This window comes from Rhinichthys klamathensis, unplaced genomic scaffold (assembly GCF_029890125.1).
Source record: "Rhinichthys klamathensis goyatoka isolate OS25496 unplaced genomic scaffold, OSU_Roscu_1.1 h1tg000255l_1, whole genome shotgun sequence".
Lineage (NCBI taxonomy): Eukaryota > Metazoa > Chordata > Actinopteri > Cypriniformes > Leuciscidae > Rhinichthys > Rhinichthys klamathensis.
The window spans coordinates 91,557-163,645 of NW_026606777.1; the positions used below are offsets into that span (position 1 = coordinate 91,557).

The 72,089-nt window shown below is 42.6% G+C and overlaps 2 protein-coding genes across 2 annotated transcripts; both read right to left on the bottom strand.

The window, feature by feature from the left end:
* Positions 1–17,558: 17,558 nt before the first annotated feature.
* Positions 17,559–40,953, bottom strand: LOC130101423 (uncharacterized). Its single transcript, XM_056267139.1, has 14 exons — positions 40,732–40,953; positions 40,474–40,622; positions 40,075–40,148; positions 39,319–39,399; positions 20,997–22,139; positions 20,771–20,910; positions 20,492–20,696; positions 20,309–20,413; positions 20,018–20,211; positions 19,796–19,937; positions 18,909–19,556; positions 18,754–18,801; positions 17,752–17,880; positions 17,559–17,641 (listed from the first exon to the last, which is right to left on the bottom strand). Exons 1-14 carry the CDS (start codon positions 40,951–40,953, stop codon positions 17,604–17,606), a joined length of 3,318 nt encoding a protein of 1,105 aa, XP_056123114.1. The 3' UTR covers positions 17,559–17,603.
* Positions 40,954–55,972: 15,019 nt separating this feature from the next.
* Positions 55,973–58,402, bottom strand: LOC130101426 (P2X purinoceptor 7-like). Its single transcript, XM_056267142.1, has 2 exons — positions 57,555–58,402; positions 55,973–57,078 (listed from the first exon to the last, which is right to left on the bottom strand). The coding sequence occupies exons 1-2, from the start codon at positions 58,055–58,057 to the stop codon at positions 56,895–56,897; spliced, it is 687 nt and encodes a 228-aa protein (XP_056123117.1). The 5' UTR covers positions 58,058–58,402; the 3' UTR covers positions 55,973–56,894.
* Between the last annotated feature and the right edge of the window lie 13,687 nt (positions 58,403–72,089).

Below are 72,089 nucleotides of genomic sequence, written 5' to 3' on the forward strand. Positions count from 1 at the left end.
GCTGCGGTTCTACAGAAATGTAGCAAATTTATGTTGTAATGATAATTAAACAAAACTCTTGACTTTAAATAAGTAAACAGTTATAAACAGTTACCTATTTAAGCATCAAGGTGGTAAAATATAAACGCTGTAGGACAACATCGGTTAACAACATGTAGGCCTATGCTACATTGAGATTCGATCTCGGGTCGAATGAAGCTCCTCGAAGCTCGTGTTGTTGCGTTGATCACTGAGCTACCGTCTGTACGCTGTTAAAGTTGTAAAGCGTCATTGATGTAGCCTAAATGTTTTTAATGCAATGTTTTATGTTGAAATGTTTTCATTATTTATTCAATTACATTTCAGTAGCCTAATTTCAGTATTGTGATTATGAATTATTTTAGCTACGTTTCACTTGTTGAATTCTTCTGCTACCAGCTTTCAATCGCTCTGAATGAGCCGCGGTGCGGCGGCAGATTACGCATTAGAGAGAATAAACGAACACTTTTCAGAGTCTATGATTGTGGCGCCTCTTAGCGGTAAAAGGCAGCAAATACACCACACATTTTACCGCCGGTGGAACGGCTGATGTGGGCATTGTCATGGCTTGCCTCTACATTTGCGTTTGAATAGCGCGCGTCCTCCGTGGGCGTGTCAGATTAACGCGTAATGAAGTGTAATGAGCTGGGGGAAAAAATACTGACAGCACTCTCTTTTCATACAGATTACATAAACTGAGAATATTTGTTTTTTATATAAATTACTTCATTTAAAAGAAGAGAATTCAAGCTTCATAAAGAAAAATCTCTCGTGCCTGTGTGACAAGTAATCGCGGAGTTACAGTTAATCTTAGGACGCGTTTCAGAATGGACTTCACTGACAGAGAGAACGCAGAACTCGCATCATGTTTGTTTTTCTTTATTTGGTGAAAAGCAGAACACTTTGTTTTTATTGTGAGTATCCACAAAAAAAATAGAAACTTAACAGGATCGATTGATGTATAACATTTGCCTCTATGACAAAAATCGACTGAGTTATTTGAGTCTCTTTTGCACTGATAAGAAAAAAAGCGAGCAGATCACGCCGGTGTGATTGCAGACCCCAGAGGGTTAATGCGCCGCACCTGTTGTCACTCCGTTATCAGCGGCTGCTGTTACTATGGTAGTGACGCATCCGAGGCTGGCTTGGTGCTCGGTTGAAACCGCTCCGGGCGGAAACATCCCTCCGCGGGCTGTTTAGTTCCGTCTCTAGTTCGTCACCTTGTGACATAAACTCCATGGTATTTCAAACCTTTTTTATTCCATGATAACCCTGCTTTAGGTAATGTGGGTAGACCTTTTTCCCAATCTCCAAACGCAGTTGCATCACTTTTTGTCCAATTTACTTTAGCAGATGATATCAAACTAAAGTCTTTACTAATTGACTGTAAAACTTCTAAATCTTTTTGACCCTTTATTAATCACAAGAGATCAATCCAGTCTCTATGATTTGTTTAGATCCAGTGAAGTCGTCATCATCACAGGCGTATTTTGCGGGTGAGCCAGTTTTTCTCAGGATCGATTTCTTCCCCCACCACTTTTTGAAACATTGAGGCACGGATAGGCTACGCAATACAAATAAATAAAACATCTCCAGTTAACTAGCAGAGTATTCATTTTGCTATTAAATAAGAGATCTAGTGCTAAAATGTGTTGTTTTTTAACTCAAGCTGAGCGCCCGTTGCCGCTGCTATCAGTGTCATGGATACAGTGTTCTCTTGTGGCTCGCGCAGTCTTCACTCGGACGCGCTCTTCAATCTATCGCCGTTGCAGACTCTCTATTCGTTCTGGTGAAATCACAAAATAAACTGCACACAAACGTGTCCCTGCTTGATATAGACTGTAACCAATGATGAACATGTTCGGTTTTGATGAGAGAAAAAAGAACTATACGAGTGCGGATTAGATCCCGTAACCTCTGACACGCTTGGCAGAAGATCTAGCACTAGACCATTGAAGAACTCGAACAAAACCTGCGGATCGATGCATTTATGTACGGGTTGAGCAGAGAGGCTGCACAGTTTGACCAGCGGGCCGCGGCCGCACACCAGGCTGCCGGATGCTGTTGCTAAGAACTTGCAATGTATAACTATCAGACCGGCCCTCGCGGCCTCGAAACACTACCGGCCCACCGGGAAAAGCACCGACTCTCCCGATTGCCACTCCATTACTGACTCGTGTAATATTAGAGGTGGTTTGTGGCATTATTTATAATGAATTAATGCTGATGGGAAATGAGGAAATGTGCAATCATACTGTATCTCTTAGTAACAAGCTTTCAGGAATAAAGCTTTTGAACATTGAGGGAAAAATCACCCACATCCACTCAATAGAGAAGTGTTTTCTAATGGCAGAAACCAAATCAATTATGATACTCAGTAGAATAGCTTCAGGTTAAATCCTTCATGACTGACACTTTAAAGAATGCATAAAAACTGTATTGTTTATCATTTAAGCTATTATAATCTTCTAAATCATCATGGGCCCTATCTTGCACCCGGTGCAAATTACTTTGTACACTGACGCATGTATCATTCCTATTTTGCACCCGCGCAATGCGGGCTTTTCCCTCCACAGACGCACGACGGTAAACTAGGAAATGAACTTGCGCTCCCTGGGCGGGTCGGCGCAAAAAGGAGGCGTGTTTCGGCGCAAACATTCCCTAGTGCTATTTTGCAGTTCCAGAAAACAATTCTGCCACTGACCAGAACAAACCTAGTCTAAAGTCAGTGGCGCGGTGCGCATTGTTCATAATGCTATGTTCCAAACCTGGTTCCCGAAACTGATGCAGTTAGTGAGCACGGCCCCGTGGCCTATCCCAGTGAGGACGGATCTCCTCTCTCAGGCCAGGGGCGCGATTTGGCACCCGCGCCCCGACTTATGGGCCCTGCACGCATGGGCTATCAACGGGTACCCGCTGATCTCCCAGCAGGAGTGTTAAGTACAATTACTAGACGCCCTCTACTAGACGGCTCTATGCTTCAAAGTGGTCAGTGTTTTCCAGGTGGTGCTCGGCTAATAAACTAGACCCACAGTGCTGTGGCATTACGGAGATTATCTCCTTCCTACAGGAGCTTCTGGACGAGGGCAGGTCCCCCTCCACGCTCAAAGTGTATGTTGCAGCCATAGCAGCGTTTACAAAACCCTTGCATGGCAAGTCATTGGGGAGGAACGATCTCATCGTCCGCTTCCTTAGAGGGGCTAGGAGGCTAAAACCTCTTCGACCCCCTATGGTTCCGGTCTGGGACCTTTCCACGGTCCTAGACGCTATGAAAAGCGATCCCTTCGAACCACTGCAGTCTGTGGATCTGCTGTGTCTCTCGCTCAAAACCGCTTTTCTCATGGTTCTCGCTTCAGTCAAGCGAGGGGGTTTCCTGCTCGCAATCTCGGTGAGCGCTACGTGCATTGAGTTTGGGCCTAACGACTCTAAAGTCATTCTCAAACCAAGACACGGCAATGTCCCCAAAGTGCTCTCCACTCCGTTTAGAGCGCAAGTCATTTCACTGTCAGCTCTCCCAGGATCTGATGGTGAGAACAGCGTAAATCTTCTTTGCCCGGTCAGGGCGCTAAGAATATACGTCGAGCGTTCGGCTGCTTTCAGGCAGTCAGAACAGCTTTTCGTTTCATTTGGCAGCCGGTGTAAAGGGACAACTTTAGCACGCACAGCGCTTTACATTGGGTTCCTGTAGCGTAAGCTAGCTTATGCAACACGAGAGTACTCTCGTAAGAGAACGTACTCGGTTACTAACATAACCTCGGTTCTCTCTAGATGAGGGAACGAGTGTTGCGTAACCCTGCCATGCTTGTGCTGCGTTCTGGTTTCGCTTCAGTATGAAAAACCAAAGAACACACTATCTGGACTCTGCTTATATAGACATAAGCCACGCCCCTTCTGGCGGAACGTGACGCGTCATTGGTGCTTGCGTCACGTACAGTCCCACGATAGGTTGCAGCAGTTTCTGCAGAGCAACCAATAGGCATGCGAGCCGCCTCGCCTAGGTCTGCTCTGTGCAGCAATGCATTTTAAATTAATGTAAAATTAAGGATAATTTTTTGGCCTTAGTTTTCTCGAGAAAAGGGATTTTCCCGTAGCGTAAGCTAGCTTACGCAACACTCGTTCCCTCATCTAGAGAGAACTGAGGTTACGTTAGTAACCGAGTACGTTTTCTATGTTTCCTAATCATTTAACTACATCTATTCTTTACTTCAATGAGCTCATTGTTTCTGCCTTACCTTAATGCATTGCATTAACAATGGAACTGAATGAAAATTAATTGAAATGCATTACACACAGTCACCTCTGATAACAGATCACTCTAAATTGTAATTTAGACACATGCATTTTCTGTAAAGCTGCTTTGAAACGATATGTTTTGTGAAAAATGTTATAGGCTACAAATAAATGTGAATTGAATTACATATAGGCTACTGAGGTGGGGGATATATGCCTCACACTCAGCACACATAAAGCTTGCCGCAAAGCACTGGCGAAGGTAGCCTAATGATTATGGATGTGTCGGGAAAAAGGAGATATTATTTTTTTTTATTAATAAACAAGTGTTTACTAAGAGTGTGTTTGGCTGCAAAGATTAATATAGCGATGTTGACTCGTCATTTCTCCAGTAGTGAACACGCACGCGCGCCTATATGTGACCAAACACGGAAACTAGGGACACAAGTCGGTTTAGGGGCATTTTGAGGTATTCATAGATTCTGAAAGTGTAGTCTCCAAGCTTTCCAGCGATGTGTAACACGTGGAAATCTGATAATATTTGGAGAAGTTGTGGCCATTTGAAGGTAGGCACTCAAAAAAACTAAAAGGTTAGATAACGGCCTCTAAAGATTGTGCAGTTCTCACCTCTCTCTGCTGCTAGGAGTGACAATAGGGCTCATTTACATCTCATTTAGATAAGCCATACCCCCTGTAAAGCTCCCCCCTGTGCTTACAGCTTTTTTTTCTTTCCTGAGCTAGCTAATAACAATAGTTAGGTATGGGAAGGTCTAAACAGACTAAACATGAGATAACTACGTGTTCTTAGAATGAAAACAAAACGACAAACTTTAATGTTTATGCAAACTCACCCCCAGGACCGGCGAATGCACTTCTGCCGCTCTAGGCGAAAAACAATTGTGCTGCCCCTCTATTTGCAACGTATACCAGCAACAACACACAAAGACCAATATAGGCCTACATATAACATACATATAATAGGCCTACATATAATGCAAATAGTGTGCAACGCGCGTGTGCCCAAAATGTCAACAATATTAAAGTTTATGCAGGAGGCTAATGCCTGCTGGCATTTTTCTTTAAGCAGTCATGACAGGAATTTTCCAAATAATCATATTTCCTCCTCAGATTACTGTTGCAAACCTCTTTACACCTCTTTCTTATGTGCGTATACACACACAAATGAAATGTCCGCAAGCACATTATATCATCAGCAGGTGCAGCATCTTACATAACGACTAAAGAGCAAAGTAAGCTTAACTTATGTTTCAGAAACGCGCACGGCAGGCCTTCATTGCAGCAAAGGTCTTAACTGCATCCTCTATTTCGATTCTCTGTGCCAGTTCATGTTCTATGGAGATTGTTCCCAGTCCATTAAGTCTGTTCCCTGTTCACAAAACGTTCCCCATTCAAAGCAATCGGGACGTCACATATGAAACAGCCAGCCACTGCTGTCAGCGAGCCGAGCCGCCGTATTCAAGCACCGAGGGCGCACGCGCTGCGCCCATACCTCCGGTTCAGTTTCCCGAGCCCACAAAGTGCGGCGAAAACATTTTCAGCTCGTCTGCGACAATCTTTGCGGCGTCCATCTTCATTGAATTTTGAAATCAGATAGAGCCGGCCAGAGCGCTGCATAATAAGTAGCCACGCTGTTGGGGGGCGGGGGCAAAAGCGCCGCCGGCTATTCAGAATGGAAATACACACAGACAATGACACGCCCCTACTGCATGCTAGAATCTCCGAAAAACAAGCCGATTTCAACCTCAAAATGTACGCTTTTAAATATACCAATACTGTTATCTCAAACATGGAGAGGCTTCTTCATGATCTCAACTAACAGATTCTGCAAAAAAGCTGAAATCACCAATTTTGAAAAAAAACCCCGCTTCTTTCTCAATTTGCTCGCAAGTTGTGCTGCCGACTTGTGTCCCTGGTTTCTGTGACGGGTCACATATGGATTACATAATCATTAAACTATTAATTTCTAATTGTTTCGTTTAAGAGTAGACATATTTTAACCGTCTATATGCCTATTTCTCATGTGTGTGAGTCAAGTATCCTATACGCTGAGTTTCAGTTCATTTGTGACGCGGTCCAGTTCTTGCAGTCGAAGACGGATAAACTTTCTAAGTTACTCTCAAGTGTATTCTGTGCGCTTTTAAGTGCCTTATCAGATGTATCGTGTTGCCGGTCTTGGCAGCAATTACCTTGTCGCAAATATTGCAGGGTTGTGACGCTCACAGCCTCATGTGCGACGAACCACGTCTCTCTGGGCAACCGCGCAAACTAACGCTAGTGTTTTTCCGCCACAGCCAATCACGCTGCATGCTTATTGTTTCACTGACCGTGACTAGATTAACCCCTTAGGTACCGAAATTTGGTACCGAAAAACAAGACATGTTTCGATACTCGGTAGTATCGAGGCAATTCGGTCGGTACCTAAAAAGTATCGAACTCGATACCCAGCCCTAGCGAAATGATGAGAAAATGATTGAAAAGTTGCTTTAAGATGTTGTCTTTATATAGCCCTTACTGTATAATCATAATTTGATTTTAAAAAATCTGAGTATTATATCACTGTATTAATGGCTATTCTCATTCTCCTCTGTATAACACTTGTGCTTTTGTAAATGGTTGTATATTGTGTAGTGTGGTTTGCTGATTGCTGATGCGGTTGTGTGTGCATTAACTGTTAATGATGTTTAATGCATCTTTGTTTGGTGTTTCTGGAGTTAATTCAGGCTATAAAAGATAAAAGATTGCAGAGCAGCTCATAAACACCATCATCTCCTGATGAGCAGCGTCTTCAGTCTTCAGGCTGAGTCCCGGTAAGATCATGTCGTCTCATGTGGGAATTATTGTGTCCTTGTGTTTCAGCCTTTACTCAAACGTTAGCACATGTTGTTCAGCTTGCTGACTCGCTAGTGTGCTTGATTATGTGGAGAAGAAACTAAAGAAATTAAGGTGGAATTGTTTAAAGCAGGTTTGAAAGTTTTCTTTAAGGTTCTGCCGGATCCAGTTTCCATTTCAGGTTCTTGATATTCATTTGATGATGATCATAAACTTCATCATCTGTCTTCCCAGGCGAAGAGGAAATGCATTTAAATTGGGCTTTTTTTGGACATACTTAATATATTTAAATTATACTGTATTAAGTGCGTATTAAATGTATTATTGTGAAACAACTTTTTAAGATATGCTTAAGATTATTGTTAAGGCGAGACACGGCAGGCAAAAACATTGTGTTTTTTTCACTGGTCAATTTTGAGATTTTGGGATATTTGTCTTAAGTAACATGTCTTCTTTCAGACGTGTGCTGAAAACAAGTCCAAAATACACATTTAGGTCTTTATTTTACTACACTTTGTCTGTTTGCGTGTGCAGATTTCGCCTAATTCATCAAAAGTTGTCGCTGTAAATCCTCCGCTGCTCCGCGATCGCTGTCTGCACCGTCATCACACACACCGCTAGAAAGCTCTCTCTCTCCTGTGCAATGCTGTCGCATCCAAATATGGGCATTTCCTGTTTATCAGCAACCAATCATGAAGTAAAATGGGCGATTTAACTCGAAATGCGCATTCTCATTGGCTGATTCCAATCTCTGACAACGTGATTCGTTCAGAATCGTCACGTGACGCGCTCTGACATTATATACATACATCACATATATACTATACTTTACACACTATATAACAATGACATTACACAACACATTTCAGTTTTTGTATAATATAATTACTGTATAATCCTGCACACATGTGTAATAGTGGATCCTGAAGTGTGTGTGAGTCCCTCAGGTCATCTTCCCCTGTGATGGACTGGTGATGTGGTGATGTGTTGTTTAGGATGATCAGTGACGGATGAAGCAATGAGGAGTTTTGGATGTTAAACAGTGTGATGCATGGATTTTACTTGGACCTAAAGCATATTTTGTCTGTAATTCATGGCTTTCAATAGAAATTAGTGGAATTTTGCCATAAAAATCTTTAAAAGCCTTTTCCTCAAATTGAGTTTTTTCTCACACTCGAGTGAGGATTTTCCACTTCTGAAGCTCCTACACACACCAAACTGTACACTCGTGTTCATAACTATATATTGTGAAGGTTTGTCCTGAGGGATTTGTTGATATGTCATTCTTGGCCTGATTTATATGACATTTTATGCCTAAAAATGGGGCGGAAATCAATTGTTTAAGGCTATTGGCAGTATTTTCTGATTTACAGGGCAACAAAAGGAGATATTCATAATCCCCTCTGGTAATGTCTTTTCATTGAATATAGCAACAAAATGCTCAAATAATTTTGAACCTTGTTTTTTTCAATGGTCAGATTCGTCACTTCAAAATATATGCAAATTAGCGCATATTTAATTAGATATAGCCTGATTAGCATATTTAAACATAAAATTACAGAAAACTTTTTTTTTCTCCTATTCATGCCAGTAATCAACTGGTAAAGTTTCATGGCGATATCTGTAAGTTAATATTTACAATATATTTTAATATATTAAATAGTGCTAAAACTTCAAGTACATTTAGTGCATTTAAGTGTATTTCTTTACAGTTCATTTAAAATATACTTTCATATTTCTTAAACTACAGTTAGAATATATTTGAAGCTTCATTTTAATGTACTTGAAGAACATTTCAATAGCATTTCAGCTCATTATAAATGTATTAGCATTACAGTAATAGTTTATTGTAAAGCTGTCTATAATAATAATTTATAATTCATAATTTATTATAAAGCAAATATAATCTCTTGAACACAATACATAATAATACATGAAGGATCAGTGAAATGCTGTGGCAGTGACGGAGTCAGTTTACCTTTCAAAGCTTTGGCTATGTCCTCATCAAGCTGGACACGAGTGTTATAGTTGTTTAAGACAGACGAATGTGTGCAAACAGCAACTAAACCTCAGCAGTGACTTCTGGGCCGAATCTGCATCTCTGCGTCTGCTCCACTTCCACTCGAGAAGCTCGGCTCTGATTGGTCAGACTGAGTGTAACTGAACTGAAAAACACCAGCTGTTACACTTAAAAAACTGGGGTTTTGTTGTTGTTTAAAAGCAGAATGTCAGTTCTTTCTTTTGATATATTACATGTTCAGATATTCATACAACAGAATATCCTGTGATGAAGCTTTTGTGAAATTGATGAAGTAACGCTGGCACAGACAAGTAACGTTAATGTAATAGAAATCTTCCAAAACCCTCTAAACTCTGTGCACACTACATCGCATTTCTAACACTTTTGCGTCCCCATATGCACACGGATTTCCCCCCCATAGCGCTCGTCTAAACGCAGAATAAAAAGTGAAAACGAAACGCCACTTTTGCGTTTTCTCTTCAGATCGTTTCCGTGTAAACATGGCCTCAGTCTATAGATGTTTCTCAATGTCAAGGATACTTCCTTGGCAGGACTCGTCCTTCCAAGTCATTTCCTTCAGAGGCTAGGCGAGGCTCCTCTTTAGCATTCGGAGAACACGTAAATGGAACAGGCTAGCAAGTGCACGTCATTGCGTCATTACGTCAGTGAAAAGGTCCGTTGGTCCCTGCTAAAAAAGACGAGAAAGCTATGAATAACGCTCCGAATGGTATAATATTAACGTTACATTAGCCTACTTTGTACAACTTAAGTAGTTATTTATAAAAGAAATGCCGGTGACAGCAAACAAGCTAACAATTGTTAATATGACAGGTCCGGTTCAGTTAGCCATCAATAATAACGTATTAAATTAGTATGTATTTGTATAATTTGTAATATCAATACGGTAGTAATTTGTACTGGCAAAAACGTTAAACTTTACTTATATGACGGTTATAACAAATGTATGGTAACGTAAATATTTACATTTGAAAGCATATTGCCCCGTTATTGCTCCGACTCCGCTAACGTCCGACATTGTGTATTTTTTTAACAAGATAGCAAAGCTACGCGCATAGGATTGTGGGCGATTTGAGAGCGCGAAGTCTACACATATGCATCCTTTCCTGTGTATGGGATATTTTCCGAACGAAGGACTCCGCCCTTGGTTGAAATTCTGAGGATCCTCGACATTGGAACAGTCCTTCGATGGATGTCGATGACGTAGCATCCTCGAAATTCCGGCTTCCGAGGATCCTTCCTTGACATTGAGAAACGGCTTATTTATACCATGTTCACTCATTCACTCACTGCGAAGTTTTGTATGTTGTTACTGTCATGTGGATGGAGGAACGAACCCATGCGCAGACAGCAAATAACTCAAAAGGGGTTTAATGATGACAAAACAGAAAACAAAACCCACGATGGGGCAAAACAGGACTGGAGGTAGACTAAGACACGATGACAAACGAAGACTCTGACTTGACAGGAAACAAACTCACAATTCTCAATAAACAGGTTTCAGACAAAATACTCACAGAGAATAACTCACAATGTTTGACAATGTACCGACCCAGGACAGCAAACACAAGGGGATTAAATGGGGAGACACTAATGACAAAGACAGGTGAAGCTGACTAGACAAGGACAGGTGAAACTGACTAGACAATAATGACGAGACAAGGATAACAAGGGGGCGGGGTAACGTAACGAGACAACACAAGCACATGGCTCAAAACACAAGACCATGTGCTTGCACACAAAACATGATTCTGTCATGATCCTGCCTCAAGACTAGAGAAAATCAAGGACACGAGGGCAGAATCATGACAGAACCCCCACCTTAAGGAGCGGCTACCAGACGCTCCTCAAGGGGACATCAAACACGGGACAAGACAGACTGAGACATCGACACAAACCAACAAAACATGACAAATAACAGTAGTGGCAAACACGAAAACACAACAGCAGGGTTCGGATGAAACAATAAAAATAACAAACAAGGAAGAGGTGGCGGAGGAAACACAGAGTTCATGGGGGGTGGTCCAGGGTGGATGGGTGTGCTGGGGGTCTTAGGTCCACGGGATGAGGGCTTGGGACGAGGATTCCGGGCAGGTTTGGATCGGGACACATGAGGAGTCTTGGAGGAAACAGTCCGGGGTTGATTAGGGACAGGAGGAACAGTGGACGACGGAGAGGGAATCACGACAGGGGAAGCTGAGGGTGGCGAGACAAGACTTCTGACTGGGGAAACAGCAGGAAAAGGAACAGGACACAGAACAGGGGACGTAGCAGACGGCTGTGGAGCGGGAACTGAACTCACTGAATCAGACTCGGTACACATGAACACAGACTCGGATGAAGCGCTCAAATCTGACTCGGAAGAAGCGCTGTCTGCAGCGGGCTCTGTGACTGCAGCGGGCTCTGTGACTGCAGTGGGCTCTGTGACTGCAGCGGGCTCTGTGACTGCAGCGGGCTCTGTGACTGCAGCGGGCGAAGAACGGGAGGCTCCCCTCTTCCTCCTCTTTCTCCTAGGTCGTGAAGCAGAGACCATAGCCGGAACTGAGACGGGTTGGGGAAGCACAGCGGGAACTGTGTCGGGCGAAGGAGGGGCTTTCTCAGGCAGGATTGACTCTGTCGCTGAGGACTCTGAAGGAGAGTCCCACGAGGACCGTCTCCCTCGTCTCCCTCGAAGACCGAAGGGGGTAGACGGAGTGCCAGGAGTCGTGGGGGAACCAGCCTGGTCCCCAAGCGTCGCGACGCCTATCATTCGACCCTCGGGAATGATAGGTAGGCAGGCAGAAGGTGAAGACCTCGAGGATGCCGCCTCGGACTCCTCCCGGGAGAATTGGTCATACAGTCGAGAGAAGTTTGACAAGATCCACTCACCCTCGGGTGAGTATGGAAGGGTGACACTCTTCTTGTTGAGGGGGGAAGACAACCAGACTTCTTCAAGGGGGTCCGGACGATGCTTGGCAGAGAAGGACAAACGGTCTGCTGGGTTCTTCTTTGGTCGGTACATTCTGTCATGTGGATGGAGGAACGAACCCATGCGCAGACAGCAAATAACTCAAAAGGGGTTTAATGATGACAAAACAGAAAACAAAACCCACGATGGGGCAAAACAGGACTGGAGGTAGACTAAGACACGATGACAAACGAAGACTCTGACAGGAAACAAACTCACAATTCTCAATAAACAGGTTTCAGACAAAATACTCACAGAGAATAACTCACAATGTTTGACAATGTACCGACCCAGGACAGCAAACACAAGGGGATTAAATGGGGAGACACTAATGACAAAGACAGGTGAAGCTGACTAGACAAGGACAGGTGAAACTGACTAGACAATAATGACGAGACAAGGATAACAAGGGGGCGGGGTAACGTAACGAGACAACACAAGCACATGGCTCAAAACACAAGACCATGTGCTTGCACACAAAACATGATTCTGTCATGATCCTGCCTCAAGACTAGAGAAAATCAAGGACACGAGGGCAGAATCATGACAGTTACACTGCATTCCCGGGCGTTTCTCCCTGGTTTGCTGTCTCCCGGTTTTTGGATTTCTTGCCTGTTCTTTGGATTATTCGGTAACACTTTAGATTACAGCCTGGAAAGTACTGTGTAATTAAGAGGAATTTACAGAGTAACTTTCTGTAATTATAGTGTACCTTTAAAGTACTTGCATGTAAGTATAAGGGAACAATATGTAAAGTTTGGGGAATAAAGGGGTAACAACCAGGAGAAATAAAAAAATATTTATACTGTAAGTATTATAGAACTAAGGGGTTCTTAATCTACTATTATGATACAACAATCTTACATTTGGGAACAACTTAGCGAGAACATACACTGCGTACCTTTTTGTAATAATTGTGTACCAATACATACTGTATAGGCTTTTTAAAAATGACAGGGTACATGTCTATGCATTTATTTAACTTTTTTTATTTATTTTTTTTATAGCAAAAGTGCAGATGTTTATGTTTGGGCTAACATGTTTCAAGGCAAGAAAAGCTAAGACTACTGCAATTTTTTTTTTAAATACTTGGAAATATATCTGGTTTGATGTGGTTACAGGGTAAGTGGTGCTTGTATAATAAATAAAGGTTTCCGAGTCAGTGATATAAGATTGTGTGTATGCATTTATGCATTTTTATTGTACTTACCCTGTAACTACATGAACAAGAGGGTAACAAGCACCACTACATGAAACAAGAGTATCTTTCTCCAATATTTAAGCAAAAGTTGCAATAGTTTTCGTTTTCAGTGCACTTTTGTTAAAAAGATTACTTTATAAATGCATAGCTATGTACCCTGTAATTTTTATAAAGCCTATACAGTATGCTGGTTCACCATTATTTCAAAAAGGTATGTTCTTGCTAAATTGCTCCCAAATGTGAGATTGTAGATTATAATAGTAGAATAAGTACCCATTAGTTCCCTTTCAGTCGTGAACGTCAGACGTAGTCGACGTCGACTGAAATGGGATCACGCTAGGGAGCCTATTGTCTTCGAGTAATTTAGAACGAGCCAATGCACATTGGCGTGCGAGATATGCATCTCACACTCCGCCCCGCGGCGCGGGTATAAATACGGAAGTAGATGCACGCACCATTGCCTTTCACTTCGGAGCCGAGCTTCATGTTCAGGTCTGAAGAGTGTTGTTATACAACGAGCGAGTGTGTCGTGCTTCTTCTGGAAGTCTCTCCTGGTGTCGGTGTTTACAGCGCGAGTGCAGCGGTGATCGCGAGCTTCCGAGCTCTCAAATGCTGTTGTCACAGCAACCAAATTTCTGTTTGTGTTTGTTTGTCTGACGGCCGTTTGGGGGCGAAGAAGGTGAGTGCTTCACTGATACAGGCTGCACCATTCCTGTATCAGTGTTGCCGCGGTCATTCCCCTGTGTGCTCCGGCACTGGTGAGAGTTTTTCACTTCCTGAAAGAGCAACACGGGTGTGTTTGCGTCTTTTTCAAGATGTCATTCCGCCTGTGCGTTTCTGGATGCGGTCGTTCCCTGTCTCTCTTTGACGGTCACAATTGTTGCATCACGTGTTTGGGCTTACAGCACGCTGAGACAGCTTTTGTGGACAGTTCATGTTCCCATTGCGGGAATATGACTGTCGCGGTGTTGAGATCGAGACTCGCCTTCGTCCGCGAAGCGCGAGTCCCCATTACCACGCCCCGCCCTCGGGTGCCGCGTGAGATGGGTGATAGGAGGATAGTGGTGGATGTCTCGCCCGGTAACCATTCCCTGTGGGCTCCTCACTCCTCCTTTCCACCGCAGCCGTGTGAGTCCCCCGTGGAGTGTGCTGGTCCATCTGTAATGGGTGGGCCAGCCGTTTCACCCGGGGCTCCCCCAGAGGACAGGACGCCGATTGCAGCGTCGGAGGGTGAGCTGGCCTCTGGAGATGACGACTCGACTGCGTTGTCTTCCTCTGGGAGCATAACGTTGCCCGAGCCGGATCCGGAATTGTCAGCTATGCTGAAACGGGCCGCCGAGGCTGTCGGGCTCGAGTGGAACCCTCCACCGTGTCCTGCTCAGTCTCGGTTGGATGATTGGTATATCGGGGCGGGCCGTGCTGGTTCTCAGCCCGCCGCCCCAGTACCCTTCTTTCCTGAAGTGCATGGAGAGCTTACTAGGTCGTGGACGGCACCTTTTACTGCTGAAAACTGCCTGAGTGGTTCTTCCCCCCTCGCTACCCTTGACGGAGGAGCGGTAAAGGGTTATGAGGCTATCCCTCCAGTGGAGCGGTCTGTTGCGACACACCTGTGTCCAACGGCCGCTGCATCTTGGACGGGGGATCCTCGTCTCCCCTCGCAGGCCGGTGAGCTCGCGTCAGATTTGACGGTCAGAGCTCACAAGGCTTGCGGGCAAGCTGCTTCCTCTTTGCATGCCCTGGCGTTGTTGCAGGTCTACCAGACCAAGACACTCATGGACATGCACGAGGGTAGTCTAGATCGTGCGCTCATGAGTGAGCTCCGCACTGCCACTGACATCGCCCTCCGGGGCACGAGTGTCGCAGCATGCGCGGTCGGTCTAGCGATGTCCACTTTAGTGGTCCAGGAGCGCCATCATTGGCTCAGCCTGGTTGAGATGGCGGATGCGGACAAGGTTCGGTTCCTGGACTCCCCAGTTTCCCAGGTTGGGCTGTTCGGCGACGCTGTGGAGAGCTGTACCCAACAGCTCTTCACAGCCCAGGAGCAGACGGAGGCTTCCCGACACACCCTGTCCCGGCGGCCCGCTGTTGCCTCCACCCCGCCGCCGGTGACAGTTCCTCCGCCTGCCCGTCGCCGAGGGCGTCCCCCTGCCGCTGCCTCCAGTTCCGCGGGGCCCCCGCAACAGCCTTCACTCAGGCCCCAGCGTAGAGCCAGCAGCAGGCAGGCCGCCCGGTCTGTCTCAGGCACTGCCCAGCCAGGGGGCAAGTGTCAGACGAAGCGTCCCTGAGACAGGCCACCCAGGGATGGGGGGACGAGCTCTTCAGATGGTTACCGTTCCACCACTGGCTCCCCGGAGTCCAGTGGTACCCAAATTGTCGAGATGGTGCTCGATGCAGAGCCAAATGGGAGGAGCTAGAGCTCCAGCCCCACCTTTCCTGGAGCTCCAGCTCCGCCTATGTAGATTTAGTGGGTGGGGCTTCGCTGCAGCGTCCAATGGGAGGAGCTAGAGCTCTAGCTCACCCTCGCTGGATCTATTGGACAGAACATGACGCGCTATCAAGCCTTGTGCGAGTTCAACAAGGACAAGTTTGTTTTGATGCGCAATATGCTGGCATACATAATATTGTATTTTTCTCTAATATTTGTCATGATTATGATGAATTATATATCGTTTGTGTGACAAACGCGTAAACACTTAATAAAAACATTGCTCACACTATGTGTGTGTGTTTCTAAAAACTGTTGAAACTTTGTACCTATATTATTTTCTCTTTATTACGATGAACAGTTTCGTTGTTTTCCTCACATTTAAAGCCGCTTTGGACAAAAGCGTCTGCTATATGATTATGTAAATTACTAGACTTAAAAGTCAATGTGAAAGCTTACTATCTGTGCACCCGTTTATTTTTTGTCCACCGCATTAACGTTTGTGTTATTTGTGATTTAATCTAAATCATCTAATTAATTTATGAAATAAAAAATAAGACTAGGTTACCTAATCTGCTTTTTGTACGTAAATGTAAAAGCATAGGCTACTCCAACAGGCCAGTTGTAATTTTATTTAGTTATATTGTACATTTAAATGGAATATTGACTAATTTGTGATAGGCTTTTAAGGCTATGCATTAAGCTATTTTAATTAAATGGAAACAAGCAGTCCAGTACTCTAAAACCAGCCATGTGACTTCCCACACTAGAGGAAAAACAAGATAACAAATGTGCTGAGATTAGTGAGGCATCCATTCCAACAACATTTGGGAGAAGATAAATGTAATTTAATAGCACATACTCCACTCTCCCACAAGTTGTTGAGTTGGATTTATTTGTTTCTATTAGCCTAAATTAGCTAAATGTTCATCTAACATAAAATTAATCCTAAATCTAGATACAATGTTATAAGATAAAAACTCAATCAATATTTATTTACATAGTACCCCCCACTGGTAGATTCAAGTTCAAGTTGATTTTATTTATACAGCACATTTTACAACAGCCACTGTAAGTGCTTTACAGAACTACAACATTGAAAGAGAATAATACATGCATAACAGCACAGCACAGATAAGTGCAGCAAAGCTAAGAGCAGCCTTAAACTGGAGTAGCAAAAACATTCACAAGTGAGGGTTGTGTAAACAAGACACACAGATTTTTCTTCTGTCTCGTATTTCCTGCAAGAAAACTTCCATGTCCTCTGCACTTTGAAAAATAAATAGGAAGGGAGCCCAAATCTCTTCTTCATATGCTTCACCTTCATAACGCATGGAGTTTTTTAAAAATAAGTCCCGCATTTTGATGGCCAACAAGGCATCATCCATCTTCATCCTTACGATCTTTGGCAGATCAATCTTCCCACTAAAGTGGTGTTGGCTCTCTTCCACCCACTCACAGGCCAGCTGAATATTTCTCATCACTGCGGAGGCCTGTGTGCAATATAATAATTCCAATAATAATGTAATTAATGAAGTGCTGCTTATAAACACTTTTATGAAACAGGAAAGCCAAATATAATCAAACAAATCACGCAATAGATAAACATTCCCTCTACATACATAGATATCTGGTGTTGGGGTGATCTCCATGACATCTGACTCAGACTGTTCCTGGGTGACTGTTTGTGGGACTTGACTGTGGGAAGTGACAAACATTAGAATGTTTTTAGGCATGCAGTACATTTTATTTCTGGAAATGCACAGTATGGAGGTTTTAATCAAAAGTATTGTTATCAATATCAACATCATACCTTGCCTCTAACTCATCAAAGGCAAAAGAACAAAAGTCGCTTCTTTTTAATGTTTGAGTTGGGCTGAGCTGAAGTACTTCCTCATTTGGATCTTTGGCTCCATCCAAGACATAAGCCAGCTGATAAAATTAAATAAACATTGTTATATAACTCATTAAAACATACAAACATGTAATAGAACAGTTTTCTGGAAAAGTAATCAAGATAAAAAAATATTTATGACAATCACTGCAATAAGAACACATTACCACATTCTCTTGTGCTGGTAAATAGTCAACATCCAATATCCTCCTGCCTGCTTGTTCATCTGTCTGGCTTGTTGCTACACCTTGAACTAGGTCAGATGGGCTAGGACAGTCTGAAGAGAAGATCCATATTTGTAAATGAATTTTTATGGTCTTAATAAAGCTTGTTTATTGCTGTAGAAAAGTGGTGTACAATCACAAGAAAATCTAAATTTCTTTAAAACAATTTCTTGATCTAACTACTGTTGTGAAAACAAGAGCAGTAGAAAACATGACGCATCAAGAAATATTCTCCAAGATAAAGCAGATCTATACTGTTAAATTCGAAATGGTCACAGGTAATAGTTTCGATGTACTTTGCCTCACTGAAACCTGGCTTAAACCAAATGATTATTTCGGTCTAAATGAGTCTAGTCCACCAGGATACTGTTATAAGCATGAGCCCCGTCTGATCGGTTGTGGCGGCGGTGTTGCAACAATCTATAGAGATATCTTTAATGTTACTCAGAAAACAGGTGACAAGTTTAATTCGTTTGAAGTACTTGTGCTAAAATGTTACGCTCTTAGATGTAAGAAAGAAATCCCTATTATCTCTAGCCTTGGCTACTGTATATAGACCTCCAGGGCCCTATGCTGATTTCCTAAAAGAGTTTGCAGACTTTCTCTCAGATCTATTGGTCAATGTCGATAGATTATAGATAGATAGATTCTCAAATTGCTTATCTGATCTGTCTCAGCTGCTGCCTGAACCCAAATAAACAGATGAACTAGAGGAAATGACTAGCAGTTTGAGCACCATTTTCTTTAGTACAGTAGAAATTGTTGCACCAATTAGATTGAAAAAGGTTAGAGAGAAAACTAAAGCACCATGGTACAACAGTATTGAAACAATATGTATTGTGAAAAGCGTTATACAAATAAATTTGAATTGAATTGAATTAAATTCCAATGCATTATTGCTTTTTACGTAGTTTTCTGTCACTCACTGGATTGTATTGTTTCCTCTGCTTCAGTTGGTATCTGTGCAGCTGTGCCTGTAGTAAAAGAAAACAAAACCAAAACAGTACAGATTATAAGATAATAATACAGATGACCATTCAATGTTAAACAACTGACAAAATAAAAAGTGTAAATAATTTACCCATTATTATCTGACCGTTGTGATCCAACTGCAGCTGAACATCTTTGCCCACTACTTTCTGGATACTAGCTTTAGTTTTGTCATTGCATTTTGTGTTGTGGTGGTGCAGTATGTTCCGCATCATGAAGATGTGCTCAGAGGGTGTGAGGGTATTCAAAAAATAATTGTTCTTCCTCATGTCTGAAAACAATTGCTCAGCACACTGGCTGTTAACCCAGCCAGCCAGTTCTGGGACAAGTCCAATCCTTCGAAGGGCGTCTCTAGCATCCTTTGTATTCCTCTCATGGAAAACGTCATAAAGGGTGTAGTGATCAGATGTCCCAGTGATTGGGTGGCAGTTTGCGTCTGTATCTGTATTCTTTGTTTTGAGCCATGGTAAACTGACCTTTAGCTTTCCCTCACCAGCCAGCTGCAGATTGTCTGTGGTTGCTTCAGCCAGCCGCCCCTCATGTGGTCTAAATGGCAATATTTCAGGCTCCCTCAAGTTGGTGTGTGTTGCCAGTCCCCTTGCAAAGTCATATATGGCAATGTTTGGGAAGTGCTTCCAGCTAAGCAAAATGTCAGCATAGTCTCTGGGACTCTCTGCTCTTAAATTAAATTTGATTGAGTATACCACTGCACAGGGGCACATAACAACTGCCCAACCACCTATGGAAAACACATAATTGATGTAATAATAATGTACATAAACAATATTTAGCTACAGATGAATGTATTATTCAATATGGCCCTTGATTAAGATCCTGTGGCAAATACTAACCTGTACTGTATGTCTGTCTTCAAATATTCATCATGAGCTACACACATTACATTCTCCTGGCAGAAGGGCTTTATAACACTGTAGATGCAACTACAGATCTAACTGCTCAGTGAAAGATGCATCTTACCTGAAGCTCCCCAGACCTTCTCAAAGATCTTGTCGTAAGATGACCTGTTCTTCATTTCATCCCGCAGTCTTAGGATGAGGTCCATTTTTGAGCCTTTTGAGTCCAGGCCACATTGTTTGCACAGATTTCGAACCATGTCCACCTATTATTTTACAATATTTAAATAATACTTAGCTTAATTCAAACACAGTGAATCAAATAATAAGTGTAACCAGCCATTACCTTGAGATTAATTAGTGCATCTTGAAGCCTCTCCTCTGTCATTTGGTGATCTGCCATTTCAGTAGCCTGTCTTGGTGCATGAAACTTTTCATGTTCTGTGTTAAAAACGGTGTCATCCCTTCTAGTTTTTGGTCCAATCCAAGGAGCCCAGTTGGTATAACTTGGAGCAACCACAAACGGGTTCTTTCGGCCACCTTGAAATAGTAGTAGTAACATGTAAAGTCTATATCACAATACTATTACTGCAATATTGTGGGGAACAGACAAGACCTATACTTTAAGTAGACTTACAAGCAAGTAATCCACTGCAAATGATTTCAGACATCACAGAGTCCCAAAATTGTTTGGTATCGACAGTGCCATCAAAGTGTGCTGGTGGAGCCTCCATTTCACTTACTGCAGATTTAGACTTGGTATTAAAAAATATCGTAACTTTTCTTTCATTCATCAAAAGCTGTTTGTTCTGTTGCTTACCAGGCATATTGAATACACCCTTTCTGTGAAGGTCCATGACCACCACTGGTGGATAGTATCCACATTTGTAACAAGAAAATAAATAGTTGTGTGAGGTCATGGCTTCAAAGTGCATGTAGGCGTGGAGTATTGTGGCTTTTTTAGGGAAGGTCTTATTTTCTGTTTGCTCAAGCACTTCAATTGCTCGGCTTACAGAATGGTGAGTCTAAAAAAGTATAAAACATAGTAAGGCACATATTCAAAAAAATAAAAACAGTAAAACACTAAATGTGTTCTTACCTGAATTGATGTCCGTAGTACAATACACAAATGAAGGGTAATGAGCATATGGTCATTGAAATTGTGAATTCCATCACTCCATTCTTGATATCTGTACATCAGCCCACAGTCAGGACATGCCCTGCAGTATGTAGAAAAGCCTAAAAAACAAAAGCAAAAAAAAAAACATTAGTTAAATTGGTATGGCTAAGATGATATGGATTATGTATATTTTGACATGTCTCACCTTCTACAACACCAGTATATGTGACAAGTTTGGCATGTGCTGTTATGAGCATTGGCTCAGTAAGTTGCCCGGCACACTCCACGCATGATGTTTCTTTTGGTATCAACTGACTTGGAAGATCTTGCAAAGATTTGGAACCAGTGACCAAATGTTGGGGTAGTTGGGCAGGAAGACCTTTTTTTTGCATTAAATAGTGAACCATCCTTTGAAGGCCTGCATCATCAGGAGGATATGCTTGTCCCCCATCTCCACCTGGCGTTGCTTCGCATACAGAATCAGTCTCTTGATTATTCACAACTGCATCTGGCCTTATATCACTCTCGGCAGTCATGAACAGATGTCGGTCAGTACTAAAAAGATGCCATTTTGCAATTGATTTATGAAGACATGACTGTCTTGGTTTGGCACATGGACAGTGCCAAGACTTCTTTTTTGAATCATATGCAGCTATTACCCTGCCCAGTCTGCTGTAGTATGACACTTTTGGCTCATATATTGAAATTAACTTTTTGGATGGAGGCCCTCCAACAGTCACCTCAACAGAAAGTGGAACACCTGCATCAGTAGATGCCTTTTGCTGGTTTAAGCAACTCTGCTTCCTTGCATCCCCAAAAAACCTACAAGAAACCATATCTGTCAATGTCTCCTCATCTAAAATGATGGGTGCAGTTTCTGAGCGGGGACAGAAGAGCAATGACTTGAGATGATTGCACTCATAAGGTAGAATTCCACTCCTCACTGCAAATTCAGCATTTGCATTGCATTCGTCCAATTCGCAGGTTATTTTCTGGCTTGCACCCCATGTTTTTTTTTTAACGTGTATAGGAGAGCATGGTTTAAAAAACGACTTATCAACAGCAAAGATGCCATTTTTGGGATCAATGCATTGGCATGATAGGTGCCGCTTTGCTGTAATATCTTCTACCCTTTGCCTGTGTCTTCGGTTCATATGAACCAGCAAGTTTCTTCTATTTATTTTAATGCCACAGTGTGTGCAAGTCACCCTTACTTGCTGCCGGACACGTAATCTTTTTGATGATAGAGCTGCTGATGCTGGTGATAGAGCTGCTGATACTGGTGATAGAGCTGCTGATGCTGATGATAGAGCTGCTGATGCTGATGATAGAGCTGCTGATGCTGATGCTGATGATAGAGCTGCTGATGCTGATGCTGATGATAGAGCTGCTGATGCTGATGATAGAGCTGCTGATGCTGGTGATAGAGCTGCTGATGCTGATGCTGATGATAGAGCTGCTGATGCTGGTGATAGAGCTGCTGATGCTGCTGATGCTGATGCTGGTGATAGAGCTGCTGATGCTGATGATAGAGCTGCTGATGCTGGTGATAGAGCTGCTGATGCTGATGCTGGTGATAGAGCTGCTGATGCTGATGCTGATGATAGAGCTGCTGATGCTGGTGATAGAGCTGCTGATGCTGATGCTGGTGATAGAGCTGCTGATGCTGATGCTGGTGATAGAGCTGCTGATGCTGATGCTGGTGATAGAGCTGCTGATGCTGATGCTGGTGATAGAGCTGCTGATGCTGATGCTGGTGATAGAGCTGCTGATGCTGATGCTGGTGATAGAGCTGCTGATGCTGATGCTGGTGATAGAGCTGCTGATGCTGATGCTGGTGATAGAGCTGCTGATGCTGGTGATACAGCTGCTGATGCTGATGATAGAGCTGCTGATAGAGCTGCTGATGCTGATGCTGGAGGCTGTCCAGATGCCACATTTTTACACATTTTTAAATGTGTAATAAGACTATCGCGTCTGATGAAGGTTGATGAACAGTAACAGCAGTGAAAATGTGGTGATTGCCTGCACTTCAAACCACACTTGATGATGATAAAATCTAAAACGTAGAAATAATAAATTAGCACAATTGTCTTTTTTACATGTTTAATACAGTGAATCGCCTGTGAATAGGTTGTGTGATGCCTTGCTTAAGAGCACAACAACATTAAGATCCTTATATTTTATTTTATATGTTTTACCGCACTCCCATCAAACACTATGGCCAGTGTGGGTGGAACAAATACCTGACAGACTCTACATCAGCCCTTGAAGAGTTATTGACATGTAGTATTTATATACTTGTTTTTAACTTTTAAAATTATTCAAACTAAATAATGTAATACAGAAAAACTAAAGCAACAATAACTGAAGTAAAGTATTTGAAATTAAGACTTCCCAAAGGTTTCACAACAAAATAAAATATTAAATTATTATTTTAAATGCTAGGAAGAAATTACTATGACATGCAAAAACAGAAATGTTCAACAAACATGTTTTTTCACACACAGGATAATTAAAATAATTCACATACCTTCTTGTTGCACTGCATTTCCCATGTGGTTAGCTACATGGTTTCGGAGCTCGTGTAAATGGTTATACACCGTTTTACAGAATGCACAATGAAATTTCATGCAGCACACTGTGCATCTCTCGACAGACCGCAGGGGGTCTTGTCCTCGGAAAAGTATTGTCGGATGCATTTGTAAGACTAAACAAATATTTAATTAAAATAAGTAACTACGCACCACTGTCTTCTTCTTCTTCTTTTGGATTTTTAATGGCGGTTGGCAAACAACTTTTTAACTGCGTACCTCTTGTGGGGGATGGGATATTTCTAATAGAGAATGAGGTGCATGCCGGGAAGGCGCCGCAATTTTAGGTGGAAACGCTATCGCCATGGTTACTTAGGTTTATTTATGATAATATTTATTATATATAATATAATTATATAATATAATCATGGAAGCGCGGGCGCGGTCATGTTTATCGCGAAAGTTAACCTGCGCCTGGGCGGCCCCGCCCACTAAATCCAGTGAGGTGAAGCCAGAGCCGTTGAAAAACGGGTCTGGGTGGAGCTAGAGCTCCAGCGAGGGGAAGAGCTGGAGCTCTAGCTCCTCCTATTTGGCTCTGCATCGAGTACCACTTGAAATTGTCAGAAGAGCAAATTCCTCCGTCCCTGGGTCCCAAGAGGGCGAGGTTGGCGGTGTGCGACCCTGTCGTACAGCCTTGCACCCCTCAGCCCCCTCTTGTTCGCCAGTCGGCAGTACGACGCGTTCGAGGACCCGGTCATCCGCCTTCTCACGCATCCCCTGCTGCCCCGTGGAGACAGGTAAGTGCTGCTCTGCACACTCAGACCCCGCTTCGGGCCGCCTACGGGCCTTCCGAGCCGGGTCCCTGTCCTCCACTTTGCTGCCCCACCCCGGGTACGTCTGTGGTACCTTTGGTCCCCCTGGTCCGGTTCGTCGAAGCCTGGAAAGGGCTTCCCAACCCGTCCAGCTGGCTGCTCCGTACCATCAGGCTCGGCTATATGATTCAGTTCCGCCGGCATCCGCCCAAGTACAGCGGCGTTCGCCACACTTCGGTGTCGAGCGAATCTGCTCCTGTCATGCGCGCGGAAATCGCTGTCCTGCTGGCGAAGGACGCGATAGAGCCGGTGTCAGTAGCCGATATGAAGACCGGCTTCTACAGCCCGTACTTCATTGTACCCAAGAAAGGTGGTGGGTTACGGCCAATCTTGGACCTGCGGATCTTGAACCGGGCCCTTCACAAGCTCCCGTTCAGGATGCTAACGCAGAGACGCATTTTCCAATGCATCCGTCCCCAAGATTGGTTTGCAGCGATCGACCTGAAGGACGCATACTTTCATGTCTCCATCCTGCCGCGACACAGGCCATTCCTGCGTTTCGCGTTCGAGGGTCGGGCGTATCAGTACAAAGTCCTACCCTTCGGGCTGGCCCTGTCTCCCCGCGTCTTTACGAAGGTCGCGGAGGCAGCCATTGCTCCCATGAGAGAGCGCGGCGTTCGCATCCTCAACTATCTCGACGACTGGTTAATACTAGCGCAGTCTCGAGAGCAGTTGTGCGAACACAGGGATTTGCTCCTCGAGCATGTCAGCCAGTTGGGTCTTCAGGTCAACTGGGAAAAGAGCAAACTCGCCCCCGTGCAGAGGATCTCTTTTCTCGGGATGGAGCTGGACTCGGTCCAACACACGGCGCGCCTCACAGAGGAACGTGTCCGGTCGGTGCTGAACTGCCTGAATTCAGTCAAGAGCAGAACAGTGGTTCCACTGAAACTTTTTCAGAGGCTCCTGGGGCATATGGCAGCCGCAGCCGCAGTTACGCCGCTCGGCTTGCTTCATATGAGACCACTTCAGCACTGGCTTCACGACCGAGTCCCGAGGTGGGCGTGGCAGAGCGGCACGCTCCGTGTGACAATCACCCCGGCCTGCCGCAATACCTTCAGCCCATGGTCAGACCCTTCGTTTCTCCGGGCCGGAGTGCCCCTAGAACAAGTGTCCAGGCACGCTGTGGTCTCCACAGACGCCTCCAACACCGGCTGGGGGGCCACGTACAACGGGCATGCAGTAGCTGGGATCTGGACGGGGTCCCACCTGCATTGGCACATCAACTGCCTCGAGTTGTTAGCGGTGCACCTTGCTTTGAGACGCCTCAAGAAGACGCTGCTCGGCAAGCATGTACTGGTCCGTTCGGACAACACTGCGACCGTTGCGTACATCAACCATCAAGGTGGTCTACGCTCCCGTCGCATGTCACAACTCGCCCGCCACCTCCTCCTATGGAGTCAGAAGCATCTGAGGTCGCTTCGTGCCACTCACATACCTGGCCTGCTGAATCGTGCCGCCGACGAGCTCTCACGACAGATTGTGGCCTCAGGAGAATGGCGACTCCATCCCCAGGCGGTCCAGCTGATTTGGGATCACTTCGGGGTCGCACAGATAGATCTCTTTGCCTCTCCGGACTCGTCCCATTGCCAGTTGTTTTATTCTCGCACCGAGGGGACCCTCGGCACGGATGCACTGGCCCACAGTTGGCCCCGGGGCCTCCGCAAGTATGCGTTTCCCCCAGTGAGCCTTATTGCACAGCTTCTGTGCAAAGTCAGGGAGGAAGAGGAGCAGGTTTTATTAGTTGCCCCTTATTGGCCCAACCGGACCTGGTTCCCCGAACTTATGCTTCTCTCGACAGCTCCTCCCTGGCCCATTCCTCTGAGGAAAAATTCTGTCTCAAAAGACAGTCCTCCTGCTTGCTTTGGCTTCCATCAAGAGGGTAGGGGACCTGCACGCATTTTCGGTCAGCGAATCGTGCCTGGAATTCGGGCCGGCTAACTCTCACGTAGTAATGAGACCCCGGCCTGGATATGTGCCCAAGGTTCCTACCACTCCCTTTCGGGACCAGGTGGTGAACCTGCAAGCGCTGCCCCTGGAGGAGGCAGACCCAGCCCTGGCTTTTCTCTGTCCCGTCCGCGCTCTGCGCCTGTACGTGGACAGAACGCAAAGCCTCAGGACCTCAGATCAGCTCTTCATCTGTTACGGAGGCCAGCAGGAGGGAAAGGCTGTCTCCAAGCAAAGGTTGGCCCACTGGATAGTGGATGCCATCATCTTGGCGTATGAATCCCAAGGTGAACCCTGTCCCCCCGGTTTGCGAGCTCATTCCACAAGGAGTGTAGCCGCTTCCTGGGCGTTGGCGCAGGGTGCCTCGCTGACAGATGTCTGTAGAGCTGTGGGCTGGGCGACACCTAATACGTTCGCTAGATTTTATAGCCTACGTGTCGAGCCGGTTGCTTCCCGTGTGCTCTCTTCACATAGAAGCCAGCTAACACCGTGAGCCCGGTTCAAGTGTCGGCTTGCTGCGCCATTCCCCTCCTTGGACTGGATACGTGCGCTTTTCTGCTCCAGTTGAGTTCCCCTTGTCCGAACCCTGTTGAGTTCCTCCACACCCCCTCGGCATTGGACGTAGCGGTGCGTCCGGTGCTAGGCCTATCACTCGTAAGCAGTGTGGAACCTGTGTTAGGCTGGGTCCATATGTTGCGATCCCTACGGTGATCCCATATGTGTATTCTTCCACGATACGGCTCCCTAGTGCGAGCCCGTGTCTTTCCCTTGGCAGAGTCCTTCTGCCGTTACTGTTCGGTGTTGTTCTCCCCCCTGTCTTAGGCTGGAGCCACCCCAGTGACATTCCATATGTTGTACTGCCCGGTCTTCCGCCCAGTTCATATGTGTATTCCACATGTTACCTCCCTTCGGGCAGGATGTGGCTTCCGCAGCGTCCCTTCCTTCCATGTACAGGGTACGCTTTCCCAGTGTTATCCAAGTCTAACTGAGTGGGTCTTGTGGAACAGCAGTGACTTCCTGGCCTAAGCCCTATTCTTTCCGCTAAAAAGACGGGAGGATCAGGAGGCTTTGTCTAGGCACTGGAAGGTGGCAGCTTTAGTGGCGTTTTCAATGGTTGATCCCATTTCAGTCGACGTCGACTACGTCTGACGTTCACGACTGAAAGGGAACGTCCTGGTTGCGTATGCAACCCACCGTTCCCTGAAGGAGGGAACGGAGGACGTAGTCCCCTTGCCACTATCGCTGGACCACCGCTGACTCCGAGTTACGCTCGGCTCCTCAGCGAAAAGCAATGGTGCGTGCATCTACTTCCGTATTTATACCCGCGCCGCGGGGCGGAGTGTGAGATGCATATCTCGCACGCCAATGTGCATTGGCTCGTTCTAAATTACTCGAAGACAATAGGCTCCCTAGCGTGATCCCATTTCAGTCGACGTCGACTACGTCCTCCGTTCCCTCCTTCAGGGAACGGTGGGTTGCATACGCAACCAGGACGTTCTATAATACTTACAGTATAAATATTGTTTTAATTCTCCTGGTTGTTACCCCTTTATTCCCCAAACTTACAATATTGTTCCCTTATACTTATATTGTAAGTACGTTATAGGTATACTATAATCAGGGCCGTAGCTAGAGGATTCGGGGCCCCCTGAAAAAATATTGATGTGGGCCCCCACCACCCTCATCATATACTGTACAATAGATGAACATGGAGGCCCACATAACAGAAGATGGTGATGTTGTTGTAAAACCTTTATTTTAAAAGTTAAATGTTTATATAAAAATTACAACTAATAAAAAAGCAAGAAATTGTTAAATAATAATAAAACCAATTTTTAAAAAGTAATATTTTTTTCCCCCATCAGTCTGTTATAATTCATAAATCAAAAAGTAAACATTTAAAAAAATGACAAGAATGCAGTCTAATTAAAAAAATAAAAGCATTCATTGTCTTATTTTTTAATAAAGATAATATGGAACTGGTAATATTATTAAATAAAGCGAATACATTTATTCATCCAAGTGCAGTGTGTTGTATTCGTGTTTTCTCGATGTTTTAAATATCATCAGCCGGCAGGTCAGATGCATAATGCAATGCGCCGTGACTCGTGTAATCTTTTTAAAACTCTAGTTACAATAGTGTAAAAAGACAGGAATTTAGACCACGTAATCATTCGGTCGATTGTGGCGCGCACCGATAATAAAAAATGACTGTACACGGCAGACTGTAGACACAAGTTTTCTAATTCCCAGCGAAATAACAATATATAACCGGTCTTTAAAAACGTCTTGATCGACTGGGATACAACCACTCTCCTTGCCTCCCTCTCCGTCTTTTCCTGGCGTTTCTGGTTCCCTGATTTGTTTTCTTTTCCCCGACATTTTTCAGTCAGTCAGTCTCCTCCTCTTCCACCAAGTTCATCGTTATCTTCAGGCTGCCGCCTCAACTCTGATTGGTTATGTTCACGAGCTGGGGTGGGACTTACAATTTTATTGGGTCCATCTGATGTTTGTCACTGACTCTGACTGAATAATTAATAAATACTTTAGGTCGGACTAAACCATTTTTATGGAGGTAAGACAAGCAGATATTTGGAAAAATATTTACCCAAATTGCACGTTTTTGTGTTTTTCATTTAAATCTCAGGCATACAACTAATATAAATATTAGAATTATTCATACAACAGGGGCCTAAATAGTATAACTGCTGGATTTTGTGGGGCCCCCTGGGCAGCGGGGGCCCCTATAATTGTCCCCACCTTTCACCCCACTAGCGACGGCCCTGACTATAATCACAGAAGGTTACGCTGTAAAATCGCTTTAATTACGCAGTACTTTCCGGGCTGTAACCTAAAGCGTTACCGATTATTCTTCTGCCTCTGACCCCTGCCTGTTTTGCCTGTTTTGTTTGTTTGGACTGCCTACCTGTGTATTTGACCTTTGCCTGTTTATTGGATTACGTGTCTGGATTGTCCCTATTAACCCTCTGGGGACCCAGGTGTTTTTGGGGCCCTTGGGATGTTTTGACATGCACTGACATTTGTGCTATTTTCAGTTATTTATAAACATGTTAATGGCAAAGGTGTAAATTCACTCTATATAGCACAAACGGGGCTACCATAATATGTGAGCAACATGTATGTACATGTTTGTATTTTTAAGAGAATAATGTTTATGCGTGATTATTGAAAAAAAAAATTAAAGTTGCTGAAATAAGACCACAAAACACATACTAAATATGTGTCCACAAGACTTTTGACTAATGGAGGTTGTCGCTTCGAGTTCTGGCTTCAAAATGATGTGAAAGTCATCCTGCCTAATCATACACATAACACAATAGATTGATTAAAATTGTGAAAAACATTTTTTTGTTTGCCAAGGTAATATGCGAATGGGCGTGAACGGCCCAACCTCCTTGTGAATAATTAGGTGGTTCGCACCTGAGAAGACAAAGACCTGCATAATAATGAGCCTTTCATTCAGGTGTGAGAAAGAATGCAAGGACCCCAAAGAATGCAAGAACAATATATATATATATATATATATATATATATATATATATATATATACATATACATATACATACATACATACATACATACATACATACACACATATACAAAGTTCAAAGTTAGAGTTGGAAACATCTTGAAAAGAAAATGGTCTTTTTCCATAAATGTCTTAGTTTGATCATACATATTTCAAAGTTGAGGATTCATTATTTTGATATAGCTTGAACAAACACTATAACATCTTAGTTGATTAGTTTATTGACAAAACATACTATATATTTAACATATGAGCAGAAACTCCTAAAAAAAGCTTATTTGATGTCTATTTTAGAGTAAAAACTTTATCCAAAACTTGTCAACGAAATGTTGTCTGTTATTTAGTCTGTAACAGTGCGTATCTGTGCGTTCATTCATTCACTTATTCACACACACACACACACACACACAGAAACATGATTCACATTTAAACAGTATGCTATTTTTCCGTTTACAGACACTAACGTTATTCTATATCGCGATTAGAACAAAGCACTTGCATAAAACACTTACAGTTCTCAGCTGAATCTGTTGCTCCTCCTCGAAGTGAAAATTAACCAGCACTTCTGTGGTAAATGTCCCAGGATTATTCCTCATAGCCGCGCAAGACGAATCTTAATCTGACTAAAAAATATAGTGTGTTTACAGAGTTTAGCCTATATGGGCGTTAACGCGTCTCAATGTGTTGCTTCACATATTTGCGTTTGAATAGCGCGTGCTCTCCGTGAGCGTGTCACATTACCAGAGATAATGAGCTGAGAGAACGATAATGAGACGGGCTGACACGTCTCTCTTTTTATATAGATGACATAAACGGAGAATATTTATTTTAGTTTTGAATCGGATCATTTAAAAGTACAAACTCAAATGATTTAAAAGATATATTGCTTATGGCTGGGTGAATAGTATTTGCTGGGGTTTTTTATGTTTAGAGACGTGCTCCAGAAAAAAAGTTCACGGAGAGGCAGAACGCACACCCTGTTTATTTTCTTTATTTTACAAAAGCACAATATTTTATTTCGATTGTAGGTGGGCACATAAAAAAGTACACATTTAACAGTTTATTTTCTCATATGTCTTAACTTTATATGACCAGAAATGATGGTAGTACTTTAAGTCTATTTTTCTGCTATGTGAAAAAAAACGAACAAAACGCGCCGGCGCGTTTCTGGTCCCCAGAGGGTTAAAGCTGCATTTGGATCTTAACCGTCGTGTGTCTGAGCAGTTTTGTGACAATCAGTACATCTTTTCAATTAAGCATAAAACAAAGATTTCACACACACATTCCATACAATATCTTTTTTTTGCACATTTTGAAACAATACATCCTTAAATCCCTTTAGTAACAAAGTATTATTTAAATCTTCATCCAATTCATAATGTTTTTCTACTATAAGATCAGGAAAAGTCAGACTTTTCACCATTTAAAAAAAAATTGTTTACAAAGGTCAAGAAAGATTGAGGAAAAGATTTTTTAAGATCCTCAATTAACCCTTCAACATATCTTTTTGATCTAAGCCCAACATGGTCAGCTATTGATCTAGTCGCATGCCATTGACCTTTTGTAAAGGCAATTAAATCTACTACAGTAGCTATTCCAGTCTTTAAAAACTTATCAACTACTGTACTTGAAATCGATGAGTTTATTTTAAAAAGAGGATTAAAGAATAATGGTTCTAAAACACCATAATGTTCACTCTCCTTTCTCACGTTCATTAACAATTGACCGTTCGCAAAAGCCACGCCCCCTAGTTATTGTTGCTACGCCCGTCAAACAAATGGTCAAACACGACCAGCGCCACAGATTGCCATGACGGGAAGATGTGCGTCAGTGACCTTTTTTGGAGCAATACCTCGAGCAATATCGAGCAATATCCTCCAGATCGAGGCAAAAGGGGTTACAGTATGCAGTGAAGGGATATATTCAAAATATAAAAATACGCAATGAAGGAGACACGACTACTATCGAGGCTAATAATGCTCTCAAGCTCTCAAACCGGTCTCAAGCGAAATCTGAGAAACCCCATGACCTGTAACGTTAGCAGCTACCTCAAATGCAACCAGCACAGCCTTGAAGAAGATTCTATAAGCTGTTTCAGTGGCTAATTGTTTGGAGTTAGAAATATATAACTCGCGCTGTATATTTAGTAATTTTGCCTCAGATAAAGGATTATTCATTCGCTTTAACAAGCAGGTTGTTCATTACCACGGCAACCGCTTGCGTGTCATGCTGAATGCGATTTTCGTGTTTAAAAAGTAACTATACATGATAGACGGAAAGATGCAGATAACCATACATTATTTCTATTTGTTACGATATTGATATGAACTGATGTTTTCAAGTAAGCTTCATGCGTTCCCCGTTGCGAGCGTGCACTCCTCTAACGTTAGTCTAAACTGTAGTCTACAGGTGCTGCTGCTCATTTCCCCCCGAAAATATCATGTTAACAACACTTTAGAAAACGTACTTCCTTTGTGGATCCTTTTGATCTGCTTTCTCCGTGTGTCTTTGACTAATCTCAGTGTCTCAGTCTCACGCACGCTGCACGAGAGTTAACCATGTTCGACACATGTAACTGGGAGTGGGGCCGTCCACACTGTTTTATCCATTGTAGGCACCGCGCACGTTGTGTTTTCGGCTTTGGAAACGGAAAGAACACAACTCCTCCAGACAATCTCTCGGGGTATCTAGTGTCCGATTTACAAACGCCGTGGGCGCACCGCTTCACCATCTTGCTTGGAGTCAATGTTTGACGGACCTGCTCACACGGTAACGGTTGCTATGATGTGTGATTGGACAATAGCCGTTTTGGGGGAGGGGCCTGCGAACGGTCAATTGCCAAGCTTTGAAAACAGACGCATACAATTTAAAAAGAGAACAACTTACTCTTGAGACAAAAGATTTTTCAATTCAGAACAACTGCTTATCTATTCCGATACCCAGGAGTGGACTGGCCATCGGGCATACCGGGCATTTGCCCGGTGGGCCGATACATCTCATACTTAACTTTTTTTTTTTTTGTCTGAACGGCCCATAAAACTCATCGGCGGCCCATTGCGTTTAGTTGTGTTTAATTGGCAGCTCTGGGATCTTTGTGCCGGTGCAATTTATTGGACAAAAAAGTCAGCGTAGGTTTTTCTTTTTCTCACAGACCGGCGCATGATGAAACACGTAGATCAGCGGCCCATTGGTTATTTTCTTGATGGACACTGGATCGCATTACAAGGATCTATCTGCATTCCGAGTGGTTTTGAAATATTGAGCTTCAAAGATTTAGCATTCCATACAGCAAAAATTATATGGGTAACAAAAGTCTTTCATACATGAATATGACAGAGACCCCAAATGTTTTCTAAATGTACAATATCAAAATCCTCTCAAAGTTGTAAATGGGGATTTTTTGAACAGGTCAAATGCAGAGAGAACTTTCACTTTCACAAAAAAAAAACACTTTCCTTGCAAAACATTAATTGAAGCAATCATTTCCAAGAAACACAAACAGTTTACTTATAATTTGTTTTAAAACATAAAATTAGTGTTGTAACAATGTGTCAACATGTATGAGAAAGTTACATTTAATGCTTTATTTATTTAATATTTTAGGACGAATAATTAAGTTAAAGGTGCTATATGTATTTTTTAGCGGCCTCTATCGGTGATGTTTCAGATTGCAACCAATTTTTACCAGAGCACTCATGCGCGTGCTCGAACACAAGAGCGATCACTCATGGTAGCGGCCACACTGAGATTATCAACACACCGGAGAAAGCATCACACAACATGCTGGAAACTCATGTAAACTCCCACTGCAACGTTACAATAATAGGCTACTTTTATCAGCTTGATGTTGAACTAATGCTCCATGCTCGTACCATGATAACGTTACATTTGTGGTGTTATCTAGCATAAGGCATTTCTCTAACTATTCGTGTATCTTTCACAATCAGCAATGTCAACATAGCCTAGATGAATGTATAATCTGATAACGAAAACGGTTAGTGAACTAGACTGAACAATTTCAGTGTAACAGTAAGCTCGTAGGAAGTAACATTACTGTACTGAACATGTCTGGAAATGTGTATTATAAACAATATGATAGTAGTGGGATGAGTGACGTTAGACAGTAGATCTAGTACATAAAATAAAAGTTACATCCTAAAGCATCTACTTTTTGTTATCCTGGAACTCTTTTGTATCTTTTGTATTCATTTCATGTCTCATGTATGCTGTAGTTTACCTTGCTATTTCATTACAGTTTACCAATATTTCAGCATATCTGAAAACTTGTAATTTATCACAATAAAAATAGCGGAGGTCTCTCCATAATTCAAACGCTCTGCCGATGTTGATCCGTGTTTTCGTCCTAAGTCGATCCGATTCACGTTTGGCCTGACGAGCTTCAGCAGAAACATTTTTGTTTAGTTTTTTATATTTATGTGGAGTTTGTGCTGGAGTGTGTGTTGTGCTGGAGTGTGTGTTGTGCTGGAGTGTGTGTTGTGCTGGAGTGTGTGTTGTGCTGGAGTGTGTGTTGTGTTGGAGTGTGTGTTGTGTTGGAGTGTGTGTTGTGCTGGAGTGTGTGTTGTGCTGGAGTGTGTGTTGTGTTGGAGTTTGTGTTGTGCTGGAGTGTGTGTTGTGCTGGAGTGTGTGTTGTGTTGGAGTGTGTGTTGTGCTGGAGGCAGGTCGTGTTTGGTGTTATCAGACCCATGTCGTCAGCAGCAGTGCCGTCGCATAGACTGCATGTAAAAAGGAGAGAGGCTCGGGAGCGCATGCACGTCACATCCGATGGATTTCGCAGAAAATCCGACCCGGAGACTTCACATAGAAATAGGAATACTGGCCTTCAGAGGTAATAGCAAAACCTGACAAGTGGATCATTGTAATGTGTGATTACAACCCCTTCACACACAGGCAATAAAAAAAGGATTCATTTTAAAAGAAAAGTTACATATAGCACCTTTAAGTTTTCTGGTTCAAGTTAAAGCAACACCAAGGAACTTTTCCTCAGCGGTCGCCCTACAGGTTGGAAGCGGAATTGTCCATTACCGCTGTCGTAAATAATTTAGCCTACCGCAGCCGACTGTCGCACGCACACGCTCGCTGTTTATCCAGCGCCGGCTTTGAAATCAACAATGGCAGACATCCCAACCTGCAAGAAGGCATTTCAGGGAGGTATATCTTGGTGACTGGATTGTTGACGGGGGGGGGGTGGCGGGTTGACTAGCTTTCGTGAGGCACACTCGCAAGGTCTCTCGCTCTCACCCATGCGCTATAGACTTGGGACGCTATAGACTTGGGATGTCTGCAATGACCATAGACAATTTGAGGAAGTGGTGGGGGAAGTGACGTATGCCGTAAAGCAGTCGAGTTTTGTAGTTCTTTTTGTGCTCGGGTTACTACCCGAAACCCGAAGTTACATAGTGCGAGTAAAAGCGATACAGACCACGTCAGGCTATGGCAGACGTGTCATTTAACCTATTGTAAGTCGATGTACCATCACAAGGGTCTTGGAAATATATTATGAAGGTTGAAAAGTTCCATAGTGTTGCTTTAAGCACAAAAGGCATTGCTAAATATTTTGTCCAGTGCAAATGTTAATTTTAGGTATAGGAATATGGTTAAACCCAATATTGCAGGAACCATTAGTTTAAGTTTCTCTATACAGAAAGCAGCTGTAATGCATCTGACCAGGACTTTATTCCACAGAAAGTGGGACAGGTAAAATGGCTTTCTCTCTAGAGATCAGAATGGTCCTCCTGTGTGCATTCGAAATGCTGATTGGCTCCCAAATAGAACCTTAGAACCTTAGGCGTGATCTGAAGATTCAGTACATGAGTGAATGGTTTCACTAAGTGGGCCTTAAAGTCCCCATGAAATCAAAATTGACCATACTTTGTTTGTATGGTGAACAATTCATCCATGCAAGTCAATCCACACAAAAAAATGTTTTGGCTTTGTAATCTTTAATCAAAATCTGGGTAACACTTTATAATAACTACACGCTAATAATCATTAGTTAAGCATGAGTAAATAGTTAATTCATCATTCATAAAGCATTAATAGACATTAATAAGCAGTTTATAATTACAGCTATAAATGCTTTCTTCTTGATTTACAAGCATATCTATAATTTATTTAATAATTGTATTTTCATCCCTTATTTATATGATCAATTTATTATTTCTAAATGATTAATTGCATTTTTTATAAACCAGATATTTAAGAGTTTTCTGTGGTTCACAAGATTACTTAGAACGTGTAAGTAAATGATTAATAAACTATTTAAATGTACATTCATACATCTTATTATTCAGACATATAGTGATGGTTACTTAGTGTGTTAATAAATGCTTTATTAACATGTATTTAAGCTGTAATTCAGGGTTAATTCGGGTAGTTATAAAGCATTTAGTAGTGGTCAGTTAACTATGTGTAGTGTGAGCGGTATGATTTTTAGTATAACTAAATCCAGATAGCACGGACTACGCCACCCTGGGAATTGCACCCAAGGAAATATAAAAGGGACCCAGGTTCGGTGGTGCAGAGAAAAGACAGAGTCGCTTCATCCAATAAATTAATGGTTTTATTTGGAAGGAAAATGTCCCACTAGCACCATTTGTTCGTAATATAATTCACTGGCAAGTTTATTATAACAATACAAAACACATCAAATGTTAAAAGAACATTCCTCCAGACCTCGCTTATTTTTAAGCACTGAATCACATTAAGCCAAACATAAAAAAAAAAAAAAGAAAATGTACCGTCCCCACAAAATAAAACAGACAAAAAGAATATTTACTACAAAAAGAATGTAACTGCAAGGCTAAAGCTTACGTTAGGGGTGGCAAACTAGCTGTAAACAATTGTGCTCTCAACCATTTATGTGTGCACGGCAAACTACATATGAAGAGGTGCTCAAACCCGGGTGCTCCAACCTCACAGCAAATGTGTTCACCCAGGTGACTAGCCTCCCCCTCGGCGCACTCAGCCTTGACTCGAAACCAAAAGGAAACAAAAAGAAAGATTAGTAGGGAAGATACAAAACGGAATAATCACAATCACATCAGACACAAATATGATGATTGACCAGATCAGGGGGTGTACAGATGAATAATCTGTCCTACCTCATCATATGACGAACGAATCGGATACAAATGCAAGTAAAAGTTGGTTTATTAGTTGGTCAGACAAGTCACAGGAAAAACACAGGTCGGGGACAAACACTCAGATGGAACTGTGACAACAGGGACGTCGATGGGCAAACCGGGGTCTCGTGGAGATGAAGACGGAGTGATCAACCAGGAACAATAAACAATCCAGACCGGGAACAACGACGAAGACCCACGAAGACTGGAACACACGAGGAGAAGCGAAGACCACACAGGAACAGGAACACGACACCGGGAAAGCCACAACGATCTGACAATGTGAGATGGGAATTACTGGGCATATAAAGCAACTGGTAAGGGCTTGCAGCTGGTGCACACAATCAACCGGGAATTAGTAACCACGCCCACACAGACACACATACACACACACACAACATATCAGAATGAGACAGTGGATCCATGAAACGTGACAGTACCCCCTCCCCTAGGAACGCCTCCTGGCGTTCCCAGCCGAACCTACCTGCCGATTGTAATCATCGATAAGGGAGTGATCCAGAATGTCTCTAGCAGGTACCCAACTCCTCTCCTCCAGACCGTAACCTTCCCAGTCCACCAAGTACTGAAATCCGCGTCCCCTCCGTCTAGAGTCCAGAATACGGTGTACCGAATAAGTGGGTTCCCCATCTACGAGTCGCGGCGGGGGGGGAACCGGGACTGGCGGATTAATGGGAGAATAAAACACGGGCTTGATTTTAGACACATGAAAGGCGGGACAAATTCTCCTGTACGCCGGAGGAAGTTTGAGTCGGACTGCCACCGGACTAATGATCTTGGTGACAGGGAACGGGCCAATGAATTTGGGGGCTAACTTATTGGAAACGGAACGGAGCGGAATGTTCTTGGTAGAAAGCCACACCTTTTGACCCACGACGTATACGGGAGGCTTTGACCGGTGGCGATCGGCCTTGGCCTTCATGCGCCTCCCCGCTTGGAGCAGAGTCTCACGGGCTCTGGTCCAAGTGTGGCGACACCTCTGGACGAATGCGTGAGCGGAGGGGACCGCGACCTCGGATTCCAGGCTCGGGGAAAATTGGTGGCTGGTAACCTAAACTACACTTAAACGGAGAGAGGCCCGTTGATGACACTGGTAACGAATTATGAGCGTACTCAACCATAGAAAGTTGTTGGCTCCAGGATGAAGGATTCTTGGCTACCATACATCGTAACATTCTCTCCAAATCCTGGTTGGCTCGTTCGGATTGACCATTACTCTGGGGATGATAACCCGAAGACAGACTGACCGTAGCTCCCAACAACCTACAAAACTCTCGCCAAAATTTAGACACAAATTGGGAACCCCTGTCAGAAACCACGTCCTTCGGGAGGCCATGTAACCGAAAGACGTGATCAATGACCGTGACCGCTGTCTCCTTGGCTGAAGGTAATTTGGGCAAGGGAATGAAATGTGCCGCCTTCGAGAACCGGTCCACTACGGTCAAAACGACCGTCATGCCTTTAGAGGGTGGGAGGGCGGTAATAAAATCTAGTGCGATGTGGGACCAGGGTCTCGAAGGGACAGACAGCGGTCGGAGCAACCCATCAGGAGAACGGTTAGACGTCTTGTTAGTGGCGCAAACCGAACAAGCCAAAACAAAATCGTGAACATCACGAGCCATTAACGGCCACCAGAATCGTTGCTTTATTAAACCGTTAGTACGACTTACTCCTGGATGACAAGCCACGTTGGAGCAATGACCCCATCGAATAACGTCGGACCGTAACCCCTCCGGAACAAACAAACGACTCGATGGGCATCCGGGCGGAGGCGTTACCCCTTCTAAGGCTGTCTTGACCTTCGATTCGACCTCCCATGTGAGTGTGGAGATAACTACTTTCTCAGGTAAAATGCACTCGGGAGTAACCGGGCGTGCGGATGGATCAAAAATACGAGATAAAGCATCGGGTTTGATGTTCTTGGAACCCGGGCGGTACGAGAGAACAAAATCAAAACGTCCGAAAAAAAGTGCCCACCGAGCCTGCCTGGAGTTGAGTCTTTTAGCAGTTCTAATGTATTCCAGGTTCTTATGATCGGTCCAAACGATAAAGGGTACCCCTGAACCCTCTAGCCAATGTCGCCACTCCTCCAACGCTAATTTGACCGCCAACAACTCTCTGTTACCAATGTCATAATTACGTTCGGCAGGTGACAAGCGATGGGAAAAAAACGCGCAGGGATGCATCTTGTCGTCTGAGGACGCGCGCTGGGAAAGAACTGCTCCTACCCCCACCTCTGACGCGTCGACCTCCACCACGAACTGACGTGTGGAATCAGGGGTGACAAGAATGGGGGCCGAAATAAACCGACTCTTGAGGTTGACGAATACAGCTTCTGCCATATCGGACCACCTGAACGCAGTTCTGGGGGAGGTCAAGGCAGTCAGAGGCGCGGCTAGTTGGCTAAAATTGCGAATAAATCGCCTATAGAAATTGGCGAACCCCAGAAACCGCTGTAGGGCCTTACGGGAATCTGGACTTGGCCAATCCATCACCGCCTTAACTTTGTCAGGATCCATGCGCATTCCCTCAGAAGAGATGATGTACCCTAGGAAGGAAACAGACTGTGCATGAAAATCGCATTTCTCCGCCTTGACAAAAAGCCCATTCTCTAGCAACCTCTGAAGCACTCGCCTGACATGTTGAACGTGTTCCTGGAGAGATGAAGAAAAAATCAATATGTCATCCAGGTAAACATATATGAACTGATCGACCATATCTCTCAACACGTCATTGACGAGTGCTTGGAAAACCGCTGGGGAGTTGGAAAGGCCGAAAGGCATAACCAAGTATTCAAAGTGCCCCCTGGGGGTATTGAACGCGGTTTTCCATTCATCCCCCTTCCTGATGCGGACCAAATGATAAGCATTACGTAAGTCCAATTTTGTGAAAATGGATGCTCCCTGCAACCTCTCGAAAGCTGAAGACATCAACGGTAAAGGATAAGTATTCTTCACCGTGATGTTGTTCAACTCTCGGTAATCAATACAAGGTCGCAGAGAACCATCCTTCTTCCCAACAAAAAAGAACCCCGCCCCCGCAGGAGAAGAGGAAGGCTGGATGAACCCAGAGTCTAAAGAATCAGAAATATATTTCTCCATGGCCTCCCTCTCAGGAACAGAAAGAGAGTAAAGTTTGCCCTTAGACGGAGACTTACCTGGCAGTAAATCTATAGCACAGTCATAGGGACGATGCGGAGGGAGAGAAGCAGCACGAGACTTACTGAACACCTCCTTCAGGTCGAGGTACTCTGCGGGCACGTTAGACAAATCCACTGCCTCCCTCTGAAACACAGAACTAGACACAGAAGGACAAGCAGACACCAAACATGACTCATGACAGTGATTACTCCAAGAGGAAATGAAATTGTTCTGCCAGTCGACACGGGGGTTGTGTTTGGTGAGCCATGGGTGCCCTAGAACCACCGGTGCTAGTGGTGAGTCCATAAGAAGAAAAGAAATATGTTCAGTGTGATTGCCCGATGTGATGAGTGTGAGAGGTTCAGTGGAGTGCGAAATTCTGGGAAGGTCCTGTCCATTGAGTGCGTTGACAGATATCTTGTGCGTGAGAGAAATGATGGGAATCTTGAGTTTGACAGCGAAACTGAAATCCATAAAATTACCCTCTGCTCCCGAGTCCAGTAATGCTTGAGTGGTGTGTGTGGAGGTTGCCCATCTCAGTCTTACCGGGAGGAGGGTCGATGATGTAGATGAGGACTTCTCGGCGGAGATCCCACCCGATAGTAGCCTCATGCTTACTATCGGGCTTGCTCTTTTACCGGGCAAGAGTAGAGAAAGTGGCCAGCTTTACCACAGTAAAGGCAGAGTCCTTGGGACCTCCGCCTTTCCCTCTCCTCCCGGGAAAGCCGAGCTCTCCCCACCTGCATGGGCTCCTGGTCGGAAACTGGGCTGACCGCGTTCCCGTCACTGGTCCGTGCATCCTCCGGATAAGGCTGGAAACGACTGGAGCGAACCCGCTGAGTCACACGGTTAAGGCGTGAATCGACCCTCATCGCCAGCTCCACCAGTTCATTGAGAGATTTAGGAAGGTCCAAGATGTATATCTCCTTCTGAACGCGGTCAGCCAGCCCATGCAGGAACATGTCCCACTGCGCCTCCTCGTTCCAATGGCACTCTGCGGCCAGGGTGCGGAAACGGATCGAGTAATCCGACACCGAGCCATCTCCTTGGCGTAGATCCGCGAGTAATCTGGCCGCCTCCTTACCCGCTACCGCCCGATCGAATACTCTTCTGATCTCTGTGGAGAGTGCCTGGAACGAGGAACAACAGTAGTCTTGGTTCTCCCACACCGCCGTTCCCCAGAGCGCTGCTTTACCTGACAGTAAAGTTAGTACAAATGCCACCTTGGATTGTTCACTGTGAAAAGTCCGTGGCTGCAATGCGAAATGCATGGAACATCTCGTGAGAAAAGCCCTACAGTATTCGGGCTCACCTGAATATCCCTCCGGCGTAGGCAGGCGAGGTTCAGGTTGATTCTCTGGCTGGGGTGGTGGGGGGGGGAACGGGCGGCGTGGGCGGCGCAGTGGGCGCGCGTAGATGTTGAAGCTGTTGGGTGAGCTCGGACACCTGTGTCACGAGTGCTTGAACCGCGCGACCTGTGTTCGCGATCTCTTCTCCTTGTTGATCCATTCTCGTCACGCTGTGTGCGATGAACTCGCTCAAACTGGCCAAACTTGCTGCATCCATGTCCGGTCAGATCGTTCTATGACGAACGAATCGGATACAAATGCAAGTAAAAGTTGGTTTATTAGTTGGTCAGACAAGTCACAGGAAAAACACAGGTCGGGGACAAACACTCAGATGGAACTGTGACAACAGGGACGTCGATGGGCAAACCGGGGTCTCGTGGAGATGAAGACGGAGTGATCAACCAGGAACAATAAACAATCCAGACCGGGAACAACGACGAAGACCCACGAAGACTGGAACACACGAGGAGAAGCGAAGACCACACAGGAACAGGAACACGACACCGGGAAAGCCACAACGATCTGACAATGTGAGATGGGAATTACTGGGCATATAAAGCAACTGGTAAGGGCTTGCAGCTGGTGCACACAATCAACCGGGAATTAGTAACCACGCCCACACAGACACACATACACACACACACAACATATCAGAATGAGACAGTGGATCCATGAAACGTGACACATCAGCTGTGACGACCCCAAAATACTCAGTGGATGATCGTTAGATAGACACTAATATAACACCACACGGCACTAAGGCCCAAATCACACTGATCAGTCCAACTCCATTACAGAAATAGCAAAATAACCCAAACCATAAAATGAAATCAAAAACACACCACGACTATTAACCCTCTGGGGTCCAAGGTGTTTTTTGGGTCCTTGAGATGTTTTGACATACTCTGACATTTGTGCTTTTTTCAGTTGCTTATAAACATATTACTGGCAAAGGTGTAATTACACTCTATTTAGCACACACAGGGCTACCATAATGTGTTATCAACATGTATGTACATTTTTGTATTTTTGAGAGAATATTGTTTATGCGTGGTTATTGAAAAAACTAAAACTTTAAGTTTCTGAAATAAGGCCACAAAACACATACTAAATATCTGTCCACAAGACTTTTGACTAATGGATGTTGTCGCCTAGAGTTTTTTCTTCAAAATGATCTGAAAATCATCCTGCCTTATCATTCCGTAAAACAATAGATTGGTTTAAATTTAAAAATGACACTTTTTGTTTGGAAAGGCAATATGCGCAGGGGTGTGACCTGCTGTGATTCACACCTGAGAAGACAATGGGCCCGCATAATGAGCGCATAATGGGGCTGCATACTAATGACCCTTTCATACAGGTGTGTCACTGAGCCACAAGAATGCAATGACAATATATATATATATATATATATATATATATATATATATATATATATATATATATATATGCCTATATAATACAAAATTGGTTCACAGTTCCAATTATTTATTTATTTTTCAAATTGTGCTTTCAAATTGTATAATATCAAATGTAAAAATTTCTAGTAATTGTGCAGTTAATTATCATACTGTTTTTACAGAAAGTTTGGGAATATATCCCAAATGTGTCACTAATAAAACACAATACAAATAATTTAAAGAGGAGGCTTATATTGAGCTTTTAAGATTTACCTAAGATTTATTTATATGTAGCCTACATATATTTTTGCTATTTTAATAAAAAGGTTACAATTACAACAACAATTAAAATTTTAACTATATTTCAAATGTAATCTTTCTTTGTATTATATACTAAAGTATACATTTTATCATACATATTTCACAGTTGCGGATTAATTAGTTTGAATATAGCTTACAATCGAACAAACACTATAATAACATCTTAGCAAACAAGCTTATTTGATGTGGCAGTATTTTACAGTAAAAACGACATCTTGTCTTTCATATGTAACACATCGTTTTTATGATTAGGACATATAAATGTTAATTTGCAGTTTAATACGTTGCTTATACAAAAATATTTTATTTCAACATATTTCAGTCGATTTTTACTCATCTCAGTATTGGAATATAGTTAGGTAAAAGCTGTTCATTCATTCACACACAAAAACGCGATTCAAACAGTCTTTTTGTTTACAGACACTATTCCATATCGCGATTAGCACAAAGCACTTGAAAATAAAGAATGTACCTATTTCCTCGGCTGGATCCGTTGCTCCTCCAAATGAAACTACCTGTAGCCTACTTCTGAGGTAATTTTTTCCAGGATTATTATTAAGATAGAACTATTATTCCTCACAGCGTCGTAAATCTGAGTCTCTTTCGTGGGTTATCCAGCTGATGTGGGCGTGGATCGCATTTGTGTTTGAATAGAGCGCGCGCTCTGTGGGCGTGGTCAAATTAACTTTAATGAGCTGAGACGAGAACGACTATCATCTCTCTCTTTTCGTACAGATTACATAAAATGAGAAAAAAATTTTTTTATATAAATTACTTCATTTAAAAGAAGATAATTCAGGCTTCATGCATGTGTGCCTGTATACCTGTTTGACTGAGTATTTGCAGAGTTACAGATGATTTTTCGGACGCGTTTCAGAATGGACTTCACTGACAGAGAGAACGCAGAACGCGCATCATGTTTATTTTTCTTTATTAGGCGAAAAGCACAACACTTTGTTTTTATTATGAGGTTCCACAAAAAAAATACAAACTTAACAGGATCGAATGATGTACAACACTTATATGTAAGATTAAAATTAACAGAGTAATTTGAGTCTCTTTTGCACTGATAAGGAAAAAAGTGAGCTGGTATCGCCGGCGAGACCGCCGACCCCAGAGAGTTAAAGTCATGAAAACCTAAGAAAACAATTATTCACGAAGGACAAAGGGAATAATCTAGTCTAAGAAAAACAGCAGCACGACCTGAATTAAATCACGTGGTACGCGGAAGACTGTAAAACAAAACATAACAATCAGACAAGGATCTACTCAAACCAACAAATACAAAATATTACTAAATCATACATACCACACGAGAATCACACACACATCACGGATCACACATCACAATGTCAGGATACACTCGCGACTGTTTCACTAAAACACACAATAACCCCCATTAAACTGGACTAACCCCATACAACCCACATCACAACAGATTGTGATCGCTGACATACCTCAAGCTTTCTATGAGTGCTCGACGCAACTCCCAGGGTACGCAGCCAAAACGGTTACAGCGATCCTTCAAAGATAAAAAACAGTCTAAACACTTTGGACTATAGTGAAACCGGAAGAGGGGCGGCGTGACAAAGCCTACATTCTAGGGCTTCCTGTTTGAACCTTTAAATACGCTGGCCCCGATTACCTCATCCACCCATTCCCATAAAAGGGCAATGACGCCAACAAAGGAAAATGAAACTCCTCTACTGTTACATTCCACCCCCCCCCTCTTTTATCGGCGCCCCAACGATAAGTCCACTCGAATGTTGACATTAGAGACAAACTAACGACTCGATGCCACCAGGCTAATGCCAGGGCCTAAACAAAGCCGGAACCGCCTGAGACCAACCCTAGAAGAGCAAACAGTCCCACCCGCGACCCCCTGTACAGTCTGCGGAAGATGGTACAGATTAGAGTGTTGCCCGGCAGTCGAGCGAGCCGTCCGTCGTAACGATGGTCGAGTCTCCTCAGGCAAGGTTGGACCTAGATCAATCAGGGCAGTCGGAGGGGTCAACGGCCTTGCCTCCTGGGCATCTGGAGTAACCAGAGGCAACCTGGCGGCCTCTGGTACTGTTGAAAGATTACGGTAATATCTCATAGGGTCAGCACTTGAACTGGGACCAACCGAACTGGTAGGTACTACAAGCCACAAATCATCATTAACATCCTCTTCGGGTGGTCCAACTGTCACTGATGGTCGATCCTGGGGGATGTCCTGGGGCTCTGGCTGCAATTGGGCTTTCAGCATCGTCCGATGTACATGTCGTACCTTCCCCAGATCGTTCACAGGTGCAATTGAGTACACCACTCCCTTCTCTTTAGGTGCCTTCATTACCTGATAAACCACAGAGCTCCAAAGGTCTTGAATTTTGTTACGTCCCCTTACACCCACGTTACGCAGGTAAACTCGCTGACCCTCTGACAGTGGCACTTCCTTCACCCTCTTATCATGATAGTCCTTGCGGCGTGCAGCAGCGATTGCTAGTCTCCCTCTAGCACCCTCAAAGGCGACCTGCAGTCGGGCCTCATGTTCTCGAACCCAGTCATGTACCGTACCAGCCTCTGACTCACGCACTCTGCCCAACAAGAAGTCTACCGGTAGCTGGGGATCTTGACCAAACATCAGAAAGTGTGGAGACTCCCCAGTCGACTGATGTGGAGTAGTATTGTAACAGAAGACTAACTGCGGAAGGCAGGAGGCCCAGTCTCTTTTTTTTGAGGCAGGTAGGGTGTGCAGCAAGTTATGCATGGTCCTATTGAAACGCTCACATTGACCGTTTCCAGCGGGGTGGTACGGTGTGGTCCGTGACCGTGTAACTCCATACAGACAGCAAAGCTGCTGAATTAGGTTGCCCTCGAAACTACGACCCTGGTCGGAGTGGAGACGACCAGGCACCCCGAACTTGCAAAACCACTCCGTCACGAGAACCTGGGCCACAGTAGAGGCCCTCTGGTCCCGGGTAGGTATGGCCACTGTAAACTTACTGAAAATGTCTGTTATGACAAGCACATTTTCTAGGCCGTTATGTGAGGGCTCCAATACGGTAAAGTCCATGGCCAAAATCTCATTAGGCCGTGAAGCCAAAAGATGTCCCATGAAGCTAGGGGCAGCGGGATTCGTATGCTTCGCCACTTGACACCTCTCGCACTCTTGGCACCAGCGCTTTACTTCCGCTGCCATTCCTGGCCAAAAGCAGCGTTGACGGGCCAACTCCAGTGTCCGTTCTACCCCCTGATGCCCATGGTCATGGTGTAACTGGGTGAGTACATCTTGCTTTAACACTGCTGGTAGAACTACTTGCAATACCTCCTCACCCCCATTAGGTCGAAGGGTGCGACGGTATAGTACCCCATCCATCTCCACCAGTCGATCCCAGTGCCGTAGTAACGCCAATGACTGGGTGGATAGTGCTTGACGCATCACCGAACTAGGATACATCTTCTGCTTGCGAAGAGTCCAAATAGCTTGAATATCTGGGTCTGACCACTGTAGAGAACATATATCAGAGGCAGAATGATGGGGTAAAGCAAAGATGGCTGTTTGGATTACCTGAGATGGTAGTCCAGCTCCGGTCTGCTGCAGAGATTCTGGAACGGAGGTGGTGGTATTCTCTGGTACATACTGCCGGGATAAAGCATCAGCGTTCCTATTTACTCTGCCAGAACGGTATCAAATTTCATAATCGAAACATGACAGTTGGGCCACCCATCGCTGCTCCGCGGCTCCCAACTTAGCAGAGGCAAGATGACTCAAAGGATTGTTGTCGGTGTAAATGATGCACTTTTGTCCCAAGAGATACTCCCGAAACTTCTCGGTAACTGCCCACTTCAAGGCCAAGAACTCTAACTTCATTGAACTGTAATTAAGCATATTACGTTCAGGGGGGCGAAGACCACGACTTGCATAGGCTATAGGCCGGACTTTACCGTCCTGTTCCTGTGATAGAACTGCCCCCAAGCCACTATGGCTAGCACCAACCTCTAGGATGAAAGGTAATGCGAAATTGGCATAAGCCAATACTGGAGTGGAGGTGAGTTTAGCTTTCAGTCCTTCAAAGCTCTGCTCACAGGCCTCTGTCCAGGCCTCATCGAAATCCCGTCTGGTCCTTTTCCGAGCCTTCGTACCACCCAACTCCGCTACTAACTTATGTAGGGGTGCGGCCATTTTCGCAAAGCCCTCCACGAAGCGACGGTAGTAGCTGGTGAAGCCAAGGAACGAACGCAGTTCCACCACCTGGGTTGGACGTCGCCACTGGGCTACCGCTTCAATTTTCCCAGGTTCCGTGGAGACGCCCGCGCTGGAGATCACATGTCCCAAATAGCCAACCTCCTGCTTAAAGAAGGTACATTTCTCCAGCTTGGCTTTGAGACCTTCCTGTCCCAATCGGCTTAACACTCCCTCTAATCGCTCCAGATGCTGTAAAATGGAAGAAGAGAAGACCACAACATCATCCAGGTAAAGTAACAGAGATTGACAGTGCTGTTCCCCAAACAAACGTTGCATGAGGCGCTGGAATGTGCTTGGGGCGTTGCAAAGGCCGAAAGGCATACGGTTAAACTCGAATAATCCAAAAGGAGTACAAAAGGCTGTCTTAGCTTTGTCCTTCTCGGCAACAGGAACTTGATTGTAGCCGCTGACTAAATCGAGAGTAGAGAACCAATTGGCCCCGGAAAGAGCATCCAACGATTCTTCAATACGTGGCAATGGAAAAGCATCTTTACGAGTCTTTTGATTTAATTGGCGGTAGTCCACGCAGAGGCGAAGGCTACCATCTTTTTTTCGCACCAGAACAATGGGGGACGCATAGGGACTGCAGCTCTCCCTAATGATCTGCGCATCAAGAAGTTGATTGATATGGGCTTTGACAACCTCATACTCAGATGGGGGCAACCGTCTATAACGTTGCCGGACAGGGACATCATCTAACAGGGGAATTTCATGGGAGATAAGGCTGGTACAGCCCAAATCCCCCTCATGAGCTGAGAACACAGCCTGGTACTCGACCAGCAATGTCCTAACCTGTTGGGCCTCCTCCCTACTAAGATCGGATAAATCAAGGGCATCTATTTGGCTCCGAACTGAGCTGGGAGATGAACCAGCGACTTCAATAGCCCTCACCTCAGCTACGCCCTTAGGCAAACTGACCACATCCACCCCGTGCAAATAGCCTAACTGGGTACGAGCGTAAAGCAAGACATCGGTAGTGCCAACATTTACAACAGGAACGTAAACTGTGCCCCCAAACACCTGGACTAACGAAGGAGATGCCAACAACCCACCAGGTAGGCCAGAGTCGAGAGGCTCAAATAAAGCGGTACTACCAGATAAGTGATCTGAACATGTTGCCCTGACGAACCTGGTCACACCCCCTGGAATACGCTGAACCCTCCCCTGACTTAGCTTAACAACATTCTTCACGTCAGGGGGGGGCTCAACGCCTGCCCGATAACACTGTTGCAAGGCTTGGAACACATGACCAGGTGCCTGAGACACGGTTGGTAACTCAAATAAAGCAGGCCCATGTTGAAAAAACAAAAGTTCATAGCATTTGCTAATTACATTCATCCCAAGGACCCCTGGGACACTAGCACCACCAGGCGGGTCCTTTACTACAAGCACGCCGCAACCAGGTATAACCCTACCACACAAGAAAACATCCAATTCCAGATAGCCCAAATAAGGAATAGCCAACCCATTAGCAGCCTTAAGCTGAAGCCAACGGCAAGCCTGTAAACTCCCTGTCTTAAAGTGTTGCAAAAAGAAACTCTCGGTAACTGTGGACACCATAGAACCGGTGTCCAATAAACAGGACACCTTATGCCCACCCATAAGAATGTCTATATGGGGGCAGGAGGACATTAAAGTGGCTGCGGTGCTCACGCTACTTACAACACAAGAGCCTATAGGGGCCCCACCCGAGCTGTGGCTCAACGGTTCGGTGGGCATTAGTTTTCCGACCCCTGTTGGGAGGGAAATGGTCCAATACTAGAGGGGGAAGGTAAAGCTACAGAGTGAGACCGGGAGCGAAAAGGAACCCTTGCACCGTCACCATCCCTTGCAAAGTGCCCCGGACGCTGACATCTCCTACAAATTACAGGGCCATCACGGAACGGTCTAACATGCCTCTGGTTGTTCTGAAGTAGAGCGATACTTTGGGTTAACTGATTAAGCTGATCTTGTTGTTGTTTCAGAATAGCTTTAAGATCCCCCAGTTCTGCTCCTACTGTACCATTACCCAACACGGTCGAGGAACCCCCCTGAACCCCATACTGAAGGCCATAGACCGATGGAACAGAGTGACTACGACCCCTATGCCCCCCAGGCAGGCCCTCCCACTCCCACCTAATAGCTTCCCCTCTGACATCCAACAGGGTACTTGTGGGCTGGCGACGCACTAGTTGCTTTAACTCTCGACGGAGTGAACAGTCAGAAACATACTCAATAAATTGGTCTCGTAATAGCACCTCAAAGTTCAACATGCCCGCTGGGGCAACAGGTTTTACCAGGTCCAGAAGACGCATCAGAGCCAAAGAAAACTCATGAAGACTCTCCCCCTCTTGCTGTTTCCTGGAAAAGAAAGCCTCCTGCAATGCAACATATGATTGACAACAGCCATACAGTTCTTGCAAGATCTTAATAATGATTCAATATTACATTCATTCTAGGGCTTCCTGTTTGAACCTTTAAATACGCTGGCCCCGATTACCTCATCCACCCATTCCCATATAAGGGCAATGACGCCAACAAAGGAAAATGAAACTCCTCTACTGTTACATATGTTTGTGAGCTCATCTAAAGTGAGGACTATTCATGCCTTGTAAAGCATTTATAAAGGAGATTTAAAGGCTGTTAAATATTTCTATGTTGTGTATCACTGTGTTGTGTTTGTTACATTTTACTGTTTAGAAGATAACTGAGTCTATAAATGCTTTACAAGGCATGAATAGTCCTCACTTTAGATTAGCTCACAAAATCGTTAACTGACCACTACTAAATGCTTTATAACTACCTGTATTTACTACATTTACTTACACTTTCTAAGTGATCTAATGAATAACTGACAACTCTTAAATAACTGGTTTATAAATAATGCTATACTTCATTTAGAAATTATTAATTGATCATTAAAGGGGTCATATAATGCCATTTTTGTACAAGCTAATATGATTCTTTAGGGTCTAAATTAAAAGTTTGTAATATACTTTAATTAAAAATTCTCATTAGTATTGTAAGAAAACACTTATTTTACCTGGTCAAAAACAGCTCTGTTTTCAGCACGCCGTTTCAGTGCATATGCCTTTAAATGATAATGAGCTTTGCTGACTCCGCCTCTCTGTTCTGTGTACACCGTTTGTAACACAATAACACAAAACCATAACGCGTTGTTCAGTATAAACGTGGAATTATGAATTATATTGAGAACGTCATACATAGAAAACATGCCGTAATGTACCCTGAGTGTAAACCTTAGACGCATTCATTGTGAAGCGTGCAGCTAGCGATTTGCAAAGATTAATATATTAATATAAAGTTTAATAAAACGTTTCACTCACTTCCGTTCTTCTGGAGGTTCAGCAGGAACACGAATATCTGGTACCAATCCTTTTTAGCAAAGCTTCTTAGCAAATCCAGCTTTATACTGATCCTCGTTTATAAAGCAGTCTGGTGTGAAATGATTCGCGCAAACATGAAAGCATTGACGTTGCTCGTGGGGAATATTCCCTTCGAAAACAAACTCAGCCACTGCGTCTTCAGAGGTTCGGATTTAGGAACATTAAAATGACTGTGTTCGTTATTACACCCAAGAACAGAACACCACAATCGCTTAGACGCCATTCTGCTCATAGACAGTGCTCCAGCATATCAACAATGACCGCGCAGACTATGATTGACAGCTACCTCATGAGCGAGGGCGGGTCTGTGTTGAATCACTGCTGTCAATCAACAATCGCGGGAGGGGCGTCCGTTTTATTGACGTCACAAAAACGAACGGCTCGATTTGAGGCAGGGGAAAACATATAAGGAGATTAAAACAAAACCACTGGATGGATTTTTATCATTATATGATGTTTGTGTACAGGCACTGCCAACACACATTTCAGTACAATCAACTTGTAAAAGTGCATGTACCATTACATGACCCCTTTAACAAAGTATGAAAATACAATTATTAAATGCATTATAGATATGCTTATAAATCAAGAAAAAAAGTGTTTATAGCTGTATTTATAAACTGCTTATTAATGTCTATTAATGCTTTATAAATGATGAATTAACTGTTTACTCATGCTTAACAAATGATTAATAGCATGCAGTTATTATAAAGTGTTACCAAAATCTGAAAATCCCCCTCCCCTCTGCATTGGAGGACCTTCCCCGATGACGTAGGCTTGACAGTGTGGGTGTCTGCTTAACATCCGTAACCACGCCCCTCCAACTGACAGTAGACAGGCTGCTGTGTGTTTGCGAGCGCCGAGCGAGCATTGATTGACAGCGTGTGAAGGAGAGATGGCGAGGAGCATTTTTGGTTGCACTCACGGAACACTTTTCCCATTCCCTAAAATTCCCTCGTTACGGTCCAGATGGCTCGATTTTTTACATTTCGAGGAAGGAGGGATAACAGAGAGGTCACAGATGTGCTCGAAGCACTTCACGCGTGAATGCTTCAAAGATTGGACAGAACACGAAATGGGGTTTGTGAGATATCTGTCATTAACAGATATCGCGGTCCCGTCAGTGTACACCGTTGGTACCTCACAAAGTTTGACGGTAAGTTGAACTAGCTACAACCAAGCTCTTGAGACGTTGAACATCATACATTGTCATATTATGCTTAATAAAGTAAATTAATGTTTAGTGCGCGTTTTGGAGCGTGCGCGCCAAAAACCAACATCACCACTTGAATCAAGATAGATTCAACATAACTGTCATCTCTTACTCTTTACAAAGGTTAACTTTTGTTGAAAAATATAGAACAACTTATTGAAATTAATCATGTCTCATGCAATTGCTAAATTCTTTTAAAAATCGACATATAATTGTATACAAGTTGTCAATTTTGATACCAACTGACAGGTTCCCCTGTATAGTTTACAACATTAAAAATTGTATTGTATATTCAAATGAATCGATTTTGAATCAAGATCAGAATCTTAAAGGGTTAGTTCGCCCATTTAAGACATGAAGTTGTATGCAATCCTTACCAGCACTATAGTGTATACACACTGACCCACTCTGTTGTCACCCCCCTGGTCCGAGTTCTGACCGCTTGAAGTTTTTGAATGAAGTAATCCCGGCTACTTTCCGGGGTCACAAAACTGTGCGTTTTTACGTGAAAAAAAGATTTGCGTTTCAAAGCTTGATTAATTTAACACACAAAAAACACCCCGGGCAAAATTCATACCTCAGTTTTAATGCGGCACTATTTTCCTTCCGTTTCTATCAATCCGCGCTGCTGTCAATGTCAACAGTGCGCACGTGACGATCAGCTCTTCCATAGTGTTTACACAATCGATCGACAACAAGGTAAAAAATATTAAATTAACAATGGTGCGAACTTGTAAATTCCCAGGCTGTGACAACAAGGATGTGCCGGGATCAAAGTTCAAATTTCATCGTTTTCCTGTATCAAATATGAATATGAGACAGCTTTGGCTGGTTGCCATCGGCTACTCAGCGGGAGCTAAATTATCTCGAATAAAGGATTTTCGTGTGTGTAGTGCTCACTTCAGCGAAGACGATTACATCTCCAACCAAGGAGGAAAAGGAAAAAAAAAGATTTTAAAGAGTTTTGCTGTACCAGTACCACGGGTAAGCTCTATTTACTAACTTTATGATCCCATGTCTAAACTGTACGGTAAACAAGATGATGTTTAGACTCCATTATAAAACACGTGAAAAGATGTGTAAAAAAAAAATATATATATAGTTACAATTTGCTGTGAAAAATATTTGATTGAACACACACAATTGGCTTTATGCACAGCTGCACTACTTCCAGAACTTCAACCAGCTCCTTGTTTCCTGTCTGTCATTATTGTGCAAACTTGATTAATTCAGGTGTATCTGATTATTGTTTCCATGACTACTGAGGTCAAGTATACCTGAATTAATCAATTTGTCCTATAATGGCTAATAGGAAACAAGGAGCTGGTTGAAGTTCTGGAAGTAGAGCAGCTGTGCATAAAGCCGTTGCAAATAAATAACATTTGATTTGATCTTGTCTAACAAGGTATGCATGCCTGCACCCAGTACGGAAGAAACAGCACTGACAGAGGCTAGCAGTGGTGACCCCGATTATGAAGTGTTTTCTGGACTTCCACAGTCAACACCTCTGAAGTGTTCTGATGGAAAAAAAAACTTGACCTTGATTATCACAAGCCCTGCTGAAGCAATTCGAGGAACAAGGCCATCAACCTCTGGCACTTATACAGCCCTACCCCCCACTTGGAAAGGGTCACGGGTAAGCACACATTTCCTTCTTTTTGACAATTTTTGTCATAATCTTGACAAAGTACACATCCACAAAGAACACATTATTTAAAATAAACATGTTGCATGCACCTATCAGCCATGTTTGTGACCAACATTCAGTAAGTCAACACAAACACTTCTATTTGACTATATGTTTTTCTTTATTCAAAGTCAATGTGCCCAAGCTCTGCGGTTGCATCTGAGACACTGGATACAAGTTTGACTTCCATAGAAGCAGCTGATGACAGCACATTTCTTCCACTGAGTGGCTCTACATCATCTTCCTCAGATGTGAGTGTGACAGCAGACCAGCAAGGCAACTGGTCAGAGAGGAAGTGGATTGTGAACGAGTCAGCCCTTATGGAACTTTTTACAACTTGTCACACTTGCGGTGTAGCCATAGATGAGAAAACCACAGTGAGTAATGGATCCATGATCAAGGTGGAATGGACATGCCTGAATCAACATAAGGGAGTGTGGCGATCTTGTCCTGAGATCCGTGGAATGCCAGAGAATAACCTGGTATCTTCAGCAGCCATTCTTTTTACCGGAACAACACAGACAGAAATTCAAGAGTGGGCTGATCTCATCAATTTACAACTGCCAAAGAAGACGTCATACTATTCAATCCAATCTACTTATCTGATACCTGTGGTTCATCAGGCGTACACTGACATGCAAGAGTCAATTTTGTCAGAGCTTCAGGACACTGCATGTGCAGGTGGACACACAGACATTGGAGGCGATGCAAGGTACATTGTATGTTTTGGGTATTGTATGACTGAAATTGTAGACTTATGTTATTACAATTACATAATTTTCAAGCATCTTACAAAGCACTTCCCTTTTTTAATATTCCAGATCTGATTCTCCAGGCTACAGTGCTAAGTACACTACCTACAGCTTTATGGATGACTCAACAAAAAAGATCATAATATCTGATCTAATCCAGGTAAAATAAATTATATTTTAAACTGATGTAATTTGTCCTCTTTTATAGTGTCATTGTTTTATGATTTTGTGTTCCTTTTCTGCACATGTCTTTCTCTTATGCCTGTATTTTCAACAAAGGTATCAGAGGCTTCAAGTTCACCCGCGATGGAGGCTGTTGGTTTTCGGAGGGGACTGGATTGTCTACTGGACTCTGGAGTTAGTGTTGATGTTGTTACCACTGACCGACATCCTTCAATACGGAAGATCATGAGAGAGTTCTACCCTACCCTCAGACATGAATTTGATCCATGGCATGTTGCAAAAGGTATTAGTATTTGTTGCAGCATATGTGTTTTATTCGCTAGTTACACTATTGGGTGCGTTTTGCATATATAAATTGAAGGAAGCAGTTGGGTAACTTGTGCATATTTTTTTTTTCACCTTTTTGTATTAAAAAAATGTAGGCATGAAGAAGAAGGCAAGTGCAGCAGCAAAGAAAAAAGAAAACCGGGACTTGCAGCCGTGGGTCAAGTCTCTGGGAAATCACTTCTGGTGGTCGTGCAGCTCTTGTGGTGGAGATGAAAAGGTGGAGTTTAGTTTATTTTTTAACCGATTTTCCGATTGAGAATTAACTTATTCAACTCGAAAAACAAACAATTGCATTATAAAATAAAATAACTTTTTTTTAATCTCTTATTCTTTTCAAGATTTTTATATCACAACTGCCACTTGCCAACAAATGTTATAGTAATCTATTAGTTGGTGTTCATCATTGGATTTTTAGCGCCTTGTGTAATTTGCTAAACAGTGTTTCGTGTTAACAAACAAAAACAATAGGAATTGAGACGCCGGTGGACCTCTATCTTGCATCATGTGTGTGGCATTCACCGCTGGGAAGATGATGGCCAGGAGTACCAGTGCTACCATGAAGACCTTTCTGAGGAGCAGCAAAGGAGAAAAAAATGGCTGGCAAAAGATTGTAGTGCCTACAACGCTCTCAAGGCTGTTGTACTTGACAAATACCTATTGAAAGACCTCAATCAGTTGACACTGTTCAAACACACAGCTACGTTACACTACTACTATGAGTAGTCCTTAGTTGATCAGGTGTGTCCCTACATTACATACTTGTGTATTGCAGCTATTTGACTATTGACTGTAAATCAGCGCCCCATTTGAAGGAAAATACGTATATGTTGTTGCATCTGTCCTTTGCTAAAATAAATATGCATTTGCAAGTGTTCTAATAAGGCAATTATATACATTTTCTCTCATAGCATTAGAAATTAATTTTTAAGACATAAAATGTCATGTCTTGGATATGTGAAGTAGAAAATGTATTATAAAATCTTTTTTCTACATTAGGGAAGCTTGAGGTTTTTCATAGCTCTATGCTCAAGTATGCAGAGAAGAGACGGCACTACTCAAATGTCACCATGCAGGCCAGGATCCAACTGAGTATCTTGGATCACAACCACAATGTTGGCCGTAAGCATGACAGCACTAAGTTGGGTGAGTATGGCAGATACAGCACATCATCGCCATTACCACTGATCACAACTTTACATATTTTTAGAAAAATCCTGACCTCCATATGTTACTTGAGATTTATATTCCAAATATTACTATTTTGCAACATGTACTAACTATTACTATTCAAACTGTACTAACACAGATAGTTGCTATTCAACAACATTCCGCTCTTGAATGAAATTACTATATGTACTGTAATAACGGCCTATACTGAAGTTATAATATATGTATTGCTAGTTTCAAAACATTGATCATCTATGTATATTTGAAAAATGCATAAACTACCCTGTCATGCCATGCTATCACTTGGCTTGACCTGTAGACGTTTTGAGTTCACAAAAGAAAAAAAAAAGTATTACTTTACTCTTTCCAAACACCGGGCATTATTACTTGGAAGCATTATAGTGGATAATCATGTCTTTCAAACATTACACTGTTTTGGCTGTGCTGTTGGCAAATTTATTTATTTTGGAAATACTGTTTTTGTGATCAATTTCTTCTTTTAATTTACAGGAAAAGACAAATACAACGTCTTCTATTCAAGGCAATCCAATCAGTGGGTTGTAAGGAAACTATATGAGCCAACAAAACAAGACTTCAGGAAAGACTTGGTGCAGCAGGTAATGTTACGGCGGCTGGACAAAAATGTCACACTTGGAGACAAGGTTTTCCAGATACATCCTCCATCCAACCTGCCGGCCAATATTGCAGCCACTCCAAAGCCAATCAAAGATGACTTGGTGGCACAACATACATCCCGCCTCAGAAAATAACTTAACAACAGGGATGACAGTATTTAAACATTCACAGTGTTTATTCTGTACATATGTACATATGTGAAAAAGTATTATTAAAAATTACAATGTTCAATAAATCATTTTTCTTTAACACATCTAAAACAAAAGGTGTGCTTCTTCTGATTCCTTGAACCCTTGATATTGTCCATTTGGTGATGGATATTTTGTTCTTATGAGGTTCACCACACAAGAGGGAAGAACACGTCTGTAGCCTTTGCCGAGCTTCTCTCCTTTCAGGGCCCATTCTGTCACCATGCGATAGGCAACAAGTCTGTACTGTCTAGAAGAGCAAACAAACACAATATTAGCTGTTACATATTTTATGAAAATTAGATAACAGTTTTCTTGATTTATATATTTTTTTTTTCTCAAATATGGACAACAGCAAGGAGAGCTTTATAAAGAATCAACATAATGATTGCTGAAGATTTGTTGGGAAAAAAACTGGAGGTAAGAATGAAATACATAGCCTATAGATAATTGCAATAACTGTAGTATCCATCAAACACTGAGCACCAATTGTGAAATGAATTGGCAGATACATTTGGTTATAAAGACAGTATTTCAAAGTTTGATGTAAGTTAGGTACATTTGGTGTCAACTCCATATAATTATTAATTTATTAATGATTGTATTATTGTCCACTCAGTATAATAATAATGCAGTCAGATAGACTATTATATAACCAACACTAGTCAAGACAACGTTAAATTAATAAATAAAAAACTACAAAGCAAGATGAGCGATCACACTTACTCTGCCGACATCTGACCGTCAAGTCCAGCTGGTTTGGGTCGCTTTTTCCAATTTATTTTAGGGATGTAGAAGAACGTCTCCAGGACACCTGCATTTAGCATCGCAGGGAACACGTCATTGGATGTAATGCAGACAGACGGTGCGTTGGCCTCCTCGTCAATTGAAAGGTTTTGCATCTGTGGCATGATGAGTTCCCATTCGTGGCAGCAATAGCTTTCAACCTCTGTTGGCATAACTTCACAATTGGAACAAGTGCACCACCATTTGTCATTCATCCTGCCTCTTGCTACAGCTGTGGTGGGCCCAGCATCAGATTGGACAACTTCTCTGTCCTCTCGCTCACTCTCTTCCCGTTCTTTGTCCATCTGCTCAAGTTCGGCATCGGTATACTCCGGTTCATAAAGATATCCCTTTGTCGTTGAGTTAAAATTACTGTCTTCATCTGATCCGTCTGACACTGTGCTAAAATTAGTTTCATCATCTGAAGTTTCGTAGTCGGACATGTTGACAGCGAGTCGCGCTATCAACAGCTAATCGTCACGTGCGCACTGTTGACATTGACAGCAGCGCGGATTGATAGAAACGGAAGGAAAATAGTGCCGCATTAAAACTGAGGTATGAATTTTGCCCGGGGTGTTTTTTGTGTGTTAAATTAATCAAGCTTTGAAACGCAAATCTTTTTCTCACGTAAAAACGCACAGTTTTGTGGCCCCGGAAAGTAGCCGGGAGTACTTCATTCAAAAACTTCAAGCGGTCAGAACTCGGAACAGGGGGTGACAACAGAGTGGGTCAGTGTGTATACACTATAGTGCTGGTAAGGATTGCATACAACTTCATGTCTTAAATGGGCGAACTAACCCTTTAAGCTTACGAATTAATCGTAATTCTAACTCCAAATTGAACTCAAAAGTTGGCAGTCCTGCACAATCTATTTTGCCCTTGTACCCATATCATAACATAATGCAATTCCTGTTATACAGCCCGTAACAAGAGCGTGTGAAAGGAGAGATGGCGAGGAGGAGCATTTTTTGGCCTGTCAATGTCATGCACCATCTTTGAAAAATATGTCAGTTCAAACGGAAACCCACAAGCAGAAAAAACGGAGTAAAGTTATAGGCTACTAGCTATGTTTATCTTCATTTATTATCTGGTAATTAAATAGTCTTCTTGTGTTGTTTCATGCGTTTGATTGTCATATGTGTGTGTTGAAAATTTTAGCTGTTCAGGTGAAGCCTTTAGGCCACTCTGTTGGTGTGAGTGTTGGTACAGGTATTGGAGCGCCGTGTCTCACTTCAACACCAATTAAAAGGCCACACATGGAAGACACTGTGTTCGATGAGAGCTCAACATACACCTCAAATCAGTGTTCAGATGTCACCTATGAGCCTGATGTCACTCAAGAGAGCATTGAAAAGTAAGTCTAAATGTGGTTATCACTGGTATATCATGATCAATCAAGATGCCTTGTTAGAAAGTATGATATGATTTGCTGAGTTATGATTGTCCAGGGTTTGCCAACCACCATACAAAGCCCGGAAATACATGGTGTATGAAGACAATTTTCTACAGCTGTTTCGGAAGTGTCAAGCATGCTGCCATACCTGCACAGTTGAGAAATTTGTAAATGGGACATTTGTATCCATCACGCAGGTGATCATAAATGTAGCATTGACAAATTGTTACAAACATAATTTTATTTATTGTATTATTGGCATATTGGATGTTGTTCATATACATTTTATTGCTTCAAAATCACATAGATCTGTTCACACTGCCTCCAAAAAACAAACTGGAACAGCCAGCCACACATCCAGAGTACACCAGCTGGGAATTTGCATTTGTCGGCAGCAGTAGCATTCAGTGGGGCTTCATTCATACAGATCACAAAGGTTTTATTTGTGTAAAAAAAGTAAATTGTATAAATTGGTCATTGTTAAACAATTTTTAGACTTATGTAATTTGATATCTTCCAGGTACTGTCAGCACTCTGTCTGGAATGTATATGTCCCAGGACATTTTTTAATCGTCAAAAGAACTTTCTCCAGCCAACAATTTTATGGCACTGGAGGACTGAACAAAACACAATGCTGGAGATGGCAAGGCATTCTGGAAAGGTCGTTGTCTTGGGTGGTGACATGAGAGCTGATTCCCCAGGTTTGTTCATTTTGAGTGAAAAATAACAACATTCACTTTCATCTGGTCATTCCAACCACAGTATAAGCATTATGAGATGTCTGAAGCATTGAAGAATGTTGCATTTTGCAATACACTGTAGAGACATTGGATTAAAATGTTGTTCAATGTGAAAAATATGGTCAATATACCAGTAACGTCCTCAACTTTTTTCTGTTCTACTCTGATTCCCCCTGAAGGACACTGTGCCAAGTATGGAAGCTACACGATGATGAACCTGCAAGACAACAAGGTGGTGGACATTCAATTAATCCAGGTAAAAATGCAATTTACTATGGCACTGCAATAATCTATAATGGCATTGTTGTGTATGGCTTTCTCACAATGACTGTGTATACAAACACAGCAACACTTTGATAACTATCAAAACTTAAAATTATTGTGCATGTAAACATACTCATTGTCTTGGTTTATATGGTATCTATTAACTGTCTGGATAAAAGTGTAAATGTTTTTTTGTTTTGTTTTTACATCTCAAAACGTGTCTTTTGTCTGCTAAATTGAGGTTTTTTTTCTCATCTCTCAGAGTAATGAAGTGGGTGCAAGTCCACACATGGAACGCAAAGTTTTTTTTGAGAAGCCTCCAGTTCCTGGAATCAGCAGGGTTAAGGGTTGGTGCAATCGTCACAGATCGGCATCCTTCGATACAAAAGTATCTGAGGGAGCAACGACCTGAGATCCAGCATTATTTCGATACGTGGCATGTCTCTAAGACCCGCGCGCACCCGCGAGGCTATAAATAGATGAGCCGCAGGTGCATCATCAGGATATTTTGTCTGAAGAGCTGTCCTGGGACATCATCAGCACGGCAATGCAGCGCAGCATCTTGTTCCGCTTTTTCAGGGAACAGGGTTACAGTCAAGTAACCGGATACGTTCCCTTTCAAAAGCTACAATCGATGCTGCGCTGCTTAGCGCATTGGGAACGAGAATACCCACGCCGCCGTGCTTGAAGGTGTCTGAACTCCTTACGGTTGTGTAGGTGTGCTCACAAGAACGCAAGAAAGCCCTAGACATTAGCTTGTGATATCGACTCAAGGACATGAGAGCCCGGAGTGGCATGAACATCTAAACTATAAAACCTTATGAATGTGTGCGGAGAGGACCAGCCTGCCGCACCACAAACATGCTGTAAGGGGGCACCCCTCGCCAAAGCAGTAGAAGAGGCGACCCCTCTGGTGGAGTGAGCCCTTAGACCCGTTGGCGAAGCTTGGCCACGCGCAGGTAATCAGGATGAGGATGCAAAATCACTTTCACCATTCCTGGGGCAAAGTCTAAGCAGGATGGCGATATTGACAGAGCCTGCATATCCCCAATTCTTTTTAGAGAGGTTATAGCCATAAGAAAAACCATCTTTAGGGTCAGAAGTTTGTCAGACGCTGACTCTAGAGGTTCAAAGGGGGTCTCAACCAGACCCTCAGGGACTATTGCTAAGTCCCATGAAGGGATCTTGGTTCTGACGGGAGACCTTAGTCGTCTGGGGCCGGTTGCACCAGCTGTGCGTAAGTTACAACTTAGCCTAGTTTTGACGTAAATGGGCACTAAGTTACAACTTACGCACTACTAAATATTTTTCCGTTGCACCATTAAACTTAGTTTAAACGTAACTCTACGTTCCACCTAAATATTTACGGCAGCTCAGCCCATGAATAACGGTCGGAATGAGATGGCAGCCAGATTAGATTACATCGATGAGCTCGTAATTGATAATGAAGAACCGCAAATTCGTCGACGAGTTTTACGAGACCGACATCATCCTTTGGATATTTATGATGATGTCGACATATTTGCTCGTTTGCGCTTTAAAAGAGAGGGAATAATGCGGATAACGGACATGATCGCGGCTGATATTCAACATGAAACGGACCGAAACGGCGCTCTCTCCCCAAGCCTTCAAGTCTGCGTCGCATTACGTTATTTTGCTACTGGATCATTTCAAAACTTAGTCGGCGATTGTATACAAATTCATAAATCTACAGTATGTAGAGTGATCCGCAGGGTGTCACTTGCCTTGTGTCGCCACATGAACAACTACGTGTGCATGCCAAGCATAAATGTACAAAACACAAACAGGCAAAAATTCCATGCCATTGCCGGTTTCCCTGATGTACTTGGCTGCGTCGATGGGACACAAATCAGGATAAAAGCACCAACAGTGGATGAGAATGCTTTTGTGAATAGGAAGGGATTTCATTCACTAAACACCCAAGTCATCTGTGACCCAAGTTTGTGTTTCTTAAACTGCGTTGCTAGATGGCCAGGTTCAAAGCACGACAGCTTCATCCTAAGAAGATCAAACATCTTTGAAAAGTTTGATTCCGGGGAGTATAGTGGCATTCTGCTGGGTGATTCTGCCTATCCACTTAAAAAGTGGCTGATGACACCATACTTAAACCCTTCCACACTAGCAGAGGAAAAATTCAATTCTGCACATACCAAAACACGGGTAACGGTGGAAAGAAGTATCGGTGTTTTAAAAAGGAGGTGGTCATGTCTCCACAGGGGTATGGCAGCATATTTAAATTTGTTTGATTGTTTATTTTTATCAGTTTAGGCTAATATTTCAGATAAAGTGCAAGTTTTGAATACACCCCAAATGTCCTCGGTAGGAATTGCAATGGAGCCAGAGAGAGCAGCAAAGGTGACAGGAGCATGCATTGTATTGCACAATTTGGCTATGCTGTGGAAGATGCCAGTTGATGATCTAGGAGGTGAAGAGATTGAGGAGGTCCCGCAGGAAGAGCACAGACTTCAAGACCCAGTGCAAGATGGTGTAACTGTCAGGCGTTTCATCACACAGAATCATTTCACTTAAACTGCACTAAAACACATAATTGACCTTTTTATGTAACATATCATTATTTGTCAATAAGTTCACACACAAATTGTTTAGAATAAAAAAAAGACTACTATTTTTTCATTTTTAATTAAATAAACTTAAATTCCATTCATTGTAGATTTGTATTCCTAGTCTCACTTGTGAACTGTATTTCAAATCTAATATCTCTCAGTTGTGATGAATTCAAAGACACATCCGAAAAAATGTTCTTTTTAAAGTAAAAACTCCGACTTCTTGTAAAATATATCTTGTCAAATATTTATTCTTGTCAAAATTATTTCATGGTGTCTGCACACACTACAAATAAATTCAATAAATATACAAATTATACTGTATTGAAGAATAATAAATATATAAACATAAATATCGCTGTGTTGCAAACAAGTTATTAAATGTAATAACAGAATGACGCAACCATTAGCCTACAAACTTTAACCATTAGCCTTAAACAAACTTGGCAATGAAACTGTCGATATGATGACCTACATTTCAACGATGTTGAAGGAGTAACCAAGAGGCTTTAACTCCTCTTGTAATTTAATGATTTCTAGGTTTAATTTAACATTTTCAAGTTCTATTTTTTTGCGTTCACTTTTTATTTTCAAGATCTCCTCTTCTACTTTCGCACATTCAAGTTTGAGAAGCTTACAGCGGCTATAGTTTATGTCCTCCTCCTGCTCATTTGGACGTTTCCTTTTCTTTGCATTTTCGGCTGAAGGTAGCGGTTCTTTATCTTGTGTGGTCTCTGGACGGTCTGTGCGAAGGACAGGCAGATCTCCCACTGATGCTGGCGCTACAGTGTTTTCAGCGCAAGTTTCTGTTGCGGGAGTTGGCTGACTCGATGCAATAACACCTGCCGATGAATAAACAAGAACTCGCTTTTTTCAAACTTTACATTGAGTCCTAACTGCAAGTCAGAAAAGTAGCCTATTTTATTTTTATATTGTTCATTGGCACCATATGTATTTTTAGGAAACATTCTAAGAATAAAAACAAGAAAATATAAATACTTTGAGTAATGTCTTCTGTGACCTCACTTCCACTTTCAACTCCAGTGATTCCGCAGACGGCGGGTGAGTTATCACCAATTATTTCCAGGATAACTGTTGAATATGGGCCAGGCTCAGGTCTCGGACCGCCTCCAGTGGGGACATGTTTTGTGCGAGGAAAATCCTCAATCGCTTGTGTCTTAAGGTCGCTCCACTTCTTCCTAACTTCTTTTATCTCCCTCTGCTCACAGCCTTTTGCATTTATTTTGTTTGTTATGTCCTGCCAAGTATCATTTTTTTTCCGGTTTGTGACAGATGAGTTTAATTTGCTTTCAAGGACTGTTTTGTTTTCTTTATATCCATCAATTAAAATAAGAATTTCTTCATGACTGAAATTTTTCTTCCTGATTCTTTTCTCCTCCATGAGTAGGCTATGAATATATTTTCAATTAAAAGTTTAATGTTTTGATTTTGACAACGTTTGTTGTAACGTCTTTTTTAAACTTTCGGTTAGTCAAGAATGAGTTTGAAATTCCGCGCTGTTCAGACTATTTCCTGTTTACCTATAAGAAGGCTTGTGATTGGCTTAAAAAAAATAGACGTCATTCTATGCGTCAACGCATTACTTTACGGAGAGTTTACGACCTACTAGCTACGTTCTGCCTTACGAACAAATGGTGCAACGGAATAAAGTAAAGAGTTAGTTACAAACTAGCTAGTAGTTACTAAGCCTCTAGTGTGGACTTTACGTTCCAGTTTAAGTAAGAACTTACGAACAGCTGGTGCAACCCTACCCTGGCCTCCTGAATGAAGCGAGAGAGCAGAGGATGTCTCCCAAGTGGCACCCCGTCAACCAAGGCGTGGCAAGCCGAAAGAGCGGCCACATAAACCCTGAGAGTGGAAGGGTGTGTGCCTGTTGATAATTTTTCCTGCAGGAAATCCAGAACTGAAGCAATCTGGCAGTTGAACTAAGTTTTAAGAACTGATTAAAGTATAGTATTTTAATTCATTTTATTTTCTGTAATTGCTACTTAAGGTCTCGCCAAGAAGATCGATGCACTAGGGAAAGAGCGTAGTTGTGGAGAGGTTCTGGCCTGGAGGAGAAGTATCATAAACCACCTTTACTGGTGTGCATCCTCTTCCGAGACAGGTGAAGAAGCCGTGGAAAAGTGGAAGTCTTTAACCAACCACCATCATAACAGCGACTTATTCCCAGTCTGTGCCTACCCACCTCTTGAGATGCGAGCTTGGCTGACACCAATAAGGATTTTGTTGATTCATAATGCTACATGATTAGCCTAGTTTGGTAACAACCATGAAGATAACTATGGCTGGGTTGATAGAGTTTTTATGATTAAATTCATATTTACAAGCTCTTGATTCAATTCTAATCTTAATTCAATTTGATATTGAATTTTATTCTGAAATATTTCAGATACCTTTAAATTTTCCATTATGGAAAAAAAAGATTTATTAAATAATGCTTTAAACTATAATACTGAAAAATACTAAAAACTATAATACTGGAATCTAAAACTAAAATACTTAAATTACTTAAAATACTTAAAAATTTATACTAAAATATTGATTCTGCTAAGAGTGAAATTATTGATTTTTTTTTTATAAGCCATGAGATGCAATGGGATTTAATAATCTATATCGATATTTCCAGCCATAAAAATGACATTACAGTTATGTGTTGATAAGGACTCGCTGTCTTTATTAGGCACTAAAGCTTGTGAACGGTTTTGCGACCTGATGATAAACCAGCGACTCCTGAAAGACGTGTCAAAACTGAGCCCTCACCATCAGACCTCCTCAGTTGAAGGCTTCCATAGCCTGATGTTGAAATTTGCTCCCAAAAATGTGCCATTCTCTTTTGTGGGAATGTTGAACAGGTGTGACAGTTTAAATGTCTTTTAAGTTCATAAATAATGCTGTATGTGCATCTGTCACACTGTCTTATATTTGTAAATACATCATTTATCCACATAATTAATCACACTTTAAACAACCCCCCCTTACCAATTTTATCCTTTTCATATCTTAATTTAACTATGTAGGTTGCACCTTGCTGCTCTTCACTATAACGGAAACTCCAATCGCGAGTATTCATGCAACCAGAGTGGTGAACCGTCTATCAAAGTGAAATGGCCAAAATACAAAAAGGGGGATCATTCCCTTCACTACACAAAAACAGCACCAACCTACAGTAAGTATAAAAGGATAATATTACCATACAATAAATATGGAAAATATGTATATCTTCTGCAAAATTAGATATTCCATTAACACGTACATTACATTATACATGTTCTTTATGGTAAATGCAGTTTGATTGACCACAATGTTGTTTGATCCCAATTGTAGAAAAATGTCTAATTAAAGAATGGCAGGTTCATTGCATTTTTTGCGTTATAGACTATGTGGAGAGTCTGCTAAGACTGTTTTTTGAGGAGGTGGTCATCAATCCTGGCCCATACCAAGAGCAGATTAATGAACTGAAGGTCCCAGACCACTTATGTGCTGCCTTTGACAAGCCCGACCTACAGGAATCTGACGTCAGACCCTGGTCCCGTTTTACACAGATGGAGTAGGAGCAGGTTTAGACAGAGAGAGTGTGTGTGTGTGTGTGTGTGTGTGTGTGTAATTTTTAGTGTTAAAATTAATCTTCAAAATGTAATAAATGAAACATAACATCAAGTGTAATTAAAGTCTTTTGTCATTATATATTACATACAGTTCTACATACATATCACTTGCTATTGTGGATGTAGTGAAGGTAGCTTGAAGCCTGTGTATCTCTCTGATGTGAATGTGGATCTTATTTTAATAGCTGTTGGTTAGATTCATATTGTTGCATAGTTATGTCTTTAATAATGATAATTTTTCCCTCTGTTTGTATTCTCATGTACAATTCCTCTCTAAGCTTTGTTTCATCAGGAACCTCACTTGGGTGCAAGATGGTCGAATCGCTTCCTCTGATTCACAATGCCAGACGTCTCTACACCACCATTCAGAAATGTGTAATCACCCAGTAAAGTTCAAGTGTTTTGATAAAAATCTATTCCTTCCTTCACCAAGGTCTTGTTAAATTGATCAGAAATGTTAGTAAAAACCTAATTATTTACGGATGAGCTAAAACACTTCATCATTAGGACACAAGTGTCTTTTTTGTTGTATTTAAATAATTAATTATAAATCTGTCATTTCCAACAGTCATAGACATTTGCAACACAGGCACTGGTAAACAATACATATTTTCATGAATTTAATGCCACCTTGGTGAATGAAGGTATAATTTTCTCAAAGAAACACACATTTCCTGGTGATTCCAAAGTTATAAAACAGAAGCTCGGTAGATCTGGTTATTTCTTCGCTGATCTTGACTTTTGTTGTCGCATGATTTCTCCACGAGCTCCCCCTACAGCTGTGGGCCGTATATTTCCCAACACTGTAGTACAAACAGCTCACTTACGGCACCCTCCTCCCCCTTCTCTGTAGTTCTCTACCGCTGCTCATGTGCGTTTGTTATTATCGAGCCCGTAAAGCAGTTGTTAGTGTCTCTCACTTGTTCTCGCTTCTCAAGAGACTTCCAATTTTATTTTGCCGGGACGGTAGAGCCCAAGTTGCAAGGTTGCTTTTCCATCTGAGAACGCTGGGGGGAGCTGGGAGAGTCACCAACTTCACCAGAACAGGTTGTTGAACCATCCAAATGATTTCTAGACAGGTTTATTAACTTAAAATCGTTACCAAGTTCTGCTTTAAAATGTAAGGGTTATCCGAGGTTCTACATATTCAACAGTATACAAACATTATGGAATTTACAGGTGGCAGACTTGCACATAAGATATCCCACAAGACTGACAGCCTGATTGTGTCTGTCTACTTGTCTAGCCTGGGCAGTGTTGTACCAATTAATGCCACCCCAAGCAGACCCACCTGGCGTAATTGTAATGAGCTGACCAGGATTCAAACACTGGCCATATTGATGAGGTTGTGCTGCCAGGCAGCGACTTAAAGTGCTGCACCACATACGGGTGGTCCACAGTACTGATCATACACGTTTAGATGCATGACACTAAACTAAAAACTACACTTTCTACCTACTCATTCTCTACTGATTTCATTCACTAATAACTGAATTTGTACACTTTACTGTAGCCTTGGGTTAAAACTATAGAGAGCAACCAAAAACTGGTCTTGAAAACATCAAAACCTTTCGAAGGAACCCCCAGCCATGCAATATATTAGACCAGGGGTGTCAAACAGGTCCTAGGAAGGCCAAGTTTATGCAGGTTTTCTCTTTTCCCTTGTACCAGACTGATGGAGAAGCTCACTAATTGGTTAGGATCTCCCCTCACCTAGCAGTCTAGGTCCTAATTATGCTCTAATTGAAGGGAAAGACCAAAAACCAGCATACACTAAGGCCCTCCATGGAACAGGTTGCCCCACCCCTGTATTAGATGTATTCCAGAGCTACAGTAGCAAACCTGAATCTACTTGGAGTGCTTGTTCAGGGCTAGAACAAAACTGTGTGGTGATCAGGGGTCCCCTTGGAGAGTTTTGAGAATCACTGTTCCAGGACATAGAGTGTGTTGTAATGTTGCCTAAAATTCATACGTACCAGGTCGCACACAGACGCCATCGAATAAATCCCTGAAAAAGATGCATATGTTTTTTTAATCATTCAACATTTACATTAAACTTGTTGCATTTAATCAACTGTGCAATGGATTGTCTTGTTTGTCTTCATCCTCCACACCAGGTTTCTATTCCCCTATTTAGTAGTACCCCCTGTTTAATAATTCCCTTGTCCATCATTGTTTCCTGTCATTGTGACATCATGCTGCTAGTGGATTCAGTATAAAGTTAAGTCCTCAGTTTAAGCCTTTGTTCTCACACAAAATATGTTCTATTTTGTGCCTGTGTATTACATTTAATCAACATTACAATGTATTTTTATGGATTAATGCATCTCGCTCCTGCCTAACATTTACCAACATGATCAAAATGACCCTCATCACCAATTCTGGACCACAAGACCAGTTCCACAATATTTCATTGCTACCGTCTGGTCTGGTACATATTTAGACCTGGCTCACCAGGTGAGTGCAATTTAAGACATAGAACAGAAACTCAGCAGGCTTTTTTATCTTTACAGTGTAGAAACAGACCACATTCCCAAAATTGCTGTTACCAATCCCTAGAGCTGAACATAAAGACTACCATATTTTCCGGACTATATGACGCACAAAAGTTGAAGTTGCACTCAGCAAAAAAACACATTGTTGCAAGGAAAAAACATATACTGTAAAACTTTCTTTGGTTTATAAGTAGTATTTATTATTCAAGGCCCATTAAATAAACACATTTCTGGTAAACAAAGGCATGGTTATAAACTTATGCTTGTCTACTTACAATTTAGACGTGTATATATGTTTGTAGATATCTCCAAAAAACACCCCAAAATAAGACAAGACAGTACCAACAGCAAAATGAAATGAGCTGGAACGAGACCCATACAACTCTAAACATAGCAGCTTCTTGCCATTGTAACTAGCTATTTGAGTTCTTGCACAAACATCCTATCACATGGACCATTATGTACTCAGTAAAATCTTTTAATACATGGATCCATTCTCAACTGTTTTAAATGGACAATATATTTTTATGAGCGCTATATTAATCCAATGTGATCTACTGTACACAGACACAATGCTTTTCTTTGGTTTGAAAAGAGATTAAAGGAGAACTCCGGCGCAAAATGAACCTCGTGTGTAATAACACATTGGTACAGACTAAATCGTTCCCTAAGATTTGTTTTCATGATAATCGAATGTAAAGAGTTTTATCTCTAAAAACAGTTAAGCTTATAACGCTAGTATATTGGACATCGAGTAAGCAAAAAGAGATCGCTAGTTAATACCACTAACAAGGCTCAAATTAGCCCCACACTAACACGGCAGCATAATGAGTGTCCTTACATGCAAACCGAAGCATTGAGAACTTTGTAAGTGTATAGACAGTTTAATAAGAAGATACTTTACACAGACAGTACAGTTAGCGCATACAGACAGCAGCCATCTTGGAAAACAGTCTCGATCAATCGAACCACGAACAGGGTGATACGTGAGCTGAACTGTGACTTGGAATCTCATATGGTCCGTTGTTTCCGGAAGAAAGCACTGAGCGCATAAGAGAAGCACTGAACGCAACAGAGAAAATAAAAAAATAAATATAATTTATCTTATCTTCAATATCTACACGTACTGTTCGCTCACCTTCGTGGTTCGATTGATCGAGACTGTTTTCCAAGATGGCTGCTGTCTGTATGCGCTAACTGTACTGTCTGTGTAAAGTATCTTCTTATTAAACTGTCTATACACTTACAAAGTTCTCAATGCTTCGGTTTGCATGTAAGGACCCTCATTATGCTGCCGTGTTAGTGTGGGGCTAATTTGAGCCTTGTTAATGGTATTAACTAGCGATCTCTTTTTGCTTACTCTGCCCAATATACTAGCGTTATAAGCTAAACTGTTTTAGAGATAAAACTCTTTACATTCGATTATCATGAAAACAAATCTCAGGGAATGATTTAGTCTGTACCAATGTGTTATTACTCCCGAGGTTCATTTTGCACCGGAGTTCTCCTTTAAGTCAACATTTTAGCATGGTAAGCTGTAGGTGGGTGCCAGTCTGTTATTTCTGTAGCGTTTTGCAACTTGAGCAGTAGAGTAGTCTGTAAGCAAGTTCTTAAATCCAAACCACTCTATTTTGAGGCTGGAGGCCAATCAGTGTTCAACTGGAGTCTTTTGTATGACTTTGCACCTAAACCACAAGATATTTGAGGGTTTTAGTGTGACAACTTACTTATAAACACTTCAGCAAAGATTTACATTGGAGCAACCATCCAATTACTGGCTGCCAAATTAACATTTAGGTTTTTGTTCCAAACCAAATGTAATGTGAATTGACACTGTTGTGTTATAGATAGATAGATAGATTGTTTATTTAGCCACACGACAATGCCGGTGGAATTCGTTTTCGGTACAGTATGTTTAAGCACTACATCATGTGTATGCATTACAAACAACAGATCGACAATACATTTCACAACAAGTGACCGTGCATAGTGTATAGACTACTAAACTAGAGAGAAGAGTCCTGATGGCTATGGGAAAAAAACTGTTTGTGAAACGTTTGGTCTTGGTAGAGAATGACCTGTAGTGCCTCCCTGAAGGAAGGAGCTGGAAGAGGTGATGAGCAGGGTGTGAGGGATCGGAGATGATTTTCTTTGCTCGCTTAACAGTCCGATGTGTATAAAGGCAATCGACTTAGGGCAATGATTTTCCTATAATCTTGGATGCTTTGTTGACGATCTGCTGTAATTTTTTCTTTGTTTGACTGTCTGTGCTCCCATACCATACTGTCATTGATAATGTAATGATAGATTCAATAATAGCAGAGTAGAACAGAACAAGGAGCTGATGTTTGATCCGGTATTTTTTAAGCTGCCTGAGGAAATAAAGCCTTTGCTGAGCTTTTGCAATGATGTTTTTAGTATTAGTTGTCCAGGTTATTGCTAATGTGTGTTCCTAGGAATTTAAAGGAATCAGTGATGGTGATTGGGTTACTGTTTATATGTATGGGTGTTTTGGGAGATGGCCTACGTCTAAAATCAATAATTAGTTCCTGGGTTTTGGCAGTGTTAAGCTGAAGGTCATTATTCGAACACCAGTTTACCGCTTGATCCACCACCATGCGGTACTGGGTTTCATCGTTGTCTGAGATGAGGCCTACAATGGTTGTGTCGTCCGCATACTTTATTGTTTTAACTGAAGTGTCCATGGATGCAAAATATGCTGTGTAAAGGGAAAAGAGCCAAGGGGAGAGAACACAGCCCTCTGAGGAGCTACAGTACTAAGGGAGAGAGGGTGTGAGGTTATGTTATTAACCCTCACCCTCTGTGATCTATTCCACAAGAAGCTCCTTATCCAGTGGCAGATGGCTGGGTCAATGTTCATGTCCAGGAGTGTTGTGAAGAGTTTAGGTGGGCTGATAGTATTAAATGCGGAACTAAAGTCTATGAACAGGATGTGTGTGTAGGTGTTTGGTGATTCAAGATGTTGCAAAGTATGATGGAGTGTTATGCTGATTGCATCCTCCACGGACCGGTTGGCTTGGTAGGCAAATTGATATGGGCCCATTATGATGAAAGATTGGCTTGTAAAGTGACTTAGTTTCACAGAAGACTTAAAACAAGACAAAATATGCATAACAAGGTCATACAAAATAGTTATGTTTTGTAATCATTATATGACAAAATCTTAAAGTGATGGTTCGGAGTCAGTTAACCCTAAGGTTTTTTTGGCACCTTGACATCGAGCCAAACAACCCCTCATCAGCTTATATCCCCCGTTATAACATTGGTCGAGCGCTATCAGCTGATTGACTAAACGCATGTGTAACCCAGGTTACTAAAGATGTTTTTATTTTTTGAAATAGAAAAGAC

Excerpts from the sequence above, each read along its gene's own strand:
- LOC130101426 (XM_056267142.1), bottom strand. The coding sequence starts at position 58,057 with ATGTCCGACTACGAAACTTCAGATGATGAAACTAATTTTAGCACAGTG. Across the intron at positions 57,079-57,554 it reads GACGGTCAGATGTCGGCAGA|ACAGTACAGACTTGTTGCCT; the intron begins GTAAGTGTGATC and ends TTGCTCTTCTAG.
- LOC130101423 (XM_056267139.1), bottom strand. The coding sequence starts at position 40,953 with ATGTTCCTGCATGGGCTGGCTGACCGCGTTCAGAAGGAGATATACATC. Across the intron at positions 20,414-20,491 it reads GGGTGTATTCAATATGCCTG|TAAGTGAAATGGAGGCTCCA; the intron begins GTAAGCAACAGA and ends CTAAATCTGCAG. Across the intron at positions 19,938-20,017 it reads ATGCACTAATTAATCTCAAG|GTGGACATGGTTCGAAATCT; the intron begins GTAATGGCTGGT and ends GTAAAATAATAG.